This window comes from Hyla sarda, chromosome 6 (genome assembly GCF_029499605.1).
Source record: "Hyla sarda isolate aHylSar1 chromosome 6, aHylSar1.hap1, whole genome shotgun sequence".
NCBI lineage: Eukaryota > Metazoa > Chordata > Amphibia > Anura > Hylidae > Hyla > Hyla sarda.
Window position 1 is genome coordinate 273,751,305 of NC_079194.1, and position 72,089 is coordinate 273,823,393.

Genomic DNA, 72,089 nt, shown 5'->3' on the forward strand with positions numbered 1-72,089 from the left:
TCTTCCAAAAGTAAAAACATGTTAACTTTATGAAGCAAATATAAAGTAGACATATTGTATATGTGAATCAATATATAATTTATTTGGGATGTCCATTTTCCTTATAAGCAGAGAGCTTCAAAGTAAAAAAAAAAAATTCATAAAATTTAGGAATTTTTTTTTAACAAGAAATGATGCAAGTAGCGGCGAAAATTTACCACTAACATAAAGTAGAATATGTCACGAAAAAACTATTTTGGAATCAGACTGAAAAGTAAAAGCATCCCAGAGTTATTAATGCTTAACCCCTTAAGGATGCAGGGTTTATCGGTTTTTGCACTTTAGTTTTTTCCTCCTCACCTTTTTAAAAATCATAACCCTTTCAATTTTGTACCTAAAAATCCATATGATGGCTTATTTTTTGCGCCACCAATTCTACTTTGCAGTGACATCAGTCATTTTACCCAGAAATCTACAACAAAATGGGAAAAAAAATCATTGTGCGATGAAATTGAAGAAAAAAACGCCATTTTGTAAATTTTGGGGGCTTACGTTTATATGCAGTATATTTTTCAGTAACAATGACACCTGATCTTTATTCTGTAGGTCCATACGATTAAAATGATACCCTACTTATATAGGTTTGATTTTGTCGTACTTCTGGAAAAAATCATAACTACATGCAGGAAAATGTATACGTTTAAAATTGTCATCTTCTGACCCCTATAACTTTTTTAATTTTTCTGCTTATGGGGCGGTATGAGGGCTCATTTTTTGTGCCGTGATCTGACGTTTTTAGAGGTACCATTTTTGTATTGATCAGACTTTTTGGTCGCTTTTTATATCATGAAAAAATGAATAAAAAGTGACCAAAAAATACGTTATTTTGGACTTTTGAATTTTTTTGCGCGTACGCAATTGACTGTGCGGTTTAATGATATATTTTTATAGTTCGGACATTTACGCACGTGGCAATACCACATATGTTTATATTTTTATTTACATGGTGTTTTTTTTTTAGGGAAAAAGGGGGGTGATTTGAACTTTTATTAAGGAAAGGGTTAAATCACATTTTATTAACTTTTTTTTTTTACACTTTTTTTTTTTTGCAGTGTTATAGCTCCCATAGGGGGCTATAACATTGCATACACTGATTGCCAGCACTGTTCACAGCAAAGCCATAGCTTTTCAGTGATCAGTGTTATCGGCGGTCGATTGCTCAAGCCTGCATCTCAGGCTTGAGCAATCAATGGCCGAAGGGACACGCCGGAGGCAGGTAAGAGGACCTCAGCTCGTGTACCAGCTGATCGGGACACCGCATTTTCACTGCAGTGGTCCCGATCAGCCCCACTGAGCAGCCGAGCTGCATCAACTTTGAACGCTGCATCTAAAGGGTTAATAGCGCATGGCACTGCGATCGCTCCCGCGTTATATCGTGGGAGCCATCCAAGGACGTAAATATACGTCCTTAGTCGTTAAGGGGTTAAAGTGACAGTAGTCAGATGTGCAAAAAATGCCCGGGTCTTTAAGGTGAAAATGGGCTGCGTCCTGAAGGGGTTAATGGATGTTTAGTCAAGAGACTTTTCCATGAACAGTGATGGAATTAAGTATGAGACACTGCACAGCCTGCAACATTTGTGCGCTAGCACCACAGAAAAAAAAATCTAAAAAAACTGATTTAATATTACCAAAGGTGTATTTATACAGGTTTTTAAATTATTAAATACAATTTTAAAAAAAAAGCCTTACATCTATTACAAAAGATACAAGAGTAATTCATAATTAAAAACAGGAAAATTTCTTGACATATTTAAAAATTGTAAAATTAAACATAAAATCACCACAAGGGTACTAAATAATCTTTACATTAACCAAAACAAGCAATCCATTTTAAACATTATAAATTTTACACAAATTATAAAATCTTTGTCTCCCTAAAAATACAAGGGAAAGATGGATCGAATATAGACCAAGGTAGAATACCAGGAAGGCCCTCAGTACTCACGGATTTTGTAACAACTGAAGGTTTTGAAGTCTTTGCGGGTGAACTTATGATGCAGCCTGGGAGAATCCAACGTTGTAGTCCGAGCAATTTCTATAAGAGAGAGGGGGGGCTTTTTATAGAAAAAGATGCTCTGCAATTCAAAACAGTGCCCTGAAGCATGGGAAGTGACATCATATGCCAGGCTTTAGACCAGAAGGTGCAACCACAAAATCCCTCAGGCAGGAACTGACGTCACTCATACCCCATCACCTCCGGAAGTGCTCATGTGCGGTGAGGCTATGTACACACGTCTGGAATTTCTGTGCGGAATTCTGCCGGATGTTACCGAGCAGCAGACTCCCATTGTATTCAATGGGATTCTCCTGTGCTGTGCACATGGCGGAATTTCTGTACCAGATACTAGGCTATGCTGAAAACCAAGCCACTGTAACAGAGCAAGGAAGCCCTAACGCATATGGCTGCCTCACTCATCTGGGACCGAAAAGAGAGCATCCTAGCACTGATCCAGTCCTCTCCATCCTCTTCCAACAAGTTTGCCTAATTTTTCTTCAGGGCCGGCCCTGCTTCTTCTACCGGAGACCAACAGTCCACTGCACCTCTCAGGCTTCTTCACCTGAAAGGGACAGGAAAAAGACTGGGTTAACCTGTGTTTTTCAGGTGCCAATGAGGCAGAGATGTTGTCTACACAACATGATCATTTTGCCCAGTTCACAATTTTGAGAGGTTGTACATAATTTGTCTGAGAGAAGCAAAATTATAATTTTGACAAAGGATAGGGGATAAGATGTCAGATCGCCGGGGTCCCGCTGCTGGGGACCCCCGGGATCTCCACTGCAGCACCCCGCTATCATTACTGCACAGCGCACACTCGCTCTGTGCATAATGACCGGCGATACAGGGGCCGGAGCATCATGACGTCACGGCTCCGCCCCCCCTCGTGACATCACAGCCTGCCCCCTTAAAGGGGTACTCCGGTGGTAATTTTTTTTTACTATATGGCATCTTCTTTGTAAGTTTAGTTTTTTTGCAATAAACATGTGTTATATGTTTTGGCAGCATGTGTGTCTTTTTTCTTACCTGTTTGTTGGGCAAGAAGTTCTGTAGTTCCGAGTATTTTCTTTTATCGTTGTCCACAGTTCTGAGTCTGTTGTGGACAAGATGTCATAGCCCTTTTTTTTTTTTCTCTGTCTGCATGAGGAATAAGCCACGCCCCCTCATCTCATCCAGCTGAGTACACAGCTCCTAACCTCCCCCTCCCCCTGCTCTGTATTCTAAGGACGCAGGTGAAGGACCTCACAGAGAAGATGAGTGTTATCTGAAGGGGAGGATGAGAAGGTGCACGGGCTGGGGATGGATGGACTGCAGGGGAATAAATCTCATACTGGGAATGATCTCTATGGGGGAGATTTATAAAAACCTGTGCAGAGGAAAGCTTGCCAGTTGCCCATAGCAACCTATCAGATCGCTTCTTTCATTTTTCACAGGCCTTAATAAAAATGAAAGTGGTAAGCTGTTTAGTTGCTATGGGCAACTGGGCAAGTTTTCCTCTGCACAGGTTGGGAGTTGTAGTCCCTGTTGTGTGTGTTTGTGTATGCTAGTGTTTTCAAACCAGTGTGCCTCCAGCTGTTGCAAAACTACAACTCCTAGCATGCCTGGACAGACTTTGGCCATGCTGGGAGTTGTAGATTTGCAACAGCTGGAGGTACACTGGTTGGGAAACACTGTTATAGCCTATTCAGCAAACACATCATGTTACACCAGTGTTTCCCAACCAGTGTGCCTCCAGCTGTTGCAAAACTACAACTCCTAGCATTCCCAAAGGCTGTGAGGGCATGCTGGCAGTTGTAGTTTTGCAACAGCTGGAGGCACCCTGGTTGGGAAACACTGGTGTATGCCCTACAGAGGTGTGGTGAACTACAACCCCCAGGAGACTACAGAGGCAGCATGCTGGTGTTATACCACAGACTGAAGACTCCTGAATAACACATGCTGGGAGTTGTAGTCCCTTTTGTGTGTGTATGACAGTGTATCCCCAGGGCCGTTTGAAGGAATTTGGGGACCCCAAGCAAAATGGACATGGAGGCCCCCCCCCCCCCCTTGATGTTCACGCACGTCACGCTCTAGGGCCGGCATCAGGACGTAGTAACGCCGACCCTTGAATGCTGGGAGCGCGACATGAGCGAACATCGATACGAGGCCCCCACATTAGGTGCAGCACAGTTCCCCCCAAGTTAGGTGTGGCACAGTTCCCCCCACGTTAGTTGTGGCACAGTTCCCCCCACGTTAGGTGCGGCACAGTTCCCCCCATGTTAGGTGCAGCAGAGTTCCCCCCACATTAGATGCAGCAGAGTTCCCCCCACATTAGGTGCAGTATATTTCCCCCACATTAGGCATTATAGTTCCCCACATTAGGTGCAGTATAGTTCCCCCACATTAGGTGCAGTATAGTTCTCCCCACATTAGGTGCAGTATAGTCCCCCACATTAGGTGCAGTATAGTCCCCCACATTAGGTGCAGTATAGTTCTCCCCACATTAGGTGCAGTACAGTTCCCCCACATTAGGTGCAGTAGTTCTCCCCAAATTAGGTGCAGTATAGTTCTCCCCACATTAGTTGCAGTATAGTTCTCCACATTAGGTGCAGTATAGTTCCCCACATTAGGCGCAGTATAGTTCTCCACATCAGTATAGTCCCCCACATTAGGTGCAGTATAGTTCCCCCACATTAGGTTGGCAGCATAGTTTACCCCACATTAGGTGCAGTATAGTTTACCCCACATTAGGTGTAGTATGTTCCCCCACAGACATACAGCCTCAAGCCATGTATGCTGTATGCCTGTTTACTGCCCTACTTCAGTGTTCTGACCACTGCTCCTTTTGTCCGGCCACCATAGCAGTAGGTCCCGGGACTGGAGGAGCGGTGGTCGGACCACTAAAGCTGATGTGCCGCTGGTCACTTACCATGCTGGCCAGCGCATGTCCTGTTCGCTGCTCCGCTCCTCCGCGTTGCTTTCCAATGGGCGCACGCACGCACGGGACCCCTCCCCCCTCCCTGGATCCGCCACTGCATGCATTATATACACACACAATACACTGTACACATTACATACTGTACATGCATGCTTCATACACACAGATACTGTACACATTACATACTGTACATGCATGCTTCATACACACACAACACACTGCACACATTACATACTGTACATGCATCATACACACACTGTACACATTACATACTGTACATGCATCATACACACACACTGTACACATTACATACTGTACATGCATCATACACACACACACTGTACACATTACATACTGTACATGCATCATACACACACACACTGTACACATTACATACTGTACATGCATCATACACACACACACACTGTACACATTACATACTGTACATGCATCATACACACACACACACACACTGTACACATTACATACTGTACATGCATCATACACACACACACACTGTACACATTACATACTGTACATGCATCATACACACACACACACTGTACACATTACATACTGTACATGCATCATACACAAACACTGTACACATTACATACTGTACATGCATCATACACACACACACTGTACACATTACATACTCTACATGTATCATACACACACACTGTACACATTACATACTGTACATGCATCATACACACACACTGTACACATTACATACTGTACATGCATCATACACACACACTGTACACATTACATACTGTACATGCATCATACACACACACTGTACACATTACATACTGTACATGCATCATACACACACACTGTACACATTACATACTGTACATGCATCATACACACACACACTGTACACATTACATACTCTACATGCATCATACACACACACACACACACACTGTACACATTACATACTCTACATGCATCATACACACACACACACTGTACACATTACATACTGTACATGCATCATACACACACACACACTATACACATTACATACTGTACATGCATCATACACACACACACACACACACACACACTGTACACATTACATACTCTACATGCATCATACACACACACTGTATACATTACATACTCTACATGCATCATACACACATACTGTACACATTACTTACTGTACATGCATCATACACACACACAACATACTGTACATGCATTATACACACACAACACACTGTACACATTACATACTGTACATGCTGTACACATGACATACTGTACATGCATCATACACACACATACTCTACACATTACATACTGTACATGCCGGCGGCGTGTGACCTTACGCTCTACCCCTCAATGCAAGCCTAGGGGAGGGGGCGTGACACCTATCACGCCCCCTCCCGTAGGCTTGCATTGAGGGACGGAGCGTGACGTCACACGGGGGCGGAGGCGTGACATCACACGCCGCCGGCCGTGTGGTCGCCAGTTATCGGACCCGGAGCGAACACGCTCCGGGGACTGATTACAAACGGGGTGGCACGTGCAAGATCCCGGGGGTCCCCAGCGGAGGGACTCCCGCGATCAGGCATCTTATCCCCTATCCTTTGGATAGGGGATAAGATGTCTAAGTACCGGAGAACCCCTTTAAGTTCTGCTGTTTTTTTCTTTTATTATAATTTTTTTTTAAATACCATCAATGCAAAATGAAGGGAAATAAAATGTCATAGTATGTGTCACCATGCATGCTTGACTTAATCCCGTGGTCCACAATTGCAGGGAACATTTATGTTTTGTTTTTCCTTTAGGGGAACTGACCTTCCCTTACACTTCCACAACCTTCTGCAATGTACAGGGTGGGCCATTTATATGGATACACCTTAATAAAATGGGAATGGTTGGTGATATACTAATGTGCCACAAACAGGAAGTTAATATGTGAGGGGGAAAACTTTTCAAGATGGGTGGTGACCATGGCAGCCATTTTGAAGTTGGCCATTTTGAATCCAACTTTAGTTTTTTCAATAGGAAGAGGGTCATGTGACACAAACTTATTGGGAATTTCACAAGAAAAACAATGATGTGCTTGGTTTTAACGTAACTTTATTCTTTCATGAGTTATTTAGATGTTTCTGACCACTTATAAAATGTGTTCAATGTGCTGCCCATTGTGTTGGATTGTCAATGCAACCCTCTTCTCCCACTCTTCACACACTGATAGCAACACCGCAGGAGAAATGCTAGCACAGGCTTCCAGTATCCGTAGTTTCAGGTGCTGCAGAATGGGCAAAACAAAAATTGGAACAGGACCTTCAGTTTACGCAGAAGATTTTGTTCAGTGATGAGGAAACTTTTATGTGAATGGTGAAGTTAACAAACAAAACCACCGCTATTGGTCTGACACTAACCCACATTGGATAGATCCCTCCAAGACTGTTGGAACACAAAAATTTATGGTATGGTGTGGTATATGGGGTACAAAGATAGTGGGGCCATTCTTCATCAATGGAAACCTCAAGGCCACTGGATATGCGAAATTGCTACATGATTATGTATTTCCCTCTTTATGCACTGAAGCTGGCACGTTCCCTGAGTTTTTCCAGCAAGATGGTGCACCACCACATTATGGGTGTCAGGTCCGAGCATTCCTAGATGAACAGTTTCCTGGAAAGTGGATTGGTCGTCGTGGGCCAGTTGAATGGCCCCCAAGGTCTCCTGATCTGACCCACTTAGACTTTTATCTTTGGGGTCATCTGAAGGCAATTGTCTATGCTGTGAAGATACAAGATGTGCAGCACCTGAAACTACGGATACTGGAAGCCTGTGCTAGCATTTCTCCTGCGGTGTATATAGTAGTATATAGCAGTGTATACGGATACTGGAAGCCTGTGCTAGCATTTCTCCTGCGGTGTTACTATCAGTGTGTGAAGAGTGGGAGAAGAGGGTTGCATTGACAATCCAACACAATGGGCAGCACATTGAACACATTTTATAAGTGATCAGAAACTTGTAAATAACTCGTGAAAGAATAAAGTTACGTTAAAACCAAGCACATCATTGTTTTTCTTGTGAAATTCCCAATAAGTTTGATGTCACGTGACCCGCTTCCTATTGAAAAAACAAAAGTTTCCCCCCCCCCCCTCACATATACTAATGTGCCACAAACAGGAAGTTAATATCACCAACCATTCCCATTTTATTAAGGTGTATCCATATAAATGGCCCACCCTGTATTAGGCCCCTTTTACACTGATGTTGTGTCCTGTCAGGAAAGGTCCATTAAGCAGCTTTTTTTTTTGTGCCTTTAACATCAGTTATCCAAACAGGGCACAATGGGCAAAGGGTCCCGACAGATCCCATTTACTATTATGGGTCCGTTGTTTTTTGACAGGAGAAGCGGGGGAAACAAAAATAAATAAATAAAAAAAAACACGTGAGATGTATTTTTTTCTCCCACTAGTCTCCCCATGTTCCCTGACGGACGTTGCACTGCCATGTCACAACTGTAGTGTGAAAGAAGCCTTACACTACTATGACAATGGTCTCACATGTATGGCAGCCGTGACTACTTATGTGCCACTGTTGCTATTTACTGCAAAACTGAAGCGATTAAACACCCATGATCTGAGTTATAACCAATACACGCTATCAATGCTGCAGGAGCATCCTAATGCAGTAATAGTACAGTGTAGAGCAGATATTAAAGTGGTAGTCTAGGGAACTAAACCTAACCCTTATATACAGGATGTGTCTGATGGCAGGAGGTCCGATCACTAGGGTTCATCACGATCCTCTGTACAGGGCCCGGCTCTGAACTTACCAGACTCCAAATGACTTCGGCCCCCACCCTTGGAGACTAGTAGGGGTGACAGCCCACTCAACCAATCTCCTGCTTAGATGGGACCCTGTCTCAACTCCTGCTTGTCTTGGAAGTTGGGGGCTGGAGAAGTGAGTAGCCACGCTGTACATGAGATCACAGTGGACCCTCGCGGTCAGAACAAACCACCTCGCCCCACTCCACTATCCCCTATCCTGTAGGGGATAAGCTTGGTTGCCGGGCTACCCCTTTTCTGAAAACCATACTTTTACACCAAAGAACAGGAAGGGGTTTAACCTTTATGCATTAACCACTCACATTGCTTTGGCAAGTACAAAGAAATAAAAAAGGGATAAAAAAGCCAAAAAGGAATACGTTCATAAAACAAACACAGAATATTGCTTTTATGAGAATGCAGTTACACTAGACAAAATGTTAAAAATACATTCAGTAGCAGCAGGTGCACCATTATCAATGTCTACAACCAAATGTTGTGCTGACAAATGCATCATCCCTTTAGTTGGCAAGATCTTCTAGCAGCTTATAGACATTTTGCATAAAAATATAATAAACCTATTTTGCAAACTCCCAACATCATTTAAAGTTAAGATCAAATATAGAAAGTAGATCTTCTGTAGTAGATTACCAAAGAGAGAAAAAAAAAAGTGTAAACGTTGAACTGTCCGCAAAAAAACAAAAAAAAAAAACCTTGACTGGTTTTATTTTCTTTTCACCAAAAAGCTGATAAATTATGCCTGGGTCCACATCGAATGTAAAAAAATAGAGCAATATGGAATAAATTTACATCCAAAAATATATGTTGTTATCTGGTGGCGACAAACACCTAGTCCTAAAAATGTTAATAGATATGCAAGTTCAGTTGTATACTCGGATGGGTACAGTACATCTTCTGAAAAATGAAGATTTTTTTTTCCTTCTATAAAGATGGCTCGCACAAAACTGTTCATCTTGTTACCATTCATCAGTTCAAGCAATACCCATAACAAAGTTTTACCAACCGCATCAGTTATGTTGTTCACTTGGTGCAAAATTATTATTATTTCTTTTTTTTTAACCAGTGGATAAGATATGTTCATCAAAATATACCCTATATTTTCTTTTCAGTCAAGTCCTTGTGGCCATGGAGTTTAAAGACAGTGTTTATAGTCATAAACACAGAGAACGATGGTCCCTGGATCCTTTTTCCAGTAGATAGCAGATAGGAATGTCCCCATACAGACTGGGATCTGTCATGGGGTAGAGCAGCAAGAAAAACAAGACAACGCCCAGGATATAGAAAAAGAAAATAGTTGCACGTTGTGGGTGTTCCAAAGCTGTAAATATGGCCGGGAATCCAATGTAATTACAGAATGAATGGCAAAGAACGGGTCCTATTATGTGTCCTAAAAAACAAACCATACATGCAAGTCATTCCAAGAGACCTTCTGTATCATTATTGTAATAGTTATGGTTGTAAATCAGACACACACAGTTACAAAATCTGGATGAAAATTAATTATGGTCTACATACTACATAATTAATAATTCCTCTACTTCAAGGATTAATAACTAAGTATTCTTATTTAAAGCTAAAATCTTGCAGATTGTAAGACCTTCAGAAGGGTCCCGTCTAGTTCTGCACCAGAAAGTAGTATCGGAATAAGAAATTCCAACACCAGGGCTTGTAATAAAAATACAATGTTTTATTCAGCAAAATTACAAGATCCATAGTAGAAAAAATGGTCTGTATGTTGTATGCACAGCGCACAAGAAGTTAAAGGGCATCTCCAGTACTTAAAAGGAAATTGTCACCAGTGTCACCTGCACTAACCTGTTGGTACCGACAGGTAGTGCAGGTGACACTGATGACAACGGTACTCACCTTGTCCCGTTCCGTGGCGGGGATCTCCGGTAATTTTCTCCGTTAAGTTTCAGCCCCGGCCCGGTTTGGGGCACGGACGGAGGTTAGTGACGTTACCGCTGCTGTTCTCTAGCAGCGGGACCCAGCAGGAAGCAGCAGTGAAGTCACTAAGCTCCACCCATGACCCAAGCCGGGTGCCCAGAGCTGAAGCTAACGGACATCACAGGAGACCCCCGCCACGAAACGGGACAAGGTAAGTACCGTTGTCATCAGTGTCACCTGCACTGTCATTAGCGACAGGTTATGCTGGTGAAACTGGTGACAGATTTCCTTTAACTTTAACTACAGGATAGGCGACGAGTGTCTGGAGGGGGGGGGGGGGGGGGGAAGGTTTTGGACTGTGGGTTTTGGTCCGTGCTGTAGGGTTTCTGATCACTGGGACCCTCTTGCAGCCTCCTGGCGGCTCTCCTCATGCACAGATCAGCCACTGCTCCAAGGACACTCCCCCTCCATGCATCTCTATGGGAGAACTGGAGATGCATGGGTACAGCGCTCATGTATCTCCCATAGACAGTGCATGGAGGGGGCTGTCAACCACCGCCACTCCATTAACTAAGGGAGCCCGTGTACTGAACAAAAATCTTCAGAACACCGGGCTGCTGGGAAGAGGGGATGGAGGCAAGAAAGATGGGTATTCTGGGTCCTGCCTCCAAAGCCAGACTATTCCAGATTAGCAATTCTGGCTACACAACGGGTACCTCTGTAACTGGACCACAGATCTGGCTAAGGGATGCCTTATTGTAATCAAGGTCACCTGCACTATAACCCCGTGGAACCCACTGTCTGTTTCGCTTCAATTTTCATTAAAATTTGTTGTCCGGTGAAACCTATTTTACAATTGTCCCGAACCTGCCAAATAAAATAAGAAAAATTAACTCACCTGCCTCAGCTCCTTCATAGCTCTGTATCGGGCGCTCTGTGCGCAGCCAGTAACCCTGCTTCAAACCCCCCCACCCCCACCCCGCCGCCCTCGAAAAACAGAAATTCCACTCCATTATATCTCTAAAGTTTTGCCCCTTGCCCGAGGGATGTAGGCGCTTATGCATTATACTTTTATAGGTCTTACAGTAGTGATAATCACGTCACATATGACTTTGAGCTGCCACATTGTGAGATATATCACCCAAGCTTAAAACCCTATGTATTGTGGGTGCAAGCCGTGGCCAAACCACAGGACTATAATGCTGTTAAGAGTCTTTAGACCCATAAAGATTTATTTGTATTAGACTCTTTTTACAGTGCACTTTGGCAGTATGCAGATACAGTGATCCCTTAACTTACAATGGCCTCAACATACAATAGTTTCAACATACAATGGTATTTTCTGGACCATCGTAAGTTGAAACCAGACTCAACAAACAATGCTACAGACAGTCCAGATCTGTGAAACGTGTCAATGGTCGGAAGAACCGACCAATCAGAATGGGAATTTCTCTGGTAAAACCCCTGCATTACTGAAGCGTATGCATTGACTGATGTCTGGTAGCGCCCCCTACAGTACAGAGAGGTATTACATGTTCTGTACACTTTACCTGTATCAGGGTTAGCTGCTCCTCTGGACACCAGGTAAGGGTGTCTCCATGTTACTTTTTTTAGGACACTGCGTGTACTGTACAGGACCCCGAAGAAGCTCCTGTCCTCTACTTAGACCAGTGTTTCCCAAGCAGGGTGCCCCTAGCTGTCGCAAAACTACAACTCCCAGCATGCCCGGACAGCAAAAAGGCTGTCCGGGCAAGCTGGGAGTTGTAGTTTTGCAACAGCTGAAGGCTCCATGCTTGGGAAACACTGACTTAGACAGTGATTACAGCTCCCAGCAGATCTTTCTTACTTTTATATGTAAGGATTTGCTTTATCTATATTAGTTATCTACTTATTTATCTTTAATTCTCACTTTTTCCTATTTTTTGGATGAGATTTTGGTGCCTTTAGAACCAATTACCAGGTTTCCATAGAGTTCTGGTCTCAACATACAATGGTTTCAACATACAATGGCCGTCCTGGAACCAATTAATATTGTAACTTGAGGGACCACTGTATTTGCAAAAAGGTGAATATTGTGGTGTATTTAAAACAGGCAAACAGTTTTCTTTCAGCAATCACTGACCTGTTACATGTAGTGTGGATCCAGGCTTATGCTTGTCTGAAACTGACCTAATCTGTCTAAGATTTTGCCATCCACTAAAATGTACCATATAACATAAACCACCCTGATCTATTTGGCAAAAAATTTAACCATCTCAAATTTATACTTCTAATATCATTCTCCCCCCAGTCCATCAGACAACTGTTTATTTCTTGCAAAGTTCACTGGAAGGTCTTTTGATACACAATTAAAATCAATTACAGTAAGTCATTTTTCTTAGAGGCTCAGTGCACACTTCACATTATGGTGCAGTTTTGTAAAACTGAGCACAGGGAGCCAAATGGTGGATGAGCGTGAACTTTTTAATACATTTCTAATTTTTTTTGAAAAAAAAAAATATACCATCAAAATGTGAAGTATGAACTGGGCCAAAGTCTTTACAAATATTGCATCAATCCAAAATGTTCTCACCTGTTCTTATGAAGATAAATGCTGTGTATGCTCCAAACACTGCAGTGTATGAAAACTGAAAAGCTATAAGAAAACAATTACATTGCCTCAATTGTGCAAATGAAGCAATAAAGCGGGTGAAAAGAACAAATGCAAAACAAGGCGAAGAAAAAAATAAAAATAAAAAAACTATAAACAGATGAAAAGTTCTATTCATAGTATGAAAATACATTACATACCAGCAGACAGAAATATGCTAAGAACGGTTCCCTGCCGAAACCTCAGTTGTTCAATGACATGATGAAAATGAGCTAGAAAAAAAATAAAATAAATAAAATTGTATTATAGGCAAAAAAAAGTTTATTTTTTTATTTTTATTATAAATAAATAAAATTACCAAGAGCAAAATGTAGGAATGTTATAAACGGTTGTACTGTATACGCAGCAAAAACTGGACGACAAAACTTTTGCTTTCTTCTTGCTAGTTTTAAAGGAGAACTCCAGCCAAAACTAACTTATGCCCTATCCACAGGATAGAGGAGAAGTAGCTGATCGGGGGGGGGCGTGGTGATCACCCCTACGATCTCCAGAACGGGAACTCTGCTGTCAGTGCAGGAGTGCCTCTTCTACCGGTAGACTGCATTCACTTCTATGGGAGCGCCGGAGATGTCTGAGTGCTGTATTCTGGTCTCTTATGCGCTCCCATAGAAATGAATGAAGTGTCTGCCGTCTGCAGGACGCTCTCCTCAATTAGAGCTGGGTTCTGGAGATCACAGGGGGTCCCAGCGGTTGGAACCTCTGCGATCAGCTACTTAGCCCCTATCACAAGCCAACTTTTTCGCTAGAAACAAAGCTCCAAATATTGTTTATATGCAATTATTTCTAGATATAGAATTTTCGTAATTTTTTTTTTCTTTGCCAAGCTCACAAAGTGTAAAACTGCATACAAAATATGACCATATAATAAAAAAAAAAAATAAACTAGCCGTTTAACCCTTATGGACCCAGCCAATTTTCACTGTAGGACCCGGCCATTTTTTGAACATCTGACCACTCACTTTAAGCATTAACAACTCTGGGATGGTTTTACCTTTCAATCTGATTCCGAGATTGTTTTTTTGTGACATATTCTACTTTATGTTAGTGGTAAAATTTTGTCGATACTTGCATCGTTTCTTGGTGAAAAATTCCAAAATTTTATGAAAAAATAGAAAATTTTGCATTTTTTTTTAACTTTGAAGCTCTCTGCTTACAAGGAAAATGAATATTCCAAATAAATTATATATTGATTCACACATACAATATGTCTACTTTATGACTGCATCATAAAGTTGACATGATTTTACTTTTAAAACCGAAAAACCAGGGAGTCAGGAGTTTGTCTGGCGCAGAGAGGAACCGTCAGGCAGACTGAACCCCTTGTTACATTCCTTGAGGGGTGTAGTTTCCAAAATAGTATGCCATGTGTTTTATTTTTTATTTTTTTTGCTGTTCTGGCACCATAGAGGCTTCCTAAATGGGACATGCCCCACAAAAACCATTTCAGAAAAACTCGCTCTCCAAAATCCTACTGTCGCTCCTTCCTCTACTGCGCCCGCCGAACACTTGACATACACATATGAGGTATTTCCTTACTCGAGAAAAATTGGGTTACACATTTTCGGAAGATTTCTCTCCTTTTACCCCTTGTAAAAATTCAAAAACTGGGTCTACAAGAGTGTAAAAAATTAAGATTTAGAATTTTCTCCTTCAATTTGCTGCTATTCCTGTGAGACACCTAAAGGGTTAACAAACCTTTTGAATGTCATTTTGAATACTTTGAGGGGTGCAGTTTTTATAATGGGGTCATTTGTGGGGTATTTCTAATATGAAGCCCCTTCAAATCCACTTCAAAACAGAACTGGTCCCTGAAAAATTTTGATTTTGAAAATTTTGAGAAAAATTTGGAAATTGCTGCTATACTTTGAAGCCCTCTGATGTCTTCCAAAAGTAAAATCATGAGAGAGGGAGGAAGGCGCCTCATGTGTGGGATCAGTAGATCTTGTTGGTGGGGGTAGGGGACGGTAATTCCCAAGCCGCTTACCAAAGTTGGTTGTGCGCCCACACACAACAAGGTAAAGTGCAGAAGAAGTAAAGAAGAAGGTCCACTGCAGCCCTCCTGGGTGAGAGTAAAATCAAAACCGAAAGACCAGGGAGTCAGGAGTTTGTCTGGCGCAGAGAGGAACAGTCAGGCAGCCAAGTAAAATCAATGGATTTATTAGATGCAACGCGTTTCGCTGCGCATGCGCAGCTTCATCAGGCATGACAAGAGAAGGCTGGTAACAGATATATATACCTCCAGGAATTAACCATTAGAGTACTTTTTGAAAGAGTTGTTACATAAAATTACAAATCCACATATGAATGTGACAATGTATGAAAAATATATAAATAGATATAAATAAATATAAACAGACAAAAGTCACAAAAATAATAATGAAACAATAATGTAAAAGCACAATGGAATCATAAAAACACACACATTATATATAATTATCGCATGTGGTGTGAATATACCACCACAAGCGACTCAAGCACTCACACCGCCTAGTCACCGGTGCGGCATTCAACAACGCAAGTTGGATATTATTTTAATATATATAATATAAAAGAATAAGGACCTATAAGGTGCTATGTATGTTAGTTCAAAAGAGTAAAAAATTGATTTGTATATCACTGCATTATTAAATGAAAAATAAACAGTGCGGTAAAACAAATCGCAACTGATCAGAGGGTGATGTATGAACACTATTTAGAGAAAGTGAAAAAAATGAACTAGAATAACTAGTGCGGTATTGAATACAGCACCCGGCGAAAACGCAGGGTGTGAATATTCATAAAGATCCAAATTTACAAACATTATATAAATAAATAAAAGATGCAAAAGTTTCTGTATGCAGAAAGGAAGGAAAAAAACAAAAAGCAGAACATGGATAATAAAACATAAAGAATAATAAATACACAGTGGGGCGCTCCAGGGTGAACAGCACCGAAGGAACAACGGAAAGAACGATCAAGATATAATATTTTGGAGATTAGTCCATTGGAAGAAATGGAAAGTTTTTAAACCCTAATTTATCAGATTATTTAACTGTATCGTGAGGGTGCAAAGTATGTAATTTGTGGATCCAAAAGGATTCACGATTATTTAATCTTTGTATTCTGTTAGGTAAATGAATGGGGATAGTTTCTAAAATAATTAATTTCAAAGTTTCGGTATTTTTTTGATGGTGAAGAGTGAAGTGTCGGGACAAACTATGCAACAAAAAAACATGTTTTATGTTCCATCTGTGCTTGTTCATCCTGGAGCGCACTTTTTGTGTGGTGCGGCCAACGTATTAGCGGTCGCAACCACAGGTTAATAGATAGATAGCAAAAGTGGTGTCGCAATTTAGTGAATCTTTTATTTTAAATGTTTGTTGTGTAGAAAAGGAAGAAAAAGTGTCAGTTTGGATGATTCATTCGCAACAAAGGCAGCGACTTTTTTTTACAAGGGAAACAATACGGTTTAATGGAACAGGTGTTCTGTGGTGTACGGTGTTCGGAAAATCTACTGGGGGCTAATAAATTGCTAAGATTTTTGGAACGTCTGTAGGTGACATTAGGAACTGGGGGAATTATTTGGTTTAGAATTTTATCATTTTGAATAATGGGCCAGTTTTTAGTTAGTATTTTTCTGATATTAGATGCCTCAATATTGAAATTCGTAACAAAAGTTATATCTAAAGGGGTTGTGGGGCTGATTGGAACTAGATTTTTTGGAAATAGATGTAACCAAATCAGATTGTTTTTTATCCTTCACCTTCATGTATGCCTTAGTTAGGAGCGATTTAGGATAGCCCTTCTGTATGAAGCGTCGTTTTAAAACCTCAGCTTGAGAGATAAAATCTGAATCAGAAGTACAGTTTCTGCGAATTCGTAAATACTGGCCGAATGGCACCCCTCTTAACCAACTTGGATAATGTGCACTGTCGAACTGTAAAAAAGGTTTTAAAACGACGCTTCATACAGAAGGGCTATCCTAAATCGCTCCTAACTAAGGCATACATGAAGGTGAAGGATAAAAAACAATCTGATCTGGTTACATCTATTTCCAAAAAATCTAGTTCCAATCAGCCCCACAACCCCTTTAGATATAACTTTGTTACGAATTTCAATATTGAGGCATCTAATATCAGAAAAATACTAACTAAAAACTGGCCCATTATTCAAAATGATAAAATTCTAAACCAAATAATTCCCCCAGTTCCTAATGTTACCTACAGACGTTCCAAAAATCTTAGCAATTTATTAGCCCCCAGTAGATTTTCCGAACACCGTACACCACAGAACACCTGTTCCATTAAACCGTATTGTTTCCCTTGTAAAAAAAAAGTCGCTGCCTTTGTTGCGAATGGATCATCCAAACTGACACTTTTTCTTCCTTTTCTACACAACAAACATTTAAAATAAAAGATTCACTAAATTGCGACACCACTTTTGCTATCTATCTATTCACCTGTGGTTGCGACCGCCAATACGTTGGCCGCACCACACAAACAGTGCGCTCCAGGATGAACAAGCACAGATGGAACATAAAACATGTTTTTTTGTTGCATAGTTTGTCCCGACACTTCACTCTTCATCATCAAAAAAATACCGAAACTTTGAAATTAATTATTTTAGAAACTATCCCCATTCATTTACCTAACAGAATACAAAAGATTAAATAATCGTGAATCCTTCTGGATCCACAAATTACACACTTTGCACCCTCAAGGTTTTAATGAATGTATCGATACAGTTAAATAATCTGATAAATTAGGGTTTAAAAAAACTTTCCATTTCTTCCAATGGACTAATCTCCAAAATATTATATCTTGATCGTTTTTTTCGTTGTTCCTTCGGTGCTGTTCACCCTGGAGCGCCCCACTGTGTATTTATTATTCTTAATGTTTTATTATCCATGTTCTGCTTTTTGTTTTTTTCCTTCCTTTCTGCATACAGAAACTTTTGCATCTTTTATTTATTTATATAATGTTTGTAAATTTGGATCTTTACGAATATTCACACCCTGCGTTTTCGCCGGGTGCTGTATTCAATACCGCACTAGTTATTCTAGTTCATTTTTTTCACTTTCTCTAAATAGTGTTCATACATCACCCTCTGGTCAGTTGCGATTTGTTTTACCACACTGTTTATTTTTCATTTAATAATGCAGTGATATACAAATCAATTTTTTACTCTTTTGAACTAACATACATAGCACCTTATAGGTCCTTATTCTTTTATATTATATACATTAAAATAATATCCAACTTGCGTTGTTGAATGCCGCACCGGTGACTAGGCGGTGTGAGTGCTTGAGTCGCTTGTGGTGGTATATTCACACCACATGCGATAATTATATATATATATATGTTTTTATGATTCCATTGTGCTTTTACATTATTGTTTCATTATAATTTTTGTGACTTTTGTCTGTTTATATTTATTTATATCTATTTATATATTTTTCATACATTGTCACATTCATATGTGGATTTGTAATTTTATGTAACAACTCTTTCAAAAAGTACTCTAATGGTTAATTCCTGGAGGTATATATATCTGTTACCAGCCTTCTCTTGTCATGCCTGATGAAGCTGCGCATGCGCAGCGAAACGCGTTGCATCTAATAAATCCATTGATTTTACTTGGCTGCCTGACTGTTCCTCTCTGCGCCAGACAAACTCCTGACTCCCTGGTCTTTCGGTTTTGATTTTACTCTCACCCAGGAGGGCTGCAGTGGACCTTCTTCTTTACTTCTTCTGCACTTTACCTTGTTGTGTGTGGGCGCACAACCAACTTTGGTAAGCGGCTTGGGAATTACCGTCCCCTACCCCCACCAACAAGATCTACTGATCCCACACATGAGGCGCCTTCCTCCCTCTCTCATGATTTTACTTTTGGAAGACATCAGAGGGCTTCAAAGTATAGCAGCAATTTCCAAATTTTTCTCAAAATTTTCAAAATCAAAATTTTTCAGGGACCAGTTCTGTTTTGAAGTGGATTTGAAGGGGCTTCATATTAGAAATACCCCACAAATGACCCCATTATAAAAACTGCACCCCTCAAAGTATTCAAAATGACATTCAAAAGGTTTGTTAACCCTTTAGGTGTCTCACAGGAATAGCAGCAAATTGAAGGAGAAAATTCTAAATCTTAATTTTTTACACTCTTGTAGACCCAGTTTTTGAATTTTTACAAGGGGTAAAAGGAGAGAAATCTTCCGAAAATGTGTAACCCAATTTTTCTCGAGTAAGGAAATACCTCATATGTGTATGTCAAGTGTTCGGCGGGCGCAGTAGAGGAAGGAGCGACAGTAGGATTTTGGAGAGCGAGTTTTTCTGAAATGGTTTTTGTGGGGCATGTCCCATTTAGGAAGCCTCTATGGTGCCAGAACAGCAAAAAAAATAAAAAATAAAACACATGGCATACTATTTTGGAAACTACACCCCTCAAGGAATGTAACAAGGGGTTCAGTGAGCCTTAACACCCCACAGGTGTTTCACGACTTTTTGTTAAATTTGGATGTGTTAATTATAATTTTTTTTTTTTCACTAAAATGCTAGTTTTCCCCCAAATTTTTAATTTTTACAAGGGATAATAGGACAAAATGCCCCCCAAAATTTGTAACCCCATCTCTTCTGAGTATGGAAATACCCCATGTGTGGACATCAAGTGCTCTGCTGGCGCACTACAATGCTCAGAAGAGAAGGAGACACATTTGGCTTTTGAAAAGCAAATTTTGCTGAAATGGTTTTTGGAGGGCATGTCGCATTTAAGAAGCCCCTATGGTGCCAGGACAGCAAACCCCCCCCCCCCCCCACATGGCATACTATGTTAAAGTCTGATGTGTAAATGGAAAAAAAAAAATGTGTGTGAATTTTTTTTCACTAAAATGCTGTTTTCCCCCCAAATTTTACATTTTCACAAGGGGTAATAGGAAAAAATGACCCCCAAAAATTTGTAACCCCATTTCTTTTGAGTATGGAAATACCCAATGTGTGGATGTCAAGTGCTCTGCTGGCGCACTACAATGCTCAGAAGAGGAGGAGCGCCATTGATCTTTTGGAGACAGAATTTGGTTGGAATAAAAGTCGGGGGCCTTGTGCATTTCCAACATACCCCCTGTGGTGCTAGAACAGTGGAACCCCCCCACGTGACCCCATTTTGGAAACTACACCCCTCACAGAATTTAATAAGGGGGGCAGTGAGTATTCACACCCCACTGGCGTTTGACAGATCTTTGGAACAGTGGGCTGTGCAAATGAAAAATTACATTTTTCATTTTCATGGACCACTGTTCCAAAAATCTGTCAGACACCTGTGGGGCATAAATGCTTACTGTACCCCTTATTACATTATGTGAGGGGTGTAGTTTCCAAAATGGGTCACATGTGGGGGGGGGGGGTTACATTGTTCTGGCACTATGGGGGCTTCAAAATCCCAATGCCACTCCTTCTCTTCTGAGCATTGTAGTGCGCCAGCAGAGCACTTTACATCCGCATATGGGGTATGTTCTTACTCAGAAAAAATGGGGTTACAAATTATGGGGGGCTTTTTTCCTATTTTTCCGTGTGAAAATGAAAAATTTAGGGTAACACCAGCATTTTAGTGAAATTTTTTTTTTTTCTTTTCATTTTTCCATCCAACTTTGAAGAATTTTCATTAAACACCTGTGGGGTGTTCAGGCTTACTATACCCCTTGTTACGTTCCGTGAGGGTTGTAGTTTCCAAAATGGGGTCACATGTGGGTATTTATGTTTTTGCGTTTATGTCAGAACCGCTGTAAAATCAGCCACCCCTGTGCAAATCACCAATTTAGGCCTCAAATGAACATGGTGCGCTCTCACTCCTGAGCCATGTTGTGCACCCGCAGTGAATTTTACGCCCACTTCTGGGGTATTTCCGTACTCAGAAGAAATTGTGTTACAAATTTTGGGGGTCTTTTTTTTTTCCTTTTAACACTTGTGAAAATAAAAAGTATGGGGGCAACACCAGCATGTCAGTGTAAAATGTTTTCTTTTTTTACACTAACAGGCTGATGTAGCCCCCAACTTTTCCTTTTCATAAGGGGTAAAAGGAGAAAAAGCCTCCAAAATTTGTAGTGCAATTTCTCCGAGTACGGAAATACCCCATATGTGGCCCTAAACTGTTTCCTTGAAATACCACAATTTAGGGATACCCTAAATTAGGGATTGCATAGGGGTGGCCAGGGGTATTCTACGCCAGTGATTCCCAAGCAGGGTGCCTTCAGCTGTTGCTAAACTCCCAGCATGCCTGGACAGTCAGTGGCTGTCCGGAAATGCTGGGAGTTGTTGTTTTGCAACAGCTGGAGGCTCCGTTTTGGAAACACTGCTGTACAATAAGTTTTTCATTTTTATTGGGGACAATATAAGGGGGTGTATATGTAGTGTTTACCCTTTATTTTGTGTTAGTGTAGTGTTTTTAGTGTACGTTCGCACTGGCAGAGGTTTACAGTGAGCTTCCCGCTAGAAATTTGCGCTGCGGCGAAAAATTTGCCGCAGCTCATACTTGAAGCAGGAAACTTACTGTAAACCTGCCCGTGTGAATGTACCTTGTACGTTCACATGGGGGGTGTAGTCAGTACTACAACTCCCAGCATGTACTGACAGACCGTGCATGCTGGGAGTTGTAGTTTTGCCACAGCTGGAGGCACACTGGTTGGAAAACCTTCAGTTAGGTTCTGTTATCTAACTCAGTATTTTCCAACCAGTGTGCCTATAGCTGTTGCAAAACAACAACTCCCAGCATGCACGGTCTGTCAGTACTGATGCTGGGAGATGTAGTTATGCAATAGCTGGAGGTACGCAACTACAACTCCCAGCATGCCGAGACAGCTGTTTGCGCATGCTGGGATTTGCAGTTTTGCAACATCTAGAGGGCTACAGTCAGAGACCAGTGCACAGTGATCTCCAAACTGTGGACCTCCAGATGTTGCAAAACTACAAATCCCAGCATGCACAGACAGCAAACTGCTGTGTGGGCATGCTAGGAGTTGTAGTTTTGCAAGACCTAGAGTGCTACAGTATAGAGATCACTGTGCAGTGGTCTCTAAACTGTAGACCTCCAGCTGTTGCAAAACTGCAAGTCCCAGCATGCCCAAACAGCTGTCTGTGCATGCTGAGAGTTGTAGTTTTGCAACATTTGGAGGGCTACAGTCTCAGACTGTAACCCTCCAGATGTTGCTAGGCAACTTACCGGCTTCCGTCGGATCCAAGGAGCAGTCCTCTTCTGCCGCATGACATCGCCGCCCGCGCCGATCACCGCAGCCGATCCCGTCCTGCAGCCTCCACCGACAGGTAAGTGGATCTTACTCTAGAGAAATTGGGTTACAAATTTTGGGGGGCTTTTTCTCCTATTACCACTTGTAAAAATTCAAAAACTGGGTCTACAAGAACATGCGAGTGTAAAAAAATGAAGATTTTGAATTTTCTCCTTCACTTTGATGCTATTCCTGTGAAACCCCTAAAGGGTTAACACACTTTCTGAATGTCATTTTGGATACTTTGAGGGGTGCAGTTTTTATAATTGGGTAATTTGTGGGATATTTCTAATATGAAGGCCCTTCAAATCCATTTCAAAACTGAACTGGTCCCTGAAAAATTCAGATTTTGAAAATTTTGGGAAAAATTGGAAAATTGCTGCTGAACTTTGAAGCCCTCTGATGTCTTCCAAAAGTAAAAACATGTCAACTTTATGATGAAAATATAAAGTAGACATATTGTATTTGTGAATCAATATATAATTTATTTGGAATATCCATTTTCCTTATAAGCAGAGAGCTACAAAGTAAAAAAAAAAATGCAAAATTTTCAATTTGTTCATCAAATTTTGGAATTTTTCACCAAGAAATGATGCAAGTATCAACAAAAATTTTCCATTGACAAAGTAGAATAAGTCACGAAAAAACAATCTCGGAATCAGAATGAAAAGTAAAAGCATCCCAGAGTTATTCATGTTTAAAGTGACAGTGGTCAGATGTTCAAAAAATGGCCGGGTCCTTAAGGTATAAATGGGCTGGGTCCTTAAGGGGTTAAATGAACATTTAAAGGGGTATTCCGGTGGAAAAATTAGTTTTTTTAAATCAACTGGTGCCAGAAAGATAAACAGATTTGTAAATCACTTCTATTAAAAAAATCTTAATCCTTCCAGTACTTATTAGCTGCTGAATACTACAGAGTAAGTTTATTTTCTTTTTGGAACACAGAGGTCTCTGCTGAATCACGAGCACAGTGCTCTCTGCTGACATCTCTGTCCATATGTTTGCTATGGGGATTTTCTCCTACTCTGGACAGTTCCCAAAATGGACAGAGATGTCAGAAGAGAGCACTGTGCTCATGATGTCAGCAGAGAGCACTGTGAAGAAAAGAGTTTCCTCTGTAGTATTTAGCAGCTAATAAGTACTTGAAGGATTAAGATTTTTTTTAATAGAAGTAATTTACAAATCTGTTTATCTTTTTGGCACCAGTTGATAAAAAAAAGAAAAAAATTAATTAAAGTTTTCCACTGGAGTACCCCTTTACGTATCTGGATGTTTATGAATGTCCATAAGCGTCTCCTGAGGTATGACGCGCGCTCAGCAGGTGAGTGCGCATCATACCAAGTTGGTCCCGGTTGCTATAAGCAACCAAGACCCGTGGCTAATGCCGGACATCGCCAATCGCACTGATGTCCGGCATTAACTCTTTAGAAGCGGCGATCAACTTTGTTTCCCTGCAGCTCAGTCCGGCTGATCGGGACCATCGCAGTAAAATCGCGATTTCCCGATCAGCTAGGATGCAGCTGAAGGGTGCATTACCTGCCTCCTGCACGTCCGATTGATTGCTCCAAGCCTGAAATCCACGCTTGAGCAATCAACCGCCGATCACACGGATCCCTTCCATTGAATGCAATGGCAGTGATCAGTGTATTGACTCAATGTACTGCATGTTATAGTCCCCTATGGGAGCTATAACCTTGCAAAAAAAAAAAAAAGTGAAAAGAAAAAGTTAAAGATAATTTAACCCTTTACCTACTAAAAGTCTGAATCACCCCCCTTTTCCAAATAAAAAAAAACATATGTGGTATCGCCGCGTGCGTAAATGTCTGAACTATAAAACAAATTGTTAATTAAACCGCACGGTCAATGGCGTACGGGCAAAAATATTCCAAAGTCCAAAATAGTGTATTTTTGGTCACTTTTTATACTATATAAAAAGAATAAAAAGCGATCAAACTGTCTGATTAAAACAAAAATGGTAACGATAAAAACTTCAGATCACGGCGCAAAAAATTAGCCCTCATACCGAAAAATAAAAAGGTTATAGGGGTCAGAATAGGACAATTTTAAACGTATACATTTTCCTGCATGTAGTTGTGATTTTTTTCAGAAGTATGACAAAATCAAACCTATATAAGTAGGGCATCATTTTAACCATATGGACCTACAGAATAAAGATAAATTGTCATTTGTATCGAAAAATTTAATGCGTAGAAACGAAAGCTCTCAAAATTTACAAAATGGCATTTTTTTCTTCCATTTTGGCGCACAATAATTTTTTTTATCGTTTTGCCGTAGATTTTGGGGTAAAATGACTGATGTCATTACAAAGTAGAATTGGTGGCGCAAAAAATAAGCCATCATATGGATTTTTAGGTGCAAAATTGGAGTTATTTTTAGACGGTGATGAGGAAAAAACGAAAATGCAAAAACTGAAAAACCCTCCGTCTCTAAGGGGTTAACAGTTCAAGTTAGTAGCCTTTTTGCTACCTCTGAAAATGCATTAAAGCAGGATAGCACTTTATTTTCTTTTTTTTGTAAAAAGCATACTGGAATAAACTTATTGATAAGGCACATGTCTTGGTATTTATTTTAGACTAGAATTTTATTTATTTGTGAAATCTAGTATCAAACACTAAGCTGTGTCAAAGTATTTTATTTGTTATAAAAAAGAAATCCTGCAAGCACAAGAGTTTGTAAGTCCTCATTGTTCTTAAAAAAAATTAAAGGAAAAAAAAGAGGAAAAAAAAAGTTAAATGTATTTTATACAGTAATGTTTGTGTGAATGTTGTATTGATGTGTAGATTAGGTTTTCCATAACTATATTCATAAAAAAAAAAAAAAAATACGCAATATATCGTCTTTCAGACAGATTCAGGATATATCGGGATATATTGTATCGTCATACGTTTATCGTGATACATATCGTATCACCAGATTCTTACCAACGTCACTATGGACAAGGGATTTAGATGCTGGGACCCAAGTTACACATACATAAAAGTAACTATTTACTCTGTCCTTATTACTGGCAGATACGCTGCAAAGACATAGCAACTAAAATGTCTTATACAGTGCTATACTTACCAATGCCAAAAAACAGCGGACACGTAAAAATAGCTCTCCCTGGACTAGTACATGGTACCAACATAGGTAACATGCAGGCTCTAAAGACCAACTCCTCTGTGAGAGGGGCAATCACCTGGTTACGAAGCCATCGCATGTCAGTGAAACAGAGTCTCCAAAAACGGGGATCTGCAGAATGCAAGCAAAAACAAGGCTTAGGGGAGTTATCCAGCATTTTGATAAAATTCCTATCCTGCTGGGAGTGTGGAAAAGCTTAAAAAAGAGGGGGGGGGGGGGAATACATACTTACCTAGCCATATTTACCCGCAGCTCCTGTTGAGCTCCATCTGTCTTCTTACTGCTTTCAAGACAGGCTCTGCTCTAATCGCTCATCTTAGAAGCAGGAATATGACAGAAAATAGGTGGACAAGACAGAGCACAAAAGGAGCTGCAGGGGAGTGGGGCTAGGTAAGTATGGTGTTTTTGTATTCTAGTTCTTCTCACACCCTGCAGGATTATGATTTTTAGCAAAACAGTGGATAACCCCTTAGAGGTGAAGGTACACTTATACAAATAACAGTGCATTTACATGGAGGTTCAAAATAAAAACGTGAAAGCGAAACAGAAATAACATTTTTGTTTTACTGCGACTTACATATATCTATGACAAATACATACCAAAAGTAACTTTTAACCCATCAAGAAGTCCCCATGGACAATCCACAGATAGCTGGACAAGAGGGCCAAGGAATAAAATCTGCAATTGAGGGCAAAAAAATTATTGCTTCAAATAGAACTTGAAAGCGCGGCATGAAGCTACAGAGTGTAATGGACGTCCAGTCTTACCATGGTGAGTAGCAGTGGTAATATTGTTGCAGTGAGGATCCCATCTAAGCGGAAACCCATAAGAGAAAGTATGGCTGCATCGGTCTATAAAAAAAAAAAAAAAAAAATATATATAAATATAAATATAAATATAAATATATATATATATTTTTTTTTTATATATTTAATAATAATAAAAAATAATTATAATGATGCAGGGAATGTACATTTCAGCCATTAAAAGGAGTACTGTCGAGCAGGGGATAAGTGTCTGATCAGAGGGGTCCAACCGATGGGACCCCCGCGATCTCCTGCATGGCACTCCAGCTTTCTCCAGGAAAGGAGCGTGTCGACCAACACCAACACGCTCCCTCCATGTATCTCTATGGGAGAGCCAGAGATACCTCAACGATTTATTGATGACGGAATATATAAGGCTGGAGCATTTCCGAGAGGTCCTAGCACTGCTACAACATGTAAATGTGCGGAATGTCTGACATTCTGTGCATTTTACGCCATGTGAACATAACGTAAGAGTAAAAAAGAGAGTTAATTGTTTCAAAGACTTCTCATAAATAAATATCATCAATGATGTCCCCATGCTAGGAGCACCAAGAGTAGGAGAAGTCAGTTTCCATGTGTCTTTCAAAAATGCCATTAAAATCCTTTATATTTTGATCAATAAAAAAGTTTTAAAACGCTCAGATCACATAGCCTTTTCTCCTTTTATCCAATGTAAGCACTTTCTATCATACCTATTACGGTTAAACAGATTTGTAAATTACTTCTATTAAAAAAAAATCTTTACCCTTCCAGTACTTCTTAGCAGCTGTATGCTACACAGGAAATCATTTTCTTTTTTAATTTCATTTTTGTCTTGTCCACAGTGCTCTCTGCTGACACCTGAGTCCCGTATCAGGAACTGTCCAGAGCAGCATAGGTTTGCTATGGGGATTTTCTCCTGCTATGGACAGTTCCTGATACGGGCATCAGGTGTCAGCAGAGAGCACTGTGGACAAGACAAAAATTAAATTAAAAAAGAAAATAATTTCCTGTGTAGCATACAGCTGCTAAGAAGTACTGGAAGGGTAAAGATTTTTTTAAGAGAACTAATTTGCAAGTCTGTTTAATTTTCTGGCACCAGTTCATGGCTACGTTCGGGTCAATTTCCAAATGTATCCAACTTTTGGTATCTCAATTTTGGGGTCTGCCTTGTTTTTCAGTCTGAGCCAAAAGTCAAATAGGTCACTAGGTGACTACATTTGGGTCATTAGATTGAATGGAGTCCGTTCTGATCCAAACACCTAAGTCAGGGAGACACAAAGCATGAAGTGAATGCAGCTTTAAAGGGGTTATCCACCACAAGGTGATTTTAGTACATACCTGGCAGGCAGTAATGGACATGCTTAGGAAGCATCTGTACTTGTCTTGGGGCTAAATGGATATGCTGTGAGATTACCAGAACACTGTGGCTAGCTGTTTGTGAACTGGTATTTCCTGTTTGACTTTTTTCTGACTACAAATCCCACAATTCCATCTTCCTCCCTCCCACACATCAGCCACCCCACCCATAGAAACATAAATGCGCTGCATCCATTCAAATCGGTGTGGTTTTCAATCAGGGTGCCTACAGCTGTTGCATTAGTTGCAGATTGATCTCTCTACCACCAAGCGATCCCTCCACACATTAAAGCAGACAGGCTCCCTGTCATCAGCTGAGTCAGGTCTCTGCCGCATTGCAACCTGGGAAAAATTTGAGACAACAGTAATTTTGTAAGCTGTGAAAAATTAATATTGTGAAAATCACAGAAGAATTGTGAGAAAACCATCACACACAGGTACAGACACGATATTATGAACTACACTAACTTTACAGCACCTGTAGGATAGTCAAATAAAAAAAATTCCTGGAATACCCCTTTAACACTGAACTATGTGGTGGTGATCTGATCAAACTAGAGACTCCTGAGTACCAGTCAGCAGCTAAAATCTCTATAGTTAAAGAAAAGTCTAATTCTCTACATCTGAACTGGATCTAAGAATGAGAGGCTGCAGTCTTTGCTATTAAGTATCCAGAAAATTTTGAACAAGGTACAGTTAAGGAGAAGAGGAGAAAAAAAATAAAAAAATAAAAAACAGTTTTAAGCTTACAGTGATCCCCCAATTTACAATGGCATCAACATACAATGGTCTTTTCTGGACCATTGTAACTTAAACCAGACACAACATGCAATCTTACGGTCAGTCCAGATCTGCCAAACATGTCAATGGCCGGAAGAATGGACCAGTTAGAATGGGCATTTTACTGTACCTGTAACTTGAGGGACCACTGTATTACAAGGTGGTTACTTATTTATATTAGTTTCTATATTTTATATATCTTCTGGCCTCTTAAGTTGTGCTTACATTCGAAGAGTAGATGCACCTGCACAAATATAATAAAGGGGACCCATCGACACTTAGGACTTTCATAATATTACTGTTCTGGGGCATCATTTCTTAAAACGCATAGGCCCTGATTTACTATTGTAAACCCGCCCTGTTTTGTCAGGCTGTGTGCCAAAATGTGTTGTATTGTGCAACAAATTTTATTAGCGTCAACATTTGAAAAGAACACAACTATTTCACTTTGAAAACTCGAAAAAGGGGCATGGTCACAGAAAAGGGTGTGTGTTCCCGACATATTCATGCGTTTCAACATAAAATGTGGTGGATTTGAGCTCCGCAAAACCCCCACAGTTCAGAGCAGGTGTTAAAAAAGCAAAAACATAGGGAAACATTAGTAAACACCGTTGAAAAATACCTGTCGGAAATAAAAACCCACAAAGAAAACCACACTCCACTCTTAGTAAATGAAGGCCATTGTGTTTCTTTATTAATCCTCCTGTAAATTTATGAATAGACAGACAACTGGATGTTACCGTGTCCCTTCACACTCTGCTATTAAAAAGGAGTACTCCAGTCCTAAGATATCTTATCCCCTTTTCAAAGGATAGGGGATAAGATGTCTGATTGCGGGGGTCCCACTGCTGGAGACCCTCGCAATTAGAGATGAGCGAACTTACAGTAAATTCGATTCGTCACAAACTTCTCGGCTCGGCAGTTGATGACTTTTCCTGCGTAAATTAGTTCAGCCTTCAGGTGCTCCGGTGGGCTGGAAAAGGTGGATACATTCCTAGGAAAGAGTCTCCTAGGACTTTATCCACCTTTTGCAGCCCACCGGAGCACCGGAAAGCTGAACTAATTTATGCAGGAAAAGTCATCAACTGCCGAGCCGAGAAGTTTGTGACGAATCGAATTTACTGTAAGTTCGCTCATCTCTACTCGCAATCTATCATGCAGCACCCACCTGTGTGAGCTGCACGCAGCACTGGAGGCTCCTAGTCACAAGCCTCACGACCACGGGGCCGGAGTATCGTGATGTCACGACTCCACCCCAGTATGACGTCATGGCCCGCCCCCTCAATGCAAGTCTATGCCCTCCCATAGGCTTGCATTGAGGGGGCGGGGCGTAACGTCACAACACTCTTGCCCCGTGGTCGTGAGGTTTCAGACTGAGCTTCCAGTGCTGCGTGCAGCTCACACAGGTCGATACTGCATGAGAGATTGCGGGGGTCCTGCTGCTGGGGACCCCCGCAGACATCTTATGCCCTATCCTTTGGATAGGGGGATAAGATGTCTTAGGGTTGGACTACCCCTTTAAAGAAGCACTCCAGGAATAATTTTTTGTCTCGTTGCTTATATAGTGCATTACAGGCCATTATTAGAGAATAATGTAAAGGTTCTAATAAATGCCTTTGGGAGATTTATCAAAGCCTGTGCAGAAGAAAAGTTGACCAGTTACTAGAGATGAGCGAACTTACAGTAAATTCGATTCGTCACAAACTTCTCGGCTCGGCAGTTGATGACTTTTCCTGCATAAATTAGTTCAGCTTTCAGGTGCTCCGGTGGGCTGGAAAAGGTGGATACAGTCATAGGAAAGAGTCTTTATCCACCTTTTCCAGCCCATGGGAGCACCTGAAAGCTGAACTAATTTATGCAGGAAAAGTCATCAACTGCCGAGCCGAGAAGTTCGTGACGAATCGAATTTACTGTAAGTTCGCTCCTCTCTACCAGTTACCATAGCCACCAAATTGCTTCTTTAGTTTTTACAAAGGCCTCTGAAAAATGAAACAAACAATGTGGTTGCTATGGGCAACCGGTCAACTTTTCCCTATAACTCACATACGGAATCACATAATGGTCGGAGGGCACGGAACAGAATAAACAGTATTAGGTCTCAGTCTCACTATGGTGAGAGTATATCAAATAGTCACAGAGCAGAGAAAATAGTAAATAACCCAAATTAACAGGAAATCAATAAGACCATATATAAAAGACAATGGTGGAGATTTATCAAAACCTGTGCAGAGGAAGAGTGGTGCAGTTGCCCATAGCAACCAATCAGATTGCTTCTTTCATTTTCCACAGGCCTCTTTAGAGGCCTGTGGAAAATGAAAGAAGCAATTTGATTGGTTGCTATGGGCAACTGCACCACTCTTCCTCTGCACAGGTTTTGATAAATCTCCCCCAATGTGGAATAAGCCCATGCACTCTCTTAGGAGTCACCCCACCTAATACCCCCTACTACTGTTTATTCTGTTCCGTGCCCTCCGACCATTATGTGATTCCTTATGTATTTATTTTGGTGACAAAAAATAAAAATAAAAATAATAATATAATAATAAAAAATTTATCTCCAACACCCCGCATGAATCAGCGCCCAATACAACTCTCCATATCTCTCTATGGGAGAGCCGGAGATAGCTGACCAGCTCACCCATAGAGAGATATATGGAGGGGCTGAAACGCCCCGTTACCTGGGCCTCGCGGATAGGTGATACATTTTAATGTATGATATATCTCCTTAACCCCTTAAGGACTCAGACAATTTAATTTTTACGTTTTCGTTTTTTCCTACTCGCCTTCTAAAAATCATAACTCTTTTATATTTTCATCCACAGACTAGTATGAGGGCTTGTTTTTTGCGCGACCAGTTGTCCTTTGTAATGACATCACTCATCATATCATAAAATGTATGGTGCAACCAAAAAACACTATTTTTTTGGGGAAATGAAAAAGAAAAACACAATTTTGCTAATTTTGGAAGGTTTCGTTTTCACGCCGTACAATTTACGGTAAAAATTACATGTGTTCTTTATTCTGAGGGTCAATACGATTAAAATGATACCCATTATTACATACTTTATATTATTGTTGTGCTTAAAAAAAAAATCACAAACTTTTTAACCAAATTAGTACGTTTATAATCCCTTTATTTTGATGACCTATAACTTTTTCATTTTTCCGTATAAGCGGCGGTATGGGGGCTCATTTTTTGCGTCATGATCTGTACTTTTTTTTTATAGCACATTTGCATATAAAAAACTTTTAATAAATTTTTTAAAAATTTTTAAAATAAAATGTATTAAATAAGTAGCAATTTTGGCCTTTTTTTTTTACGTTCACGCCGTTCACTGTACGGGATCATTAACATTTTATTTTAATAGTTCGGACATTTACGCACGCGGTGATACCAAATATGTCTATTAAATTTTTTACGCTTTTTGGGGGTAAAATAGGAAAAAACGGACATTTAACTTTTTTATTGGGGGAGATTTTTCACTTTTTTTTACTTTTAATTTTACATTTTTTTTTTTTTTTTTTTTTTTTACACTTAAATAGTCCCCATAGGGGACTATTCATAGCAATACCACGATTGCTAATACTGATCTGTTCTATGTATAGGACATAGAACAGATCAGTGTTATCGGTCATCTTCTGCTCTGGTCTGCTCGATCACAGACCAGAGCAGGAGACGCCGGGAGCAGGACGGAGGAAGGAGAGGGGACCTCCGTGCGGTGTTCTGAATGATCGGATCCCCGCAGCAGCGCTGCGGGTGATCAGATCATTCATTGAAATCGCGCACTCTGTATTGATCCCAGCATCTGAGGGGTTAATGGCGGACGCCCGCGAGATCGCGGGCGTCGGCCATTGCCGGCGGGTCCCTGGCTGCGATCAGCCGCACATGACACGGGCATCGCTCCGATGCCCGCGGTTATGTACAGGACGTAAATGTACGTCCTGGTGCGTTAAGTACCACCGCACCAGGACGTACATTTACGTCCTGCGTACTTAAGGGGTATTCCAGGATTTTTTTTTTATTTGACTATACTACAGTGTAGTTCATGATATAGTGTCTTTACCTGTGTGTGACGGTTTTCTCACAATTCTTCTGTGATTTTCACCCCAATACTTATTTTTACCAGCATACAAAATGACTGTTGTCTCGGATTTTTCCCAGCTTGCAATACGGCCGAGACCTGACTCACTAATCAGCTGATGACAGGGAGCCTGTCTGCTTCAATGGGTGAAGCGATCACATGGTGAGAGAGCGAGATCAATCTGCAACTAATGCAACAGCTGTAGGCAACCGGATTAAAAACCACAGGTCTTTTGTTTCAATGGGTGGGGTGGCTGATGTGTGAGAGGGAGGAAAACGGAATTGTGGGATTTGTAGTTAAAAAAAAAAAAAAAAAATACATAAGTCAAACAGGAAATACAAGTTCACAAAAAGCTAGCCACAGTGTTAAGGTAATCTCACAACATAGCCATTTATCCCCAAGACAAGCGCAGATCCTTCCTAAGCATGTCCATTACTGCCTGCCAGGTACGTACTTAAATCACCTTATAGTGGAGAACCCCTTTAAGTCTCCCCACTTGTCTTTACTTGTTTTAGTTGATATGGCAGGCATGGGATAGGCTCCAATTTGGATGCAAATTCATCATTAAAATGATTCTGTAATGCAGCCTACTTTACCTGAGGCTATGGGTGTGGTTTTTGATTACTGCACCTGGTTATCTAATTAGGCTGCAGGTGCTTGAAAATTACATGACTTGACATGAGAAGAACGCAGGGAGGGAGAAGAGAGAAACACCATAGAGAAAAAAAAATGGCAAGACATAGACCCACTAGGGGACATTTATCATTGTTGGCTTTGGTAAGCGAGTTCTTAAGGCATTGTTATTTTTTGCTTTAGTTTTGCCTACGTGTGACATATTTATCATACTATCACAAGGGGTTAATAAATTTGGCTCACATAAACAAAACACAATAAATCACTTTACAATCCCACTTTTTTAGCACACATAAGCAAAAATCAATAAATGACTTCAGAACACCACTTTGTAACCCCACCTCCCCTCCTCTTTGTCAAAAAGTCGCATTTGTGAAAAAAAATGTGCGACTATATTAATATTTTTTTCCCCATAAAGGGTATGTTCCCACTACACATTTTGAACGGAATCTCCACTCACAGAACTCCACGAGCAGAGATTCCATCTGGCGGCGGCCGAAATACTTCGCCGGTAGGACCACGCTATGCAGTGCTCGCGGACTTCCGCGCAAAGAACAAACATGCTCTTTGCGCAGAAAATTTTCAGCTGCGGAATTGTCCGCTGCTGAAATTCCGCAGCATGAACAGGTCCGCAGAAGACTATTCACACTGATGTTAGGAGTTTACACGCTAATTACGCAGTGTGAACATACCCTTAGTGTACTAATCGATTTTCTGTGTTTTTTTTTCTTTTTTCATTTGAGATCCGTGTATGCAGAGGACTTCTTCAGCTTCGGTGGACCACGTATATGACCTGCAGGTTTTTTTTGCTTAACCCCTTAAGGGACTATTTATAGCAATCATTTGATTGCTAGTACTGTTCAGTGCTGTGCATAGGGCATAGCACTGATCAGTATTATCGGCGATCTTTTGCTCTAGTCTGCTGGAAGGCAGATCAGAGCAGAAGACCCCGGGAGAGTGGCGGTGGCAGGTGACCTCCGTCCGCCATCTTGGCTGATCTGATCCCTGCGGCAGATGCTGTGATCTGTATTGATCACAGCATCTGAAGGGTTAATGGCTGACATCAGCGCGATCTGCTGACAGCCGCTGGGACCCGCCGTGAATGAAGCAAGCGCAGCTCCTGCTATGTAGTGCCGTACAGTTAAAGGGTTAAAGAGAACCTGTCACTAAACTAAACTTAATATATTGATCCTTATGTATTTATAAGACACTTTGCTATTTACTTAAAATTCTCAACCTTTATATGTTGTTAGGAATGTGATGAATAAACGGCCACTAGGTGGCTCAGCTCAGTTCCCTGCCACAAGTCAAACATTTATTATGGTCTCCTCCAAGCCTGGCAGGAGACCATACTTTAAAAGCTCTGAATTTTTTTTTAAAGGACAGGAGGGGTGTAAGGAGTATTTAGGGAATATAATCTGAGAATATATGGAATATATGGTTTGATGACAGGTACAGTGACCCCCCCCCCCCCGACCTACGATGGCCCCGACATACGATCATTTCAACATACGATGGCCTCTCAGAGGCAGCATCAACATACGATGCTTTTGTATGTCGGGGCCATCGCATAAACGGCTATCCGGCAGCGCAGACTGCTTCAGCTGCCACCGGATAACCGTTTACGGGGCCCCGTGTGGTCCGCTGACGATCACTTACCTGTCCTCGGGGCTCCAGTGCGTCCTCTTCGGGATCCCCTGCATCGTCATCACGTCACTGCGCACGCCGTCCCGTCATCCAATAGGAGCTGCGTGCGTAGCGACGTGATGGCTGCGACGGAGAGCGACGTTCCGAGGCAGCAGAGATGTTCCAGAGCGGCGGGGACACCACAGGGACGCGGCGACAGCGATGGAGGGCGACATCCAGGGCAGCAGTGACGGTCCGGAGCGGCGGGGACACGCGAGTATGACTTCCAATACCAGTGGTCTTCAACCTGCGGACCTCCAGATGTTGCAAAACTACAACTCCCAGCATGCCCGGACAGCCAACGGCTGTCCGGGCATGCTGGGAGTTGTAGTTTTGCAACATCTGGAGGTCCGCAGGTTGTAGACCACTGTCCTGTACTTTACATTGCACGGATCCCTCAACATACGATGGTTTCAACAAACGATGGTCCATTTGGAACGGATTACCATCGTATGTTGAGGGACCACTGTACTCCGAGAACAAATGCAGTCAAAATGAGCGTGTATGTGTAAGGCTGCCATTACATATATGCATTAAGCTGTATAGCAGGACATTCCTTTTATGTATTTCAAAAAAAAGATTTTTCTGGGATGTCCTGTAAAAATAAATACCATATCCAGTCAGTACTACACTGTGGAGCAGCCATTACCTGCACAGGTGACAGGTCCAGTTCATCTGATCAGGACAGTGCTGCCAGCGGAGGTAGTAGCACAACTCAGTACATACCTTGATGCCGGTCAGCTCCCTCCAGACACACAGGAACACGGGGGACAGTGAGGACACGATCAGGACGCTGGTGAACCTCCTCTTGATGACTGCGGGGTGATCCCTATATAATGGAGAGCAGACAGGTCAGTGACAGGAGGCGGCGGCACCTGCAGCAGGCACCGCTCTACCCTCCCCGCTCCTCACCGGGACAGCTCGCTCTTCCACACATACAGGCTGCCCACATAGGAGCAGGCCAGGGCCAGGCAGCAGAGCACGGACACCGCGCACAGCCCCGAGGCTGCCGACCCCGCTTCGGGAGCCTCCGACATGGCAGATGATAGATGTTACCGGGCTCCAGGACCTTTGATGACGTCATGGTCATGTGACTGGTCACGTGGAGAAGGAGGAAGCTCCGGAATAAGAGGGTGTAGTGTACAATCCCCGGGATGAATGGACGGAGAGGTGTCCTGAAGAGCAGCAGTATAGTGAACCGGAGCTCTGCCTGCGAAACGTGCTGGCTAGACTGGGTCCAATGGGGAGAACCTAGGCAAAGGAAAAGTCGACCAGTTGCTTATAGCAACAAATTAGATTGATTCTTTCACTTTTAAAAAGTCCCCTGAAAACTAAAAGAAGCTATTTGATTAGTTGCTATGGGCAACAGCTCCACCTTTCCTCTGAACAGGTTTTGATAAATGTGTGTATATGTGATGCAACATGTGCAGCAGAGCTGTGTATGTAATGTACAATGTGCAGCAGAGCTGTGTATGTAATGTACAATGTGCAGCAGAGCTGTGTGTGCAATGTACAATGTGCAGCAGAGCTGTGTGTGCAATGTACAATGTGCAGCAGAGCTGTGTGTGTAATGTACAATGTGCAGCAGAGCTGTGTGTGTGTAATGTACAATGTGCAGCAGAGCTGTGTATGTAATGTACAATGTGCAGCAGAGCTGTGTGTGCAATGTACAATGTGCAGCAGAGCTGTGTGTGCAATGTACAATGTGCAGCAGAGCTGTGTGTGTAATGTACAATGTGCAGCAGAGCTGTGTGTAATGTACAATGTGCAGCAGAGCTGTGTGTGTAATGTACAATGTGCAGCAGAGCTGTGTGTGTAATGTACAATGTGCAGCAGAGCTGTGTGTGTAATGTGCAATGTGCAGCAGAGCTGTGTGTGCAATGTGCAGCAGAGCTGTGTGTGTGTAATGTGCAATGTGCAGCAGAGCTGTGTGTGTGTAATGTACAATGTGCAGCAGAGCTGTGTGTGTGTAATGTACAATGTGCAGCAGAGCTGTGTGTGCAATGTGCAGCAGAGCTGTGTGTGTGTAATGTGCAATGTGCAGCAGAGCTGTGTGTGTGTAATGTGCAATGTGCAGCAGAGCTGTGTGTGTGTAATGTACAATGTGCAGCAGAGCTGTGTGTGCAATGTGCAGCAGAGCTGTGTGTGTGTAATGTGCAATGTGCAGCAGAGCTGTGTGTGTGTAATGTGCAATGTGCAGCAGAGCTGTGTGTGTGTAATGTACAATGTGCAGCAGAGCTGTGTGTGTGTAATGTACAATGTGCAGCAGAGCTGCGTGTGTAATGTACAATGTGCAGCAGAGCTGTGTGTGCAATGTACAATGTGCAGCAGAGCTGTGTGTGCAATGTACAATGTGCAGCAGAGCTGTGTGTGTAATGTACAATGTGCAGCAGAGCTGTGTGTAATGTACAATGTGCAGCAGAGCTGTGTGTGTAATGTACAATGTGCAGCAGAGCTGTGTGTGTAATGTACAATGTGCAGCAGAGCTGTGTGTGTAATGTGCAATGTGCAGCAGAGCTGTGTGTGCAATGTGCAGCAGAGCTGTGTGTGTGTAATGTGCAATGTGCAGCAGAGCTGTGTGTGTGTAATGTACAATGTGCAGCAGAGCTGTGTGTGTGTAATGTACAATGTGCAGCAGAGCTGTGTGTGCAATGTGCAGCAGAGCTGTGTGTGTGTAATGTGCAATGTGCAGCAGAGCTGTGTGTGTGTAATGTGCAATGTGCAGCAGAGCTGTGTGTGTGTAATGTACAATGTGCAGCAGAGCTGTGTGTGCAATGTGCAGCAGAGCTGTGTGTGTGTAATGTGCAATGTGCAGCAGAGCTGTGTGTGTAATGTGCAATGTGCAGCAGAGCTGTGTGTGTGTAATGTACAATGTGCAGCAGAGCTGTGTGTGTAATGTACAATGTGCAGCAGAGCTGTGTGTGTGTAATGTACAATGTGCAGCAGAGCTGTGTGTGTGTAATGTACAATGTGCAGCAGAGCTGTGTGTGCAATGTGCAGCAGAGCTGTGTGTGTGTAATGTGCAATGTGCAGCAGAGCTGTGTGTGTGTAATGTGCAATGTGCAGCAGAGCTGTGTGTGTGTAATGTACAATGTGCAGCAGAGCTGTGTGTGCAATGTGCAGCAGAGCTGTGTGTGTGTAATGTGCAATGTGCAGCAGAGCTGTGTGTGTGTAATGTGCAATGTGCAGCAGAGCTGTGTGTGTGTAATGTACAATGTGCAGCAGAGCTGTGTGTGTAATGTACAATGTGCAGCAGAGCTGCGCGTGTAATGTACAATGTGCAGCAGAGCTGCGCGTGTAACGCACAATGTGCAGCAGAGCTGCGCGTGTGACGCACAATGTGCAGCAGAGCTGCGCGTGTGACGCTCAATGTGCAGCAGAGCTGCGCGTGTGACGCTCAATGTGCAGCAGAGCTGCGCGTGTGACGCTCAATGTGCAGCAGAGCTGCGCGTGTGACGCTCAATGTGCAGCAGAGCTGCGCGTGTGACGCTCAATGTGCAGCAGAGCTGCGCGTGTGACGCTCAATGTGCAGCAGAGCTGCGCGTGTGACGCTCAATGTGCAGCAGAGCTGCGCGTGTGACGCTCAATGTGCAGCAGAGCTGCGCGTGTGACGCTCAATGTGCAGCAGAGCTGCGCGTGTGACGCTCAATGTGCAGCAGAGCTGCGCGTGTGACGCTCAATGTGCAGCAGAGCTGCGCGTGTGACGCTCAATGTGCAGCAGAGCTGCGCGTGTGACGCTCAATGTGCAGCAGAGCTGCGCGTGTGACGCTCAATGTGCAGCAGAGCTGCGCGTGTGACGCTCAATGTGCAGCAGAGCTGCGCGTGTGACGCTCAATGTGCAGCAGAGCTGCGCGTGTGACGCTCAATGTGCAGCAGAGCTGCGCGTGTGACGCTCAATGTGCAGCAGAGCTGCGCGTGTGACGCTCAATGTGCAGCAGAGCTGCGCGTGTGACGCTCAATGTGCAGCAGAGCTGCGCGTGTGACGCTCAATGTGCAGCAGAGCTGCGCGTGTGACGCTCAATGTGCAGCAGAGCTGCGCGTGTGACGCTCAATGTGCAGCAGAGCTGCGCGTGTGACGCTCAATGTGCAGCAGAGCTGCGCGTGTGACGCTCAATGTGCAGCAGAGCTGCGCGTGTGACGCTCAATGTGCAGCAGAGCTGCGCGTGTGACGCTCAATGTGCAGCAGAGCTGCGCGTGTGACGCTCAATGTGCAGCAGAGCTGCGCGTGTGACGCTCAATGTGCAGCAGAGCTGCGCGTGTGACGCTCAATGTGCAGCAGAGCTGCGCGTGTGACGCTCAATGTGCAGCAGAGCTCCGCGTGTGACGCTCAATGTGCAGCAGAGCTGCGCGTGTGACGCTCAATGTGCAGCAGAGCTGCGCGTGTGACGCTCAATGTGCAGCAGAGCTGCGCGTGTGACGCTCAATGTGCAGCAGAGCTGCGCGTGTGACGCTCAATGTGCAGCAGAGCTGCGCGTGTGACGCTCAATGTGCAGCAGAGCTGCGCGTGTGACGCTCAATGTGCAGCAGAGCTGCGCGTGTGACGCTCAATGTGCAGCAGAGCTGCGCGTGTGACGCTCAATGTGCAGCAGAGCTGCGCGTGTGACGCTCAATGTGCAGCAGAGCTGCGCGTGTGACGCTCAATGTGCAGCAGAGCTGCGCGTGTGACGCTCAATGTGCAGCAGAGCTGCGCGTGTGACGCTCAATGTGCAGCAGAGCTGCGCGTGTGACGCTCAATGTGCAGCAGAGCTGCGCGTGTGACGCTCAATGTGCAGCAGAGCTGCGCGTGTGACGCTCAATGTGCAGCAGAGCTGCGCGTGTGACGCTCAATGTGCAGCAGAGCTGCGCGTGTGACGCTCAATGTGCAGCAGAGCTGCGCGTGTGACGCTCAATGTGCAGCAGAGCTGCGCGTGTGACGCTCAATGTGCAGCAGAGCTGCGCGTGTGACGCTCAATGTGCAGCAGAGCTGCGCGTGTGACGCTCAATGTGCAGCCGAGCTGGGCGTGTGACGCGCAATGTGCAGCCGAGCTGGGCGTGTGACGCGCAATGTGCAGCCGAGCTGGGCGTGTGACGGGCAATGTGCAGCCGAGCTGGGCGTGTGACGGGCAATGTGCAGCCGAGCTGGGCGTGTGACGCGCAATGTGCAGCCGAGCTGGGCGTGTGACGCGCAATGTGCAGCCGAGCTGTTTGCGTGCATGGTGTGTAGAAAAACTATAGATATGATGCGTTGTTTGCAGCTGAGCTGTGTATATATGAGGCACCATGTGAAGCAATACTTTGTGCGGTAGAATGTTGGGCGTATGTGATGCACTGTATAAAGCACAACCAAGTGTTTATGTAATGTACTGTGTGCAGCAGAGCTGTGTGTGTGATGCCCTGTATGGAGCACAGCCAGGTGTATATGTGATGTAATGTGTGCAGCAGAGCTGTATGTGTGATTCACCGTGTGCAGAGTTTTTTACAACTTTGCCTACTTAAAGGAGTACTCTGGTGCAGAGTATTCCTGCTCCGTCCTGCAAAAAAAAATGAAAATAAACAATCTCTCAGCTTCCTGGGTTCCCGCGGAGCGCTACTACAGCTGATCGGTTCTCCGGTCCATCCTCTTCATACTTCAGGGTGTAGCGAAGCGTCACATAGCGCTCAGTCTATCGCCGGCCGAGGCAGAACATCACGGCGGCCGGCGATAGGCTGAGCGCCATGTGACGCTTCCTTACACCCGGAAGTAGGAAGAAGATGGACCTGAGGACCGATCAGCTGTAGTGGCGCTCCGCGGGAACCCAGGAAGGTGAGAGATGGTTCATTTTCATTTATTTTGCAGCCCGGGCAGGACGGAGCAGGAATACTCTGCACTAGAGTACTCATTTAACAAAACAAACGTTTACCACCAGAGTAGCCACTGATGTTCAACTCCGGTCCCCGGCTGCGTTCCTCTTCCTCTCAGAAATCGTGTCACCTGAGCTTGGAGTGACATTGGGGCGCATGGAGTCATACTGCCCCTCATCCAATCACGGGCCTTTGCGATATCCAGCCTCAGCTAGTAATTGGCTGAGGGGCAGTGTGACACTCCTTGCCAAACGAGCCCAAGTGTCACAATTTATGAGGGGGAGAGTTGCGCAGCAGGGGACCAGAGTGGAACACCGGAGGCACCACTGGAGGTAAGTAAAAGTTTTCTTTGTATTTTTCTCTCCATTGGGGGGACACAGACCGTGGGTGTATGCTGCTGTCTTTAGGAGATGTGACACTATGGCAATACAAACAGTTGGCTCCTCCCAGCAGGATATACCCGCCTTCAGGCTCTGAGCCAATCAGTTTAAGCTTAGTGTCTGAAGGAGATGGACGAGTCTGGTTTGCTCCAGACCAGGTCTTCTGTTTTTTGTTTTTGTTTTCCTAGTTAGGGACGTGTTTGTTTTTTATTCCTTTTCTTTTCTGTTTTCAGGTGGGGACTCGGGGACTGCGGTTCCCCATTTTCCCATTGCGAGTAAGGGGGCACAGACATTGTGTATATGCACTGTTAACCCCCCCCCCCCTCGCCAACGGTCAGCGCTTGGGTGGTACCTCATGGGTCCGGGTCCCCCTATTTACCTGCTCGCCTCGCTCGCGCATAGCAGCCAGGTGTGATGCAGGTAACTAAAGCTGACTGAAGACTTCACTGAAGACTCCTTTAGGTAAGTTCTTCTGACTGAAGTAGGAACTTTCCCCCCTTTTTTCTCCATAGGTACGAACTCGCAACCTCTGAAGACCCCCTGTTTTGGCCCACCTACACTTTATGGGCTAGCCTATGGAAGGGCTGTACTTTATTCTGGGAGAGCAGTGGCACCCATTTTTTATGGGGCACTACACTTATGTGTGTGCTTGGTGCACTTCACTTATATGTGTGTGCTTGTGCTACCATGTCAGCGCCTTATATGCGGCTGTCAGCTGCGACGCTGTATCGGTCTGGACGCTCTCAGCGCCGGATTACTTTCGTTTTGTCGGCAGCGCCTTATATGTGGCTGATAGCCGCGGCGCTGCCATGAGCCGGGCGCTTCAGCGCCGGCTTACTTTCTCTTTCACCGGCAGTCTCTACCGACGCTTTGTCCGCCCGCTCTCTTCCCCCGGGCGCATAAGCGGCCGTCAGGTGCGCTCGGGACAAGGAGCAGGCGCCATGACAGTTTTTTAAGGCCGCCTATAGCTCCGCCAATAGGGCTAGGAGCTCTCAGAGGCGCGAAGCAGCCTCCAATCAGCGCCGTGAGCGTGATTTTCAGTTAGAAGGGGTCAGTTAGTAAGTGCCTTGCTTCAGGCACGCCCCTCTCTTCGTATTGGCTGGCCTGTTCACTCTCTTTCTAGCTGCCCAGAGCGAGTTCTCCTCACTGCAGCTGACTGGACACAGACTAGGGTGAGAAAGTTCCTATCTCCTTTTTTCTTTCTACATTATGTCCGTATCCAGAGCTGTTCCTTCCTCTAAACAGAAACCTGGAACTTCCGTGACTTACTATCTCTGTAAGTACTGTAATACCAAGATGTCTGGCTCTGCTGAGCCCACTTGCCTTGCCTGCTCCCCCAGACCCCCTGGTACCCCCTGATGTCCCTTCGGTCCCAGTGGGTTCAGCCGCTCCACCAGCCTGGGTTTCTTCCCTGTCCCAGTATATGGCTGACTTGACCAAAGTCTCCCGTTCGGTGGCTGAGGCCTCCCAGGAAGTGGTGTCTGCCTTGAAGGGGTCTTCCCTGCACAGGACCTCTGGAAGGGCCCGTTCCTCGTCTCCACATACTTCACGCTCTCACAAGCGTCCTAGGGGTGCCTCGTCTGACTCTTCCATTGAGTCTTCAGATAGACGTGAGCGTTTCCCTCGTTTCCCTTCCTGTGCACAGCTTCCATGCAGGCAGCCCATTGTTCTGCTTTTGCTGTGGGTAACCTAGCAGCTCTCCGCCGCTCTATGTTGCTTAAAGCTTGGAATGCGGATGCTGCTTCCAAAAGGTCTCTCACTGAGCTTCCCTTTACGGGCGGCCGTCTTTTTGGCAAACGCCTTGATGAAATTATCTCCGAGGCAACGGGAGGTAAAAGTTCCTTGTTACCTCAAAATAAGTCTCTTTTCCTTTCGGACCTCTGGCTCCAGCAAAAGGTCCGGGCAGGCGCCCTCGCAGGACAGGAATGCTCCCTCGTTCCGGCCACGCCCGTCTTGGAAGTCGGAGTCCAACCGGTCCAGCCGCTTTGCGCCCAAATCAGGCAACCGCAAGCCCACTTCTGCATGAAGTGAGGCCCCCACCCGCGGTTTCTTCTCGGGTGGGAGGTCGTCTCTTGTTTTTTTTGAGACATTTAGACCTCTCACATTCAGGACTCTTGGGTCAGGGATGTGGTGTCCAACGGTTACCGGATCGAATTCGCCTCCCTTCCGAGGGATCGCTTTTTTCGCTCCCTGGCCGCCCGGTCTCCTCCTCTGGCGAAGCAATTTCGAGCGGCTCTCCAGTCTCTGCTTCTTCAGGGGGTTATTGTTCCCGTTCCTCCAGGGGAACGGTTTCGGGGTTTCTATTCAAATCTTTTTGTGGTTCCCAAGAAGGACGGTTCTGTGCGTCCAATTTTGGACCTCAAGCGTCTCAACCATCACCTTCTCATCCGCCACTTCCGAATGGAATCTCTCCATTCTGTGGTGGCGTCCCTGGAACAAGGGGAGTTCCTTTCATCAGTGGACATCAAGGATGCCTACCTCCATGTGCCAATATTCCCAGGCCATCATCGGTACCTCCGCTTTGCGGTTCCGGAGGGGCACTTTCAATTTGTAGCTCTCCCCTTCGGTCTAGCCACGGCTCCTCGGGTCTTTACAAAGATCCTTGCGCCAGTGATGGGCCTGTTACGGTCGAGGGGAATCTCGGTGATACCCTATCTGGATGACCTTCTCATCCAGGCTCCAACCAGAGCCCAGACTATGGAGAATCTGGACGTCACTCTCCACACTCTGACTCGCTTCGGGTGGATGTTAAACCAGGACAAGTCAGTCCTCCGCCCTACCCAGTCTCTAACCTTCCTGAGACTTCAATTCGACACGGCATCTGCCCGGTTTTGTCTTCCGCCGGACAAACGTCTGGCGCTCCGGTCGGGGGTCCGCTCCCTTCGGTCCCGGGTATCAGTCTCCATCCGCACTTGTATGGAAGTCCTGGGTCGGATTGTGGCAACTATGGAGGCCGTACCCTTTGCCCAGTTTCATTACCGCCCCCTTCAACTGGCGATTCTTTCCCGATGGAACAGGTCTCCTCTGTCCCTCGATCGTCAGATTATTCTCCCTCGCAGGGTCAGTCAGTCTCCGCTCCCCCCTTCTTCTTCTCCAAGGGCAGTCGTTTCTTCCCCTTCACTGGCAGGTTGTTACAACGGATGCCAGCCTGTCGGGCTGGGGCGGCGTGTTCAGGGATTGGACGGTTCAGGGACTCTGGTCTTCCCAGGAGACCCTTCTTCCAATAAACATATTAGAATTACAGGCGATTCTTCTTTGTCTTCTTCATTTGGAGTCCTGTCTTCAGTCCTGTCCTGTCCTCGCTCAGTCGGACAACGCCACGGCCGTGGCGTACATAAATCGACAGGGCGGCACTTGCAGCTCGGCAGCCATTGCCGAGGTGACCAAGATTCTCACCTGGGCGGAGAGTAAGGTTTCGGCGATTCACATTCCGGGGTCGCTCAACTGGGAAGCGGACTTCCTCAGTCGGTCCTCACCCGACCCCGGCGAGTGGTCTCTACATCCAGAGGTCTTCGCACAACTCTGCGACCTCTGGGGCATTCCGGACGTGGACCTCGGAAGACCCTTCCTTTTGTGTCCAAGTCCCGGGACCCTCAGGCTCTGGCCGTGGACTCCCTAGTGATTCCTTGGGCGGGGTTTGCCCTACCCTATCTGTTCCCTCCTCTTCCGCTCCTTCCCAGGGTGCTGAGGAAGCTCAAGGCAGAGGACGTCCCCACCATTCTGGTATCTCCAGATTGGCCCCGAAGGTCGTGGTACGCCGACATAGTCAGGCTCCTGGACGACACTCCACTGCGCCTTCCGCTCCGTCCGGACCTGCTCTCTCGGGGTCCTCTTTGCCACCCCAATTTACAGTCGCTGCATTTGACGGCGTGGCGGTTGAGACAGCGGTTTTGAGGGCCTGCGGGTTCTCTTCCCAAGTCATTCACACCATGCTCAAGGCTCGTAAGCCCTCCTCTGCAAGAATTTACCACCATACTTGGCGGTCTTCTTTTCGTTGGTGTGAAGCTCAAGACTTCTCCCCGGTAACCTTCTCGGTTCCCCGTCTTCTCTCCTTTTGTCGGGGTTGGAACTAGGGTTGTCTCTCAGTTCCCTTAAAGGTCAGGTTTCGGCCCTTACTGTTCTTTTCCAGCGGCCCCTGGATTTTAATTCTCATGTCCGGACTTTCCTTCAAGGAGTGACGCATGCTGTTCCTCCTTATTGGTCACCCTCTCCCCCTTGGGACTTTAATTTTGGTTCTGAGTGCCCTCCAGGGTGCACCCTTTGAGCCCCTTAGAGAGGTGTCTCTCCGCCTCCTTTCTTGGAAAGTGGCGTTTCTTGTTGCTATCACCTCCATCCAGAGGATGTCTGAATTGGCAGCTCTCTCCTGCCGTTCTCCATTTCTGGTGATCCACCAAAACAAGGTTGTTTTCCGGCCAGATCCCTCCTTTTTGCCTAAGGTGGTTTCGGCCTTTCATCTCAATGAGGACATTGTCCTCCCGTCTTTTTGTCCTGCTCCTTCTCATCCTAAGGAGTGCTTACTACACAAGCTGGATGTAGTTCTGGCTGTTCGGTCTTATCTCTCTATCACTTCTTCGTTTCATCAGTGTGATTCCTTTTTCGTCCTTACTGAAGGTCGTTGCAAGGGACAACCTGCTTCCAAGGCCACCATTTCTCGGTGGATTTGGTCTGCCATTTCGGAGGCCTATCGCTGTAAGGGGAAGATTCCTCCTTTCAGGGTTGTGGCTCATTCTACCCCTTCTTTTGGGGCATCCTGGGCTCTCCAGAATAGAGCCTCGGCCTCGCAGATTTGCAAGGCGGCTACCTGGTCGTCTTTGCACACTTTCTCGAGGTTCTACCGAGTTCATACCTTCGCATCGGCTGATGCTATTCTGGGCCGTAAAGTGTTGCAGGCGGCAGTGGAACGGCCATCTGCCTGACTGTTTATCTGCCCACCCAAGGGACGGCTTTGGTACGTCCCACGGTCTGTGTCCCCCAAAGGAGCTGATAGAGAAAAGGAGATTTTTTAACACTTACCGTAAAATCTCTTTCTCGACGGATCCATTGGGGGACACAGCTCCCACCCTTTTGGGATTTTCCTTGGTTCTCTGTCCAAGGGTGTGTTCAGTTATGTTTTTTTCTTCTGGTTCTCGGACAGTTTTGGGTTTTTCTTGACCTGTTAGTCTCCTCCTATTGCTTTGGAACTTAAACTGATTGGCTCAGAGCCTGAAGGCGGGTATATCCTGCTGGGAGGAGCCAAATGTTTTTGTTGCCATAGTGTCACATCCCCTAGAGACAGCAGCATACACCCACGGTCTGTGTCCCCCAATGGATCCTTCGATAAAGAGATTTTACGGTAAGTTTAAAAAAATCTCCTTTTTTATACCCTCCCACTGGACAACCCCTTTAATGTGAATGGCACAAAGTTACAATACCTAGTTTCTACGGAAAATCCAGTGTGTGCAGCACAGTGAAGAGGCCTGAACCCCATACCCTTCTCGATGCAGCTGATCAGTTGAGGTCCTACATTTATCCTAAGGGCCCATGCACACAACAGAAATTCTGTTCTGAGTTTTTTTTTCCAAGAATCGCCCTTTTTTTTTTTTTTGTGCCACAATAGGCGTCAGCCCATTGACAAGTAGGATTCTGCTACAGAATTTCCACTGTCTGCACAGAGCAGCAGCATCCCACCAAAAACAATGGAAGACTGCTGCAAGCGGAATTCCACTCAGAATAACTCCAAGCAGAATTTTCGTAGTGTGCATGAGCCCTTACTGTCCCTTTGCTATCACAGGATAGGGGAGAAGCTATTTTGAGTGAATAACTATCTTGGGTATAACCAATTGGTGCCTGCATAAAGCTTAACCCCTTAAGGACCCTGGGTTTTTTCGTTTTTGCATTTTCGTTTTCTCCTCCTTACGTTTAAAAAATCATAACTCTTTCAATTTTGCACCTAAAAATCCATATGATGGCTTATTTTTTACACCACCAATTCTACTTTGTAATGACGTCAGTCATTTTATCCAAAAATCTACAGCGAAAGGGAAAAAAAATCATTGGTAGACAAAATTGAAAAAAAAAAAACGACATTTTGTCGGGGGCTTCTGTTTTATACACAGTACATTTTTCGGTAAAAATGACATCTTCTCTTTATTCTGTAGGTCCATAAGATTAAAATGATACCCTACTTATCATCGGTTTGATTTTGTCGTACTTCTGGAAAAAATCATAACTACATGCACGAAAATTTATACGTTTAAAATTGTCATCTTCTGACCCCTATAACTTTTTTATTTTTCCACGTATGGGGTGGTATGAGGGCTCATTTTTTGCGCCGTGATCTGAAGTTCTTAGTGGTACCATTTTTGCATTGATAGGACTTATTGATCGAGACCAAAAATGCACTATTTTGGACTTTGGAATTTTTTGCGCGTACGCCATTGACCGTGTGGTTTAATTAACAATATATTTTTATAATTTGGACATTTCTGCATGCGGTGATACCACATATGTTTATTTTTATTTACGCTGCTTTTTTTTTTATGGGAAAAGGGGGTGATTCAAACTTTTATTAGGAAAGGTGTTTAATGATCTTTATTCACTTTTTTTTTTTTGCAATGTTATAGCTCCCATAGGAGACTATAATACTGCACACACTAATCTTTTACATTGATCAGTGGTTTCTCATAGGAAACCATTGATCGATGATTCTGCCGCTTGACTGCTCATGCCTGGATCTCAGGCATTAAGCAGTCATTCGGCGTTCGGACAGCATGTAGACAGGTAGGGATCCACCGGCAGTCTTGTAAGCTGTTCGAGATGCCGCGATTTCGCTGTGGCGATCCCGAACAGCTCCCTGAGCTAACCGGCATGGTTTAACTTTCACTTTAGATGCGGCGTTCAACTTTGAACACCGCGTCTAAAGGGTTAATAGCGTGCGGCACCGCGATCAGTGCTGCGCGCTATTAGACACGGGTCCCGGCCGTTGTTAGAGGACGGGCCCGACCCACGCTGTGGCCCTGCGTTATAGAACGGGAGCGGACTCATGACGTACCGGTAGGGGTTAAAGGGGTATTCCAGTGGAATTTTTAACAAATTTGTAAATTACTTCTATTTAAAAAATACTAATCCTTCCAGGACTTATGAGTTGCTGTATGCTCCACAGGAAGTTCTTTTCTTTTAGAATTTCTTATCTATCTGACCACAGTGCTCTCTGCTGACACCTCTGTCCATGTCAGGAACTGTCCAGAGAAGCAGAGGTTTGCTATGGGGATTTGCTCCTACCCTGGTCAGTTCCTGACATGGACAGAGGTGTCGGCAGAGAGCACTGTGTTCAGTGCTAGTCACCCGACTGTTAGCAATAGCTGCGCATATGTATCGTATCATGCATTCTGCACCTGGTGTTCAGTTGGAATATAGGATGTAAAAAGCATTTTTGAATTGATCACAGAAAATTCTAGTGTATACACATACTTTAAGTCCCTGTTAATTTTAGTCATCACCTGTATATCAGCATATACACTGCATATGATAGCACACGAACTACCTAAGCGAGCAAATAAGCTAGAGTGCCTAACGATATTTTGCATCAATAGGTTGTTGAAAATAAAAATTCCAATGTTCAAGCGCATGCTGCTGCCACAGTAACTTGTACAGGAGACATAATAACCAAAACATTTCTATAGTGTGTACATTAATTAATTCATATGCAACTGATAAAGATGCAAAATATCAAAAAACTGGAACAAGTCCACAGATCATTTCACTAACACATATAAATTTATCTCAATGGGCTAGTTGGCTTATTGCCCAAAATGGATCAGCTAAATGTGGAAAAATTTATATTACAGTAGTTTCGCTAACAATGTAGACCACACATCTCCATGCGTAATCCTGTCACCCATATCACAGAGTAATGAACTTACCTATAGAATACGTGAGGGCAAAATGAGGATCCTCAACTATGGAAATATATCATAACACTGTGTGTGACATCAGTAAACGCTTACAAGCCTGTGGATATCAACCTATGGTACTGCACAGAGCTAAAGCCATAGCTGATGGCAAAACCAGAGCTCAATATTTACATAGTACATCTAAAAATCAGAAACGATGTACAGAACAGTCTCAGTCAAAAATAACCTTCTCAACACCATACTCCGTTTGATAATATACACAAGATTATTCCAAAACATCTGCCGGTTTTATACCAAGACTCAACCATTCTAAAAACTGGGGTTAGGTTTGTGGTCAGACAAGCCAGATCTCTACAGGAAACGGATAAAAACACCTGGTTATCTACCACTGGATCCACATTGCTCCACTTGTAAATTTATCACAAACACAAAAACTTTCACATCCATTATAACTAAACGCACGTATCGGATCAAAGGACTTATCAACTGTAACTCCAACCATGTCATATATCTGCCTACTTGCAAAGATTGTACACTACAATATGTAGGGTGCACTACAAGAAAACAACTTTGAGTAGCTGAACACATGAGATGTATCGTACCATCTGAAGCTGCTATGGGTACCAGGTCCACCTCTTGACTTACAAAACATATCAGAGAGGTGCACTCGGGGGACTCATCCTGCATACAAATTATGGGGATTGAGAGAGTCCAGCAACCCGTGGAGGGGACTGGGCCTCCTTGATCTTTACATGGGAGGCATTTTTGATATTGTCCCTGGACTCCCCGTGTACCAAACAGACTCAACTACCGTAATGGCCTAATGTACCTAATGGCCTATTACATTGGGTTTTTTCAAAATAACTCACCCTAGATAATTTTTCATTTGTGAGAGTTATTTTTTCTAGTATCAGTATATACGTTGTATATTTTTGGTTTCTTCTTCCCCCCCATCCCCCTTCTTTTTTCGCAACTTATTTTCTTTATTATGTGTGGTCTATACAGGTGATGACTCAAATTAATAGGGACTTAGGGGGAGATTTATCAAAACCAGTGCAGAGGAATATTTGCCCAGTTGCCCATAGCAACCAATCAGATCACTTCTTTTATTTTGCAGAGACATTGTTAGAAATAAAAGTGATCTGATTGGTTGCTATGGGCAACTGGGCACATCTTCCTCTGCACAGGTTTTGATAAATCTCCGTCTTATAGTATGTGTATACACTATAATTTTCTGTGACCTGTTACGGTATACCTGTTCCTTGCTACCTTATCTACCCTGCACCTGTATTACCTGCTCTGACCATCTGCCATCTTGCCGCGTGCTGCCAGTCTCCTGTGCCACACCAGCTACCTGTGTGGATGAGTCGTGCCAGGGGTAGCGACTTGGGTGCTGCCTGCGGCAGCAAGACCATCCTGCTTTGCGGCAGGCTCTGGTGAAAACCAGCAGCACCTTAGACTCTGCTCCCTGGCACAGCTCACGTCATCATCTGCCGTGACCCTATGCACTCTGTTTACTCAGTGTCCATATCAATGTCCTCCTTCAGCGCGTGCATGTGTGCACGGGCTGTCCGGATCTATTACCTTTTTGACTGGCCTTGTCCTGTTCTAATGCAGCATTGCTACGGGCTACTACAGCCCTGTTTACCTAGCTGCGGCACTAATATCCATACCAGGTTTTGCATGTGTTGCAACCAGGAATGACCGGATCTGTCGTTACACTCTGAATCTGCCACCGGGCACCTCGCGGGTATTCACATGTCAATCCTTTTCACTTTACCTATGATTGTATATAAACCATCACTGTATTGTGTTACTTGCTTGCTCTAAGCTCGAAATGCGTCAACGTGCTGTGTTTAACACACTATTAGGTGTTTTGTTTTCTCATGTTTTTAATGTGAGATAGTAAAAGCTATGTTTTAACAGCTATTTAATCTGAGAGCTGGACCTCCTTTTCCATTTAGCACATGGCAGAAACTCAATGCATGTAGGTGTAGACAACATGCTGAAATTTAAACCAAGCATCAGAATGAGTAAGAAAGGTGATTTAAGTGACTTTGCACGAGGCATGGTAGTTTGTGTCAAACGGGCTGGTCTGAGTATTTCAGAATATGCTGTTCTTATAGGATTTTCTCTCACACCTATCTCTAACATTTACAGAGAATGGTGTCAGAAAAGAGAAATATCCAAATAGTGGCAGTTGTGTGGAGGAAAATGCCTTGTTGATATCAGAGGGGAATGGTAAGACTGGTTTGGCAACAGTAACTAAAGTAACAACTTTTTACAACTAGGGTATGCAGAATGCCATCTCTGAACACACAACCTTGAAGCAGATGGGCTACAGGAGAAGCAGAAGACTACATCGGATGCTGCTCCTGTCAGCAAAAACAGAAAACTAAGGCTACAAATCACACAGACACAGCAAAATTATACAATGGAAGATCAGAGGAACATTGCCTGGTCTTATGAGTCTCGATTCCAGCTGTGATATTCAGATGAGCGGGTCAGAATTTGGCATGAAAGTATGAATCCATCCTGCCTTGTATCAACATTTAGGTGGTGGTGGGGACTTTTTCTTTGCACATTTTGGGCCCCTTAGTACCAACTGAAAATCATTTAAAGGGGTACTCCCGTCGAAAACAAAATTTTTTTTTTTATTTTTTTTTATCAACTGGTGCCAGAAAATTAAACAGATTTGTAAATTACTTCTATTAAAAAATTGTAATCCTTCCAGTACTTTTTAGGGGCTGTATACTATAGAGGAAATGCTTATCTTTTTAGATTTCTCTGATGTCATGACCAGAGTGCTCTCTGCTGACATCTGCTGTCCATTTTAAGAACTGTCCAGAACAGGAGAAAATCCTCATAGCAAACATATGCTGCTCTGGACAGTTCCTAAAATGGACAGCAGAGGTCAGCACATCAGAGAAATCTAAAAAGATAAGCATTTCCTCTGTAGTATTGTTAGGAATCGGCAGGCTGGATGTGGATCCTCTGTGTCAGCGAGGGATTGTCGCGGACCGTACCGATGGACCGGTTCTAAGCTGCTACTGGTATTCACCAGAGCCCGCCGCAAAACGGGATGGTCTTGCTGCGGCGGTAGCAACCAGGTCGTATCCACTGGTAACGGCTCAACCTCGCTGACTGCTGAGAAGGCGTGGGACAGAAGGACTAGACAGAGGCGTGGTCAGACGTAGCAGAAGGTCAGGGCAGGCGGCAAGATTCGTAGTCAATGGTAATAGCAGAAGGTCTGGAAACACTGGTATGGCAATCACAGGAAACGCTTTCACTAGCCACAAGGGCAACAAGATTCGGCAATGCTGGGAAGGGGAAGTGAGGTTATAAAGGCGTGGAGCAAGTGGGAGCTAATTAGACTGATTGGGCCAGGCACCAATTAGTGGTGCACTGGCCCTTTAGATCTTAGAGAGCTGGCGCGCGCACGCCCTAGAGAGCGGAGCCGTGCGCGCCAGAACATGACAGCCGGGGACCGGGACAGGTAAGTGGATTGGGATGCGATCCGCGAGCGGGCGCGTCCCGCTATGCGAATCGCATCCCCGTCGGCAGTGTCAGTGCAGCGCTCCCGGTCAGCGGGTCTGACCGGGGCGCTGCAGAGAGGAGAACGCCGCGAGCGCTCCGGGGAGGAGCAGGGACCCAGAGCGCTCGGCGTAACAAGTATATAGCCCCTAAAAAGTACTGGAAGGATTAAGATTTTTAAGTTGAAGTAATTTACAAATCTGTTTAACTTTCTGGCACCAGTTGATTTAAAAAAAAAAAAAGTTTTCCACCGGAGTACCCCTTTAAATGTGGCAGTATTGTTGCTGACCATGTCCATCCCTTTATGGCCAGTGTACCTATCTTCTGATAGCTAATTCCAGCAGGATAATGCATCGTGGTCACATCAACTCAAATGAGTTCACTGTATTCCAATGGCCTCCACAGTCACCAGGTCTCAATCCAATCGAGCACCTTTGGAATATGAGGGAAAAGAGATAAACGTCATGGATGTGCAGACGACAAATCTGTAGCAACTGTGTGATGCCATCATGTCCATAGAGACAGAAATCACTGAGGAAAGTTACCAGCAAAAGTGTATGCCATGAAAAATGGAGGGAAAAGGTATACCTAATAAAGTGGGCAGTGAGTGTATGTGTACATTGGCTTATATTTGAAAACACTTTTTGTAGACAATTACAGTATTATCTTGTTCACTTTAAGGGGTAAGTGTTTTTCTTTCTGCCGTCGTTCTTCCGGAGCCATTCCTGTTGCGTACCTTTTCTTTTGTGGGGGCGGGGAGCTGGTGCGTGTATTGCCCACTTAGTACATGGCGTAAGAGAGAAACCTTTGATTGAAGAAAAAAAATACAATTTGAAACTGTAGTGTTAGTGGGATATTACATCAAGCAGTTTCATGTTCTCAGTTATTAGAATTAGGAAAGGTATTGTTCAATGTTCCTTTAACCCCTAAACGACGCAGGCTGCACCGGCTCCCGCGATATGAAGCGGGGTCGCGCTGCGACCCCGCATTACATCGCGTCGGTCACGGCGCTCTTCAACGGCCGGGACCCGCGGCTAATACCACACATCGCCGATTGCGGCAATGTGCGGTATTAACCCTTTAGAAGCGGCGGTCAAAGCTGACCGCCGCTTCTAAAGGGAAAGTGAAACTATCCCGGCAAGTCAGTCGAGCTGTTCGGGACCGCCGCGGTGAAATCGTGCTGTCCCGAACAGCTTACAGGACACCGGGAGGGCCCTTACCTGCCTCCTCGATGTCCGATCGACGAATGACTGCTCCGTGCCTGAGATCCAGGCAGGAGCAGTCAAGCGCCGATAACACTGATCACAGGTGTGTTAATACACGCCAGTGATCAGCATGAGAGATCAGTGTGTGCAGTGTTATAGGTCCCTATGGGATCTATAACACTGCAAAAAAAAAAAGTGTTACTAAAGGTCATTTAACCCCTTCCCTAATAAAAGTTTGAATCATCCCCCTTTTCCCATAAAAAAATAAAACAGTGTAAATAAAAAAAATTAAACATGTGGTATCGCCGCATGCGTAAATGTCCGAACTATAAAAATATATCATTAATTAAACCGCATGGTCAATGGCTTACGCGCAAAAAAATTCCAAAGTCCAAAAAAGCGTATTTTTGGTAACTTTTTATACCATTAAAAAAAATGAATAAAAAGTTATCAAAATGTCCAATCAAAACAAAAATCATACCGATAAAAACTTCAGATCACGGCCCAAAAAATGGGTCCTCATATCGCCCTGTACGTGGAAAAATAAAAAAAAGTTATAGGGGTCAGAAGATTACATTTTTAAACGTATACATTTTCCTGCATGTAGTTATGATTTTTTACAGAAGTACGACAAAATCAAACCTATATAAGTAGGGTATCATTTTAACCGTATGGACCTACAGAATAATGATAAGGTGTCATTTTTACCGAAATATGCACTGTGTAGAAACGGAAGCCCCCAAAAGTTACAAAATGGTGTTTTTTCTTCGATTTTGTCGCACAATGATTTTTTTTTTCCAATTTTTGGGTAAAATGACTAGTGTCAAAGTAGAATTGGTGACGCAAAAAATAAGCCATAATATGGATTTTTAGGTGGAAAATTGAAAGGGTTATGATTTTTAAAAGGTAAGGAGGAAAAAACGAAAGTGCAAAAACTGAAAAACCCTGAGTCCTAATGGGGTTAAAGGAGTAGTCTGGCTTGCACTTTTCTTATTTTATCCGGTCCAGGCTGCAAAAAAAAAACTTTCTCTTGCCTGCCTACACGCCCCCGGAGCTCCGATACAGGTTTTCGCCGGGCTGTTTGCTTCTTACTTCCTGTTAGCCCAGCATGTCACATGGAGCTTCAGCCTATCATCGGCCAAGGCTGGACATCGCTGCGGCCGATGATAGGCTGAAACTCCATGTGACGTGCCGGGCTAACAGGAAGTAAGAAGCAAACAGCCTGGCAACCGAACACCTGTACCGGAGCTCCGGGGGCGTGTAGACAGGCAAGAGAAAGTTTGTTTTCTTTTTTTTTTTTTTTTTTTTTGCAGCCCTGATCGGATAAAATAAGAAAAGTGCAAGCCAGACTACTCCTTTAAATTCTGTTCAAGCACCTGCTGTGTAAAAGCACTGTCTGAATATGAGCTATTTATGTGTAGTCTTTGCTGTGCACTAAATTTTGTAACAGGATTTTTGGCTGGGGATACAACAGACCAATGAGCTCCTAATGTTAACAACTACAGGTCTGCGCTATGACTTCCACGGGACTGTGGTCTGTCGACTATGAAGTTTATGGTGATGTGCAGGGTAAGGAAGTACTTTGGAATTTAATCTGAATTAAAAATAGACATGTTAAATTATATCTAGATCTTGTATAAACTCAGCCTAATGCTTTTGTAGTTGCTTTGTTTGTGTGAATGAGAGATGCACCAACTAATCTATTTCTTGCTGACTTAGGGAATGTAAACACAAAGTGAATAGGCTTAGAGATTTTAAAAATGACCTGTTGCTTCCCCCAGACATTATGATTTTTTTAGGCCCAGAGGTCTCAAAAGGGGCAACGTGATAGTGGAGACCAATTAGGGAGTGTTAAAGGGGTTGTGCGCTGCCCTAATTTTCGGAGCTCCGCTCACGCCCGGCGGCTGCGAACACGGAAGCCCGCACACAGCGTTCGGAGTAATAAACTTCCGGATGCTGTGAGCGGAGCTCCGAAAGTCAGGGCAGCGCACAACCCCTTTAAAGGCCTGCATGAAGAGAGGTGTCTGTAGGGCATGTGTAAAACTGTGGATGTTGGGTATAATGCTAAAGTTTAGGGGTATTGCATTCCAAAGAATTGGTGAATCACAAGCAAAGTGGGAGTTAGAGGTTTGGATTATGGAAGATGTTAGTTTTCCTTCATTAGCAGAGTAGAGAGCATGTGTAGAATGGTAGACAGAAATGAGGGAGAGGATGTGGGAAGGTGCAGCACTGTGGAGAGCTTTGTGGGTAAGAGTGAGGATTTTGTACTCTATTCTAGATTGAATGGGTGACTGACACAGAAGGGGGGCATCGGTGTAATGTCGGAGATGAGTCTTGCTGCGGCATTTAGGATAGACTGGGGAGGGAAGAGTTTAGAGAAGGGAAGACCTATTACAATAGCAGGGGACAAGAAAAAAATGTAATATAGGTAGTGAAAGACAGATCGTAATCTAGCATAACTTTAAAGGGGTACTCCGGTAGAAAACATTATTTATTTATTTTTTTTAAATCAACCGGTGCCAGAAAGTTAAACAGATTTGTAAATTAGAAAAAGAACTTCGTCCGGCACCAAGGTATGGGTTTAAAAGGCTTGTCTTTATTAAATCCACAGCAGGTCACATACAGAAAAGATGGACTGACGCGTTTCGCCCTTTACAGGGCTTAATCGTAGGCTAACACATCTTGCAACAAACATGATTAAAATACTGTGCGGTCCGGTCACATGACCATTCGCATAATCACATTTAAAATACATGGAAAAGCTGGATAACACATGGATCGGGTTCCACTCACATATTTGTTTCAGTGACGATCCTCTAAGTGCTCGTTCACACATTCATTTGCGGTTTCCTACAACAAAGATTTCTACTGAGACACAATTCACACTGCAGACTTCCTTTGTTGGTTAGATACCTGAAACCATCTGTATATTCCTATAGTAGGGGTATGTATTCCTTCCATATGTAATATTATATAACTTAAGAGAAAAGCGATATACTAAAATTACACATTAGTGCTACAGAGTATAGACGGTAATAGGAAGGATGACGGGGGGAATAAATGAACTGATGTTATTATGTAGACTAAATTCCTATATCTTATTATAACCTGTGTTGTTGTTACATTATTAGTATTCTTATATTCATTATTTTTATTTTAGTTTTTTAACTATTTTGTTTTTTATGTATTTTTTATATTTATTATTATATTATATCTTTTATGTTTATTATTATTACTAACACACTGCAGACTTCCTTTGTTGGTTAGTTACCTGAAAGCATCTGTATATTCCTATAATAGGGTAGGTATTCCTTCCATATGTAATATTATTATATAATTTAAGAGAAAAGCGACATTACCCTAACAAGTAATAACTCCAAAATTGAAGTGTATCCCTTCAGAAAGGATACCGCAACAAATTCGGTATTGCTGGCGTCATCGTGCCATCCGAGGCACGTGATCAACAATATTCCATTGGGAGAGCTATGCCGAACGAAAAGAAACTTTTCGCACATGGTGCGTTTCGAACAGGTCAAAAAAGAAACTGTGAATAGATTTAAAAACAGGGGTTATGGTGGCAAAGTGCTTCTAGACTCGGTAAAAAGAATTGACAATATGGATAGGAATGTACTAATAACATATTCTAGCAGAGAAAATAGGGGAACACAATCAAAAAACAGAAAGGAATGCATGAGAAAACCATATTTTGTTACTCCTTATAGTGTACAATTCAATCAAATTAGCGGTATTATTAATAAATATATCCCAGTACTTGAAACAGATCCCATTTTAAAAACTATTGTGCAAGATGGAATCATGACAGTGTCTCGTCGGGGTCCGACTCTGGGATCTACATTGTCACCGAGTTTGAGGGGAGGAGATCTAAAAAAAATCTGTTTGTACAACCGAGAGACATATTGGATGTTTCTACTAGCAACCAGGCATCCACAGGGACTTAATAAGAGATTAGATCTTATAATCACTTGTCCCTGAGTATTGATGTCCGGTATGAATGATTATATTCCATATATAAATTCTATATGTAAATGATTGCATGTTACATATATTAATATATCAACAAGAGAAGTGTAACCTTAGTAAATATTTCAATAGTTGTTGATAACATAATATAAAATAAAGAGAATTATTAATAACATAAGTAGTAGTAATAATAAAAATAAAATAGATATAATATAATTATAAATATAAAAAATACATAAAAAACAAAAAATAATAGTTAAAAAACAAAAATATTAAATATAAATAAAAATAATAATGAATATAAGAATACTAATAATGTAACAACAACACAGGTTATAATAAGATATAGGAAATTAGTCTACATAATAACATCAGTTCATTTATTCCCCCCGTCATCCTTCCTAGTACCGTCTATACGCTGTAGCACTAGCACTAATGTGTAATTTTAGTATATCGCTTTTCTCTTAAGTTGTATAATATTACATATGGAAGGAATACCTACCCTATTATAGAAATACAGTCACCCCCAGACCTACGGTGGCCCCGACATATGATCAAATCGACATACGATGGCCTCTCAGAGGCCATCGCATGTCGATGTCAGCATCGACATACGATGCTTTTTTATGTCAGGGCCATCGCATTAACTGCTATCCAATAGCGCAAAATGCTTAAGCTGCTGCCGGATAGCAGCTTAATGTTCCCCGTGTGGTGCGGTAAGTATTACTTACCCCTCCACGATGCTCCAGGGTGCCCTCCGGGTCCAGCGCTGGTCTTCCGGTGTCTTCTCGGCCCTCTCCGATGACGTCAATACGCTGCTGCGCACGTCATCCAATAGGAATGGCGTATGCAGTGGCATAATGAGGTCGCTACGCAGGCCCAGTAAGGCCTTGCGGAAGACAGCGGAGGACCGGAGAAGACAGCGGAGGACCGGAGAAGACCAGGGGAGCCCAGAGATGACCAGGAGAGCCCAGCAGAGGCCCGTGGTCACCGTCGCGAGCGGCGGGGACACCATCGCGAGCGGCGGGGACAGGTTAATACAGCTTCCTATACTTTACATTGCACGAATCCCTCAACATACGATGGATTCGACAAACGATGGCTCGTTTGGAACGAATTACCATCGTATGTTGAGGGACCACTGTATACAGATGGTTTCAGGTATCTAACCAACAAAGGAAGTCTGCAGTGTGAATTGTGTCTCAGTAGAAATCTTTGTTGTAGGAAACCGCAAATGAATGTGTGAACGAGCACTTAGAGGATCGTCACTGAAACAAATATGTGAGTGGAACCCGATCCATGTGTTATCCAGCTTTTCCATGTATTTTAAATGTGATCATGCGAATGGTCATGTGACTGGACCGCACAGTATTTTAATCATGTTTGTTGTAAGATGTGTTAGTCTACGATTAAGCCCTGTAAAGGGCGAAACGTGTCAGGCCATCTTTTCTGTATGTGACCTGCTGTGGATTTAATAAAGACAAGCCTTTTAAACCCATACCTTGGTGCCAGACGAAGTTCTTTTTCCAGTCCAAGGAGTTGCCGAGAGTGGTGCCGGCAATCCGTTGCACAGGTGTGAGGGATATCCAGCGCTGGTGTGAGCGGTATCCAGATTTCCTTAGATTTGTAAATTACTTCTATTAAAAATCTTTATCCTTCCAGTACTTTTTAGCAGCTGCATGCTACAGAGGAAATTCTTTTCTTTTTGAATTTCTATTTTGTCTTGTCCACAGTGCTCTCTGCTGACACCCGATGCCCATATCAGGATCTGTCCAGAGCAGGAGAAAATCCTCATAGCAAACCTATGCTACTCTGGACAGTTACTGACACAGACAGAGGTGTCAGTAGAGAGCACTGTGGACAAGACAAAAAAGAAATTCAAAAAGCAAAGAATTTCCTCTGTAGCATACAGCTGCTAATAAAGATGTTTTAATAGAAGTAATTTAAAAATCTGTTTACTTTTCTGCCACCAGTTCATTTAAAAAAAAAAAAAGTTTTCCACCGGAATACCCCTTTAAGACAGCAAGCTTGCTACCCGGAGTTATAGTAGTACCACACACACACTGAGATGGAAATGCCAGGTTTAGGTAGATTAGTTGATGGACAAAATAGAAGAAGTTTATACCATCCTCCAAGTGTAGGGGATCATGGTGGGGTAGTAGTACATGCAAAATAATGTTCTCTTTAGATCCTTGACGTTGTTTCAGCTTCCTATAGACGAGCAGCACGAGATCCCGTCTTGCAGTCTCATGCTAAAAGAGGCTTGTAGTGCAGAGGTTACAGGTCCTTTCAGGTGTGTAGAGCAGTAGCAATAGCTGTGCGCTGGAATGTACACATTGTGAGCTCTCTACTGCCTTTACACACAAATCATTGTCAGGTCCTGGCACAGGTTCTGTTTATATTATGCCTAGTTGCCAGACTGAAAAGATTATTTTATAATGTAGATAGTAGAATGGAAAATAAGCAAACTATATTACCAAAAAATCTTAATAATGTTTATCCTTGAATAATGTTTAGCCTTAAAGGGGTACTCCGGCGCTAAGACATCTTATCCCCTATCCAAAGGATAGGGGATAAGATGCCTGATCGCGGGGGTCCCACTGATCTTGCACGCAGCATCCCAGCTGTCACACCCCCTCACATAGGCTTGCATTCAGGGGGCGGAGCGTGACGTCACACGGGGGATGGGCTGTAAACGTCACAATGCTCCGGCCCCCGTGATCGCCAGTAATCAGACCCGGAGCGAACGTGCTCCGGGGACTAATTCTAACGGGGTGCTGCGTGCAAGATCACGGGGGTCCCCAGCGGCGGGACCCCCGTGATCAGGCATCTTATCCCCTATCCTTTGGATAGGGGAAAAGATGTCTTAGTGCCGGAGTACCCCTTTAAACACACAAACACAGGAGTCTTAACAACTGAAAGGGGTACTCCGGTGAAAATTTTTTTTTTTTTTTAAATCAACTGATGCCAGAAAAGTTAAACAGATTTGTAATTTACTTCTATTTAAAAATCTTAATCTTTCCAGTACTTATCAGCTGCTGCATGCTCCATAGGAAGTTATTTTCTTTTTAAATTTCTTATCTGTCTGACCACAGTGCTCTCTGCTGACTCCTCTGTCTGTCTCAGGAACTGTCAAGAGCAGGATAAGTTTGCTATGGGGCCCCTTTAAGGACGCAGGGCGTACCCCTTTAAGGATGCAGGGCGTACATGTACACCCTGTGCCCGCTCGCATTCTATAAAGCGGGCTAGTCCCAGCTGCTATCAGCAGCCGGGACCCGTGGCTAATGCCGGACATCACCGATCAGGGTAATGTCCGGCAATAACTCTTTAATCAAAGTTGATCTAAAATGTAAAAATAGCGGCAGCTCAGCAGAGCTGATTTTGACTTTGACACCTGCTGAGAGAACAGGTGTAGTCAGAGACAGCTCTCTCATTAGGGCCTAACTTTCCCCCCTTACCGATCTGGGTCGGGGACACATTAAACTATAATGTTATGACGTGCCTATAGTTAAATGCGGGCCACTCAGCTGTTTTGACAGAGTGAAGAGCCATTGGCTTCTCAACCTGTCAATCACTCTTGTGGCCGACCACTTCACGCAGGCAGACTGGGGGAGAAGATCAGAAGAGAGGACAAGCTGCTGCTGACTACGGGAGCTAGGGGAGTATCTTTGTTTTGTTTTTTTTACTATTTTCAAGAGTGGCTCCATTATTACTACTGCTTAAGGGGACTGCTACCTAAAGGGGGCTTCTGCTGGCACTGTTACCTAAAGGGGGCTGCTGGTACCTAAAGGGGGCTCCTGCCTCTGCTACCTAAAAGGGGCTCCTGCTGCTGCTACTAGATATGAACGAATTTTTTAAAAATATGATTCGGCCGATTTGCCGAATTTTCCGAAATTTTTTTTTTTGATCCGAATAAAAAAAACGTCTCTAGTGTTGGTGTGCACAAGTAAGTATTGAGGATATGCCTTAGCTAAAACTTAACTTTTATTAATATTATTAGGATAAAATATATGGACCAAATTTTTTTTTTTTAATCAAACAAAAGGACAGGTAAGTACGGGATCATTAACATTATATTTTGATAGATCGGATATTTACACACGCGGCGATACCAAATATGTTTATAAAAATAAAAAATATACATTTTTATGCTTTTTGGGGGTAAAATGGGAAAAACAGACAATTTTTCACTTTCACTTTAATTTTTTTCAATTTTTTTCCAATTGTGTTACATTTTTTCAATTTTTCATTTCCACTTTTTTTTACTTTTTTACTTTTACATTTTTCAACTTTTTTTTTTACACTTTTTTATTTCCCCATAGGGGACTATCTATAGCAATCATTTGATTGCTAATACTGTTCAGTGCTATGCATAGGACATAGCACTGATCAGTATTATCGGCTATCTCCTGCTCTGGTCTGCTCGATCTCAGACCAGAGCAGGAGATGCCGGGAGACGGACGGAGGCAGGTGAGGGGACCGCCGTCCGCCGTTACAGAGGATCGGATTGCAGCAGCAGCACTGCAGGCGATCCGATCGTCTGTTTTAACATGCACATTGCCGCAGATGCCGTGATCTGTACTGATCACGGCATCTGAGGGGTTAATGGTGGACATCTGCGTAATCGCGGATGTCTGCTATTACCGGCGGGTCCCCGGCTGCTGATAGCAGCCGGAACCTGCCGTGTATGACACGGGCACCGCTCCGATGCTAGCGGTCATAAACAGGACCTAAATGTACGTCCTGGTGCGCAAAGTACCGCCAAGCCAGGACGTACATTTAGGTCCATGGTCGTTAAGGGGTTAAATCTTATAGCTCCAGCGCGCTTGCCCTAGGAGATGGGGAAATGCGGAGCTGAGAGGCAGGGAAGGAGACAGAAGAGGACAAAGGTGAGTGACTGGCTAAGATTCGCATTCGGGCGCGTCCCGCAATGTGAATCCCAGCCTCGCCGGCTTGAGGAGAGAGCGGGACAATGCGCTCACGCCCAGCGTGAGCGTCCGGAACGCGGATCATAACAGATGTAATGTGTAGTCAAGGTGTGGTGGAGTTATTTATCCCTTGTATAGTGGTGGTGTTGTTGGTGATACTGGTCTGTGTATATTGGTTTTATTTTGTATCAGTATGGTAGTATTATCCACTCACTATATGGAGGTCATGGTGCGGTGCAATTATTTATCCCTTGTATAGTGGTGTTATTTGTCTCTGCATAGTGGTTTTTATATAATAACAGTATGATGGTATTAGGAGTAATATGTCATCCTGGTGTGGAGGTATTATTGACAAAATCCTGCGTGCGCCACTGGTGAACGTCAATGAATACACAGTATGCTCCACCATTCTCTTAAATTTGCAGGCTGGGGGCCTCATGATTGAGTTTCACTTAAGGCCTCACAAAGTCTAGAGCCGCCTCTGGGCGAAGGTCCCATACCTTGCTCAATGCTGTCTGTTCTGCTCTCCAGTCCTGCAGGCAGTCTCAGCAGCCTGTAGCAATGGAGCTCCGATAACACTGATCAATGCTATGCTATGGCACAGCATTGTTCAGTGTGTGCAATCAAAAGATTGCATGTAATAGTTCCCTATGGGGACTAAAAGATTGTGAATAAAAGTGTAAATCACTTCCCTTCTCCCATTTTCTAAACAAAGTCCAGAACTGCATATTTTTGGTTACTTCATGCACCATAAAAAATTTATTTAAAAAATTTGATAAAATTGATTAAAAAAAAATCAATCAAAACATTTTACTGATAAAAACTACAGATCACAGTACAAAAGATGAACCCTCATACATCCCCGTATACAGAAAAATAAAAGAATTCTAGGGGTCAGAAGAGGACAATTTTAAGCATACTCGTTTTTGTACAAAAAGTTACAATTTTGTAAAAGTAGTCAAATAAAATAAAACCTATATAAATTGGGTATTATCGTAATCATATGGACCTACAGAATAAAGATAAGCCCCTAAAGGTAACAAAATGCGTTTTTTTTTTTTAAATTTCAAATATTTTCTTTTTCACCATAGATTTGATGGTAAACTGAGTAATTACAAAGTACAATTGTTGGCGCAAAAACAAGCTCGCATATGAGTTTGTAAGTGGAAAATGTAAAGTGTTATGGTTATTAGAAAGCGAATAGGAAAAAACAGAAGTAAAAAAATAAATAAAAAAATCCCTGCATTCTTAATGGGTTGAAGGGGTATTTTAAATGAACTGGTGCCAGAAAGTTAAACAGATTTGTAAATTACTTCTATTAACCCCTTCACGACGTACATGTACGGCGCCGCGAAGTGTCACTTGGCGCGCGGTGATGTACATGTACGTCGCGGGGTTCCGGGAGCGCCGCGTCACCGGTAGCGGTGACCGGGCCGGGATGACTGCTGTTATCTAACAGCAGGCATCCCGGCACATTGCCGAGGGGGGTCCTGAGACCCCCCCATGACCGCGATGCGCGCAAATCGCAGGTCAATTCAGACCTGCGATCTGCACGATTCCGGGTCACTGGTGACCCGGAAAATAAGAGGGATCGGGGATGTCCGAGACACCCTCGATCCCCCTGAAGGGATAGGAGTTTGGTGGCAGGGGTGCCACCCCTCCTATCCCTGCTATTGGTCGGCCAAGCGACTGACCGATAGCAGACCGGGGGAGGGGGGGGTTAAAGTTCGGTTCCCCCGCTTTGCCCACCTATCGGTGTCCGGGCAAAACGGGGGAACCGTCCAGGGAAGGTTGGCGCCGAAGGTCCCTTACCTGGATCCCGGATCCCCGTGCGCGATCTTCCCCCCACGTGCGGCGGCAGCAATACTTCTGGGTCCTGCTAGGTGAGTTGTTGCCTAGCAACATCCGGAGGGCCGCAGTTTACAGTGGTCTCTAAACTGTGGCCCTCCAGATGTTGCAAAACTACAACTCCCAGCATGCCCAGACAGCTGTTTGCTGTGTGGGCATGCTGGGACTTGTAGTTTTGCAATATTTAGAGGGGTTCAGTTTGTAGATCACTAAGTGGTCTCAAACTGTAGCCCTCCAGATGTTGCAAAACTACAACTCCCAGCATGGCCAGACAGCAGTTTGCTGTCTGGGCATGCTGCGAGTTTTAGTTTTGCAACATCTGGAGGGCCACAGTTTGGAGACCACTGGACAGTGATTTACAACCTGAACCCCTCTAAATCTTGCAAAACTACAACTCCCAGCATTCAGGAACAGCATAAGGCTGTCTTGGCATGCTGGGAGTTGTATACTTGCGTGCCTCCAGCCATTGCGTAACTACATCTCCCAGCATGCCCTTCCGCAATCAGTACATGCTGGGAGTTGTAGTCTTGCAACAGCTGGAGGCACACTGGTTGGAAAATACTGAGTTAGGTCATAGAACCTAACTCAAGGTTTCCAGCCAGTGTGCCTCCTGCTGTTGAAAAACTACAACTCCCAGCATGCATGGTCTGTCAGTGCATGCTGGGAGTTGTAGTTTTGACCTCCCTCCCATGTGAATGTACAGGCTACATTCACACTGGCGGCAGATTACAGTGAGTTCCCTGCTACAAATTTGAGCTGCGGCAAATTTTCCGCCGCAGCTCAAACTCCTAGCGGGAGACTCTGTGTAATCTGCCTCCAGTGTGAATGTAACCTAAAAACACTACACTACACTAACATAAAATAAAGAGTAAAACACTACACTAGCAAAAAATAAAGAGTAAAACACTACATATACACACGTACACTGCCCCCCCTACCACCCCCCTTCCCCAATAAAAATGAAAAACATATTGTATGGCAGTGTTTCTAAGATGGAGCCTCCAGCTGTTGCAAAACAAAAACTCCCAGCATTTCTGGACAGCAATTGACTGTCCAAGCATGCTGGGAGTTTAGCAACAGCTGGAGGCACCCTGTTTGGGAATCACTGGCATAGAATACCCCTATGCAAGTCCCTAATTCAGGCCTCAAATGCGCATGGCGCTCTCACTTTGGAGCCCTGTCGTATTTCAAGGCAACAGAATAGGGTCACATATGGGGTATCACCGTACTCGGGAGAAATTGCCTAACAAATTTTGGGGGGCTTTTTCTCCTTTTACCCCTTATGAAAAGGAACAGTTGGGATCTACAACAGCATGTTAGTGTAAAAAAATAAACATTTTTACACTAACATGCTGGTGTTGCCCCATACTTTTCATTTTCACAAGAGGTAAAAGGGAAAAACGCCCCCCAAAATTTGTAACACAATTTCTCCCGAGTACGGAAATACCCCATATGTGGGCGCAAAGTGCTCTGGGGGCGCACAACAAGGCCCAGAAGGGACAGTGCGCCATGTACATTTGAGGTGATTTGCACAGGGGTGGCTGATTGTTACAGCGGTTCTGACAAACGCAAAAAAAAAAAAACACACCCACATGTGACCTTATTTTGGAAACTACACCCCTCACGGAATGTAATAAGGGGTACGGTGAGAATTTACACCCCACAGGTGTCTGACGGATCTTTGGAACAGTGGTCCGTGAAAATGAAAAATTTTGCACAGCCCACTGTTCCAAAGATCTGTCAGACACCAGTGGGGGGTAAATGCTCACTGTACCCCTCATTACATTCTGTGAGGGGTCTAGTTTCCAAAATGGTATGCCATGTGTTTTTTTTTTTTTTGCTGTCCTGGCACCATAGGGGCTTCCTAAATGCGACATGCCCCCCGAGCAAAATTTGCTCTCAAAAAGCCAAATATGACGCCTTCTCTTCTGAGCATTGTAGTTCGCCCGCAGTGCACTTTAGGTCCACTTATGGGGTACCTCCATACTCAGAAGAGATCGGGTTACAAATTTTGGGGGGTCTTTTCTGCTATTAACCCTTGCAAAAATGTAAAATTTGGGGGGAAACCCACATTTTAGTGAAAAAAAATATAATTTTTTTTACATATGCAAAAGTCGTGAAACACCTGTGGGGTATTAAGGCTCACTTTATTCCTTGTTATGTTCCTCAAGGGGTCTAGTTTCCAAAATGGTATGCCATGTGTTTTTTTTTTTGCTGTTCTGGCACCATAGGGGCTTCCTAAATGCGACATGCCCCCCAAAAACTATTTCAGAAAAACGCTCTCTAAAATCCCATTGTCGCTCCTTCGCTTCTGAGCCCTCTACTGCGCCCGCCGAACCCTTTACATAGACATATGAGGTATGTGCTTACTCGAGAGAAATTGGGTTACACATACAAGTATACATTTTCTCCTTTTAACCCTTGTAAAAATGCAAAAATTGGATCTACAAGAACATGCGAGTGTAAAAAATGAAGATTTTGAATTTTCTCCTTCACTTTGCTGCTTTTCCTGTGAAACACCTAAAGGGTTAAAACATTTACTGAATGTCATTTTGAATACTTTGGGGGGTGCAGTTTTTATAATGGGGTCATTTACGGGGTATTTCTAATATGAAGACCCTTCAAATCCACTTCAAACCTAAACTGGTGCCTGAAAAATTGTGAAAAATTGGAAAATTGCTGCTGAACTTTGAAGCCCTCTGGTGTCTTCCAAAAGTAAAAACTCGTCAATTTTATGATGCAATCATAAAGTAGACATATTGTATATGTGAATCCCCAAAAATTTTTATTTGGACTATCCATTTTCCTTACAAGCAGAGAGCTTCAAAGTTAGAAAAATGCAAAATTTAAAATTTTTTCATCAAATTTGGGGATTTTTCACCAAGAAAGGATGCAAGTTACCACAAAAATTTACCACTATGTTAAAGTAGAATATGTCCCGAAAAAAAAATCTCAGAATCAGAATGATAAGTAAAAGCATTCCAGAGTTATTAATGTTTAAAGTGACAGTGGTCAGATTTGCAAAAAAGGGCTTCGTCCTAGAGGTGAAAATGGGCTCCGTCCTTAAGGGGTTAAAAAATCTTTATCCTTCCAGTAGATAATAGCAGCTGTATGCTACAGAGGTATGCTTTTTTGTCTTGTCCACAGTGCTCTCTCCTGACACCTCTGTGTCAGGAACTGTCCAGAGTAGCATGGGTTTGCTATGAGGATTTTCTCCTAATATGGGCATCAGGTGTCAGCAGAGAGCACTATGGACAAGAAAAAATTGAAATCCAAAAAGAAAAGGATTTCCTCTGTAGCATACAGCTGCTAAAAAGTACTGGAAGAATAAAGATTTTTTTAAATAAAAGTAATTTATAAATCTGTGAATTCGGGTAGAAAAACAGACATGGTGCACATCTACAATCTTGTATAATGATCTGATTGCTTCTCAGCATAATATCAAAAACTAACAGGTTGTTAGTATACATTTTTGATCAAAAAGTACAAGCCCACTCGCCACGTCAAGGCCACCTATTTAGAGTGGGTTTCTAACGTCCCCAGCATAAAATGGCGCAGCACCGAGCGGCGACCACCACCGCCGCGACACCAATTAACTTTCTGGCACCAGTTGATTTAAAAATTAATGTTTTCCACCGGAGTACTCCTTTAAGTAATACCCCACCAGTGGATTTATGCAGAGCCGTACAGTTTACATAAATCAGGGCACACCTGAGTCTGCCTGTGTGGACCTATGGCATCTTGAAGTAAATTTGTCCACGCTTCCTTTACACAATGCCATGCCCACTTTACACCAAACGGGGCCCACTTCTTGAACTTTGTGCAAAGTGTCAAAAAGTCGCAGAATTTATTCTGCAAAGTGGGTGTTTGAGCAACAATTTTGCGACATTTTGACATTTACACCAGGCACAACTATGATAAATATCCACACCCCCATGTGTATGTAACCACAAAGTGCTTGTGCCTCTGTTGTAAAAAAAAATCTGTTGATCCCTTGAATTCTACAGTCACTCTTAAAGGGGCCTATACTAAACAACTGTAACGGTCCTGGATGTGGATCCTTTAACCTGTGCGGCAGATGACACGGGCCGTAGCGAGGGGGGGGGTTGCAGAGTCTAAGGTGCTGCTGGTCTTCACCAGAGCCCGCCGCAAGGCAGGATGAGCTTGCTGCGGCAGGCAACGTCCAGGTCGCTACCCCGATACGACTCGACCACGCAGGTAGCTGGGCAAAGACGAGGTACAGAAGGGTATAGCAGAGGCGTAGTTGGACTTAGCAGAAGGTCAAGGCAGGCGGCAAAGGTGCGTAGTCAAAGAACGTAGCGGAAGGGTCAATAAACACGGGCAAGGCAACAGACAATAGGGAAAGCTTAAAGGGGTACTCCGGTGAAAACTTTTTTTCTGTTAAATCAACTGGTGGCAGAAAGTTAAACCTATTTGTAAATTACTTCTATTAACACATTTTAATCCTTCCAGTACTTAATAGCTGCTGAATGCTACAGAGGAAATTCCTTTCTTTTTGGAACACTGATGATATCACGAGCACAGTGCTCTCTGCTGACATCTCTGTCCATTTTAGCAACCATGCACAGCAGATGTATGCTAAGGGCAGAATGGTGGCTCAGTGGTTAGCACTGCTGCCTTGCAGTGCTGGGGACTTGGGTTCAAATCCCACTAAGGACAACAATAAATAAAGTGTTATTATTATAATAACGTCAGCAGAGAGAACTGTGCTTGTGATGTCATCAGAGAGCATTCCAAAAAGAAAAGAATTTCCTCTGTAGTATTCAGCAGCTAATAAGTACAGGAAGGATTAAGATTTTTTAATAGAAGTAATTTACAAATATGTTTAACTTTCTGCCACCAGTTGATTTAAAAGAAAAAAGGTTTTCACCGGAGTACCCCTTTAATCTCAGGCTAGGAGCACTGAAGATCCGGCAGGGAGGAATGGGAGGAGCTGCTTTATATAACATAGCAGTGGGACAGTAGCAGTGGTGCACTGGCCCTTTAAATTTCAGGCAGCCGGCGCGCACGCGCCCCAGGAGACAGAAATGTGAGCGGAGGCATTTGAGAAGCTGGTCGCAATTCGCATCCGAGCACGTCCCAGGATGCGAATTGCGGCCCAGACAGAAGAGCGGGGAGGTGAGCTCTCACGGTCAGCGTGCTGGACCGGAGCGCTCACTTTAACAACAACCCTCAATATAATGTTGTGTGAGAAGGTGAAGAAGGCTCCTGGCCTTGGTGAAGTAAGAGCATGTATTTATTCAGTGTCTGTGCTGCGATGCAGTCTGACACTGTGGCCGTAGTATGGCTGGAAGGCCAATCCAGGACGGCTCTTACTGGGAATGACCAAGTGCAGGGTGGGGGCCATTCCCCACAATCCAGGCCACCTTTTTGTTGGCCTTAAAGGTAACCTGTTTCACCAGCTGAGGGGGATTTGCTAGTTGCAGCTCACACTGCCAGAGAGAGCTGTATGTGGAGTTCCTCCCTGTGTTTGTTCCAAGGTTGGAAGCTGGTGAACAGACTGCCTGGAGGCCTGGAAAAGACTTGCTTGATGCCGCATGGCATGGACTCAGGTGTGAACAAACACCTAAGGAATACAGGTGGACTTTTGTTACGTTTTCCTTGGATCTGCATTTAAAAACTGTTTGCTGTGTGCCAAGTGTGAATAAAACACTGAACTATGATTTGAAAAGTACTGTTTCCCTGCCTCTATACTGCAACCGCACCTATTTCAAGAGCAAGTCATCACAGTTGTTAACAGAATTATTTTATGTATCTGTACAGTAATATGTTTAAATATATATTATTTATTGTTGTTAATGTCTTCATATTTCTTACAGGGGTGTTCTTCAGAAAGGTACACTATGATCTGTTTATTTTGGTTGTACACTGCTCTATGCATTGAAGTGTTTGTAGTGTGCTAACATTTTATGGGTAAAAGAACTAGAAAATATAGCAATATAGCACCACCCCACCAAAGAGGATTTTCTGATGGCACCCAAACTGCTCTAAAAGTAGTTATTACTTTAAATAAAATCCTCATATCATTAGATATTCAAGGAATAATGTTAGTATAGTGACACCTGCTGTTTCTGTTCAGTAGCTTTCCAGTATTGTCCTCAGCAACATGATGGCATATCCACAATGTTATGCTGTTTACACAACTCCCATGAACATCTAGGGGAGTTGAGAAAACTACCTAAAAACACTCTACTTGGTTGTTTTCAGCATCCAGGCCACCTCCAGCTTGAGCTTCTCTCTGCTCGGTCTAATGATCATTAATCATTAACATTCCCATCAAACCTAAACAAGCAATAGTGGGCAGATTAATGAAATCTTTAATACATTGTGTTAATGGAGTGCACCATACAGTATGTTTTTTTTTTTAAAGCTGCTTATCATGACTAAGGCCACATTCACATCACGATTGAGGCATACAGCATCTGAATTTGAAAACCAGCTGCTGCTTGTTCCCCACCGTACCTGTGCTGTACCCCATTTATTTTAATGAGCTCAAAGAAGACATTATACATTTTTGTTGTCAGACTAAAAAATGTGGTCTACTGCTGTTTCAGGCAATAAAAATTAATACAGTCCAAAAATGAGCCGACCGGAGTCACTAGCTGACTCCATCGGACTCACTAAAATATATGGGGTACGGCGGGGACATGGTAGCAGCTAGTTTCCAAATTCTCCTGCCGGATCCGGCTGCTGTATGCCCCAATCGAGATGTGAATGCAGCCTAAGATGCTTTCAGTTATGATGTCTAAGCAGGTGTTGCCGCATTGTAATGGTTTTACTGTCCGGATTCAGAGGATAACAAAATGACACAAAATAGAGCAAAGTCATATTACAAAGTGACTGTACTTTAATTACCGAACAGCTGAATTTATGAAAAGTTTAGAATGAATTTACTTTGTGTATTGCTCATAAACTGCAGACATAACTCCAGGATTAAGCATTATCCCGCTGCGCCAAAACATGTTCACTGTCAGGATTCAAGAGATAAAAGAACCGTAGATTAAAAGGACACACTTTATCTTCTGGATTCAATACAAAGGGAGTTAGGATTTTAAAGAGGTTGTCCGGGATTTGGAAAAAGGATTTTCTTTTTTTTCCCCCAGAAACCTTGCATCATCTGTCCATGGGCTGTGTGTGGTATTGCAGCCCATCCTTATTCAAGCGAATAGCACTGAACAGTATGGCCTGGCGCTAAATTATTTTTCTAACCTTGTACAACCCATTTAAGGTCTTTTGCAGGCAAACTTTGTATCCACAATTCTTCATCCATGCAGGGGTGGACTGACAACACTCGGGGGTCCCCCGGACAAAAAAAAAAAGTAAGGGCCCCCTGCGATGCTCTGCCGCTGGTCACACTTCTGCCCCTATTCTACCAAAATCCATCCACCAGGCCTACACACAAAATAAACTAAATTGTATATAACACTTTAAAGGTAGG

General features: G+C 43.5%; 1 protein-coding gene across 3 annotated transcripts; it reads right to left on the bottom strand.

The window, feature by feature from the left end:
* Positions 1-9,039: 9,039 nt before the first annotated feature.
* RCE1 (Ras converting CAAX endopeptidase 1) lies at positions 9,040-36,258 on the bottom strand. 3 transcript variants are annotated; one of them, XM_056527352.1, is made up of 8 exons: positions 35,955-36,246; positions 35,769-35,871; positions 26,482-26,565; positions 26,314-26,392; positions 25,657-25,824; positions 13,463-13,534; positions 13,245-13,307; positions 9,043-10,172 (listed from the first exon to the last, which is right to left on the bottom strand). In XM_056527352.1, the coding sequence occupies exons 1-8, from the start codon at positions 36,077-36,079 to the stop codon at positions 9,937-9,939; spliced, it is 930 nt and encodes a 309-aa protein (XP_056383327.1). In that variant the 5' UTR covers positions 36,080-36,246; the 3' UTR covers positions 9,043-9,936. The 3 variants fall into 3 exon arrangements, with proteins under 3 accessions (XP_056383328.1, XP_056383329.1, XP_056383327.1); XM_056527353.1 differs by lacking the exon at positions 13,245-13,307 and having other exon boundaries at positions 9,040-10,172; positions 35,955-36,258; XM_056527354.1 differs by lacking the exons at positions 35,769-35,871; positions 35,955-36,246 and adding an exon at positions 30,863-30,895 and having other exon boundaries at positions 9,040-10,172.
* Between the last annotated feature and the right edge of the window lie 35,831 nt (positions 36,259-72,089).

What these genes read in the sequence shown, in the direction of transcription:
- RCE1 (XM_056527352.1), bottom strand. Translation starts at nt 36,079, where the DNA reads ATGTCGGAGGCTCCCGAAGCGGGGTCGGCAGCCTCGGGGCTGTGCGCG. An exon ending in TACCACTGCTACTCACCATG is followed by an intron (nt 26,393 to 26,481) that starts GTAAGACTGGAC and finishes CCTCAATTGCAG; the next exon opens with ATTTTATTCCTTGGCCCTCT. An exon ending in TAGCATATTTCTGTCTGCTG is followed by an intron (nt 13,308 to 13,462) that starts GTATGTAATGTA and finishes GTTTTCTTATAG; the next exon opens with CTTTTCAGTTTTCATACACT.